Here is a 72,089-nt window from a genome sequence, read left to right as displayed (position 1 = left end):
TTTTTGTAGAATAACGAACAATCAGAAGATCAACAAGATCTGCAACAAGAAGCGCAACAACAACAACAACAACAACAACAACAACAACAACAACAACAACAAGCACAACAACAACAACAAGCACAACAACAACAACAAGCACAACAACAACAACAAGCACAACAACAACAACAAGCACAACCTCAGCAACAAGCACAACCTCAGCAACAAGCACAACCTCAGCAACAAGCACAACCTCAGCAACAAGCAGGCCAACCGGAGGAACCTGAACAACAGCAACCACTGCCACTGCCACTGCCACAGCAAGACCAAGTGTGGAGGAATGGGCAACGATACTTTGTGTATCACAACGTCCGAAGGGTAAGTAACATAAAATTATTTTCTCCTTACAGTTCTTTACCATAAAGTTATTATCGACATTTTTATCAATTTAGAATCCGAGAAGAGCCGTCAAGAGAGTGGGGTAAGTATTTTTTTGTTATATTTTTTTTATATGTCAGCCACCGCGAATGCATGCTTTATATAAAGTATCCGACTTTCTTACCTCAGAAATCGTTTTGTACTAGTATTTAAAAAAACTAGCCACATTAAGTAAAGGTCGTGTTTTTCAGCAAGCAGTCGCTAACCAATATTTGAAAGAAGTAAAATAGGATAGTACAATTTTTTTCAGGAACAACTTTCTTGAAACAATTGTACAAAATTAAGCTGTTCTTAAGTTTGTAGTGATTTTTTGCGATCGTTTGTTGAACAAGGCTATATTTTGGCTTTCGTATTAAAAGAGTTATTGTAGAATTTAGCATCCGAAAGACTATTCAGTTTGTTAGGCATCTTTGTAAAAAAGCGTTGGATATATATTATAGCAAATTATTTTTTGTGTTTGATTCTCAGAAATACACTTAATACACATAATTTGTTTCGTTCAATACATTTTATACATATTTCTTTCTTGTAGACCAAATGACGGCCAGACAGTTTATGTGAGAGAGCGACGGAGGAGGAGGGTAAACCGAGATCCACCACCACTACCGCAGCCACCAGCTGCACCACCATCACCATCACCACCCCCACATCCAGCTGCACCAGTGCCAGCACCACCACCAGAGCAAGCACCACCACAAGTGCCAGCACCACCACCGGAGCCAGCACCACCACCAGAGCCAGCACCACCACCACCACCACCGGTGCCAGTACCACCACGGGAGCTATCACCACCACTGGCGCCAGCACCACCAACTTTAACTGGACCACCGCTACCGTCACCACCACCATTAGCTGCACCACCTGCAGCTCCTGATGCACTCGCAGCAGCTGAGTAGTTCTATGTTATTCCGTATGTATAACTTTTTTTCTGTGAATTTATTGAAATTATAAATTTATTTTCGCGCTTTTACATGATGCAACCAGTCTCGCTAATTTGACTCAACCTACTACACTTTTTCATGAAAACGCATTCGTGCATTCACAGAGCTTCTGTTCTACGATTCACAATTTTTTCCCCTTTCACTAGGCTGGATCAACCGGAAGACTTTCAGGTTTGGCTTGAAGTAAGTTTAACGTATTTTCTTTGTCAATGCTTCTGACTAAATGTTTGTAAATAAAATTAAAACTTAATTAACGGGATCAAAAGACAATTAACACCTTATCGACAAAATACGTAATAGCGTAATTTACGCGTTTAAGGATGTTTTGTTACTTCACGTGAGGATTACTACAAAGTAAAAAATGGCTTTCTTCATTCACTTTGAATGGAACCTTTAACGCCAAATTTTGCTGGATAAAATAGGTTGTGCTAGAAAAAAACTCGACTAATAGTTTTTTTTTAGCACCTTAATTTAGCATTTTTTAACGGCATTACGGACGAAAATCAATTTCAATCTCTTAGCAAATCGGTAGAAACGCGCTTCTTCATATTGCACAATATTTAAGATTTAGCAGTAGAGATTTTTGTCGCTTTGGCGAGTGACCACGCAGAGTACGTAAAAAGGTAAAAACGCTTCTTATGACATGTCTTTTGCTGAAGAAAAAATTGCTTTAAACTGATATTGTAAATACTGATTGCTTTACGCTGAAAAAGGTTTCGGCAGGATTCGATAGTCTAAATGAATTCCTTTTTCTTACTTAGGCAATAGAGCAAGACTTTCAACGGAGGGATCAAACCAGGGCACGCCTACGATCTGTTTCGCATTTATGTTCTTCCTCCTCGTCTTCCTCGTATTCAACCTCTTTGTCTTCCTCTGCACATTCCTTATCGTCCGCTTTGTGCTTATCTTTACCTTCTTCTTTGCATTTCTCACTTCCTCAAACACCTCCATCCACTTCTTAATCCACTTCTTCATCCACTTCTTCATCCTTCTTGTCTTCCTTCTCTTCATTATCTTTTGTGTCGTCAACTCCTGCAGTGTCATTGTTGTCTCCACCGTCTGGGTCGTTGTCGTCCTTGTCTTCGTCTACGTTGCGTCAGTCTTCTCACCGTCCACAATTGCATCCATACTTTCGACACCATCCATATTCGCCTCCATATTCACCCTTACGACCACCCACAATTCCTCCTTCACATTCCACCCCATTGCTTCCTGCACTGCGTCCATTTCGAACTCTTTCACACGGTGGTGATTCAAAAGTGGCATCGATATCAATGCCGCCGCCGCCGCCACCACCACCATCGCCACCAAGGCCACAACCACCACCATCGAGGCCACCACCATCACTATCACCTCAACCACTACCAAGGCCACCACCACCAGCATCAATACAAAGGCCACCGCCACAACCACCACAATCACCTTTGCAAACACCGCCATCCTCTACACGTTCTTTATCGTCTTTTATTGTTCCTCCCCGTTCTATACGCACACACATTGTACCCTGTCCACTCCCATACCACCGTCCCAATATTATTCCTCAAAATCCATTGCCTCCTCCACGTCGGGTTCCCCATGATAATGCTTGGTCGGTTGGTCAAGTATTAAGAGACCTGCGTGAATATATCAATGGATTTTGGAGGCGGTAAATCATTTATTAATTAGTATAATAAGAAATGGTGGTTTATATTTTTTTCTTGTTTTACTATAAGTGCTATTGGACGTTTTACAAATACTTTGCAATTTTTTCTTATGTTTAAGAAAGTACGCATCCTTACATAAAGTTTTATATGTAGAACAAATGCTTTGCTTTTTGTTCTACGAGGTTGTAGTAAGAAATTCATACACATCCGCTATGCATTACAGTATATCTAATTACCGTTTAACAGATGGTAACACACATACAGAGGAATGCCTTAAATATTGTTTTTGTTGTATTAACATATTAAAGATTATTTACTTATTTTTTGCTTAGAATCAGATAAGAATCATATTTTTTATTGTGACAAAATATTTCAGTAAATCATGTTAAATAATGTTTACTTGCCTTAGCTGTTACTATTTCTAAGAAGGGAGAGAAGGTAAAGGGGAAGGGGTCAATTTTTTTATTCTATTATCATCTGTTTTTGTCTTTTTAAAAAGTAATTAATGTTGGGCGATCCAGCGCATGTGCTAAATTAATAATACAGATATTTTTATATAGTATATATAAAATTTGTGAATTTACGACTATTAACTAAAAATGGTGAAAATTTTCTGCACAAAAAGTCTGTCTATTACGCATTTCATATCAAATGTTCAATTTTTTAGGACGAGAAGTCGGTCGAGAAAACAAGCTTTTGATTCATTATCTTAAACAATAAAAACGAAAGTAGTTCTAGTGCTTTAAATCCGGGTTCTCTTTCCTTCTCAGATACATTATCAAAACAAGATCTCCTATTCTAAGTGTTTTATCAAATCAATGATACATGATGCATTGACATAGGATTTTTACATTTACACAGTTGGGAGTTCAAAGCAGTTTTTTTTGTGTCTTTATATAGCTATACTTCCAGTGAATTTTCTCAACTTTAATTTCTCTTTTTTTAAATAAAAATCGCCGTGTTCAGTTGTTGATTGATATTTTATTTTTGTTTTTCAGCTTTTGATTGTTGAAAGTGCTTTTTTCCGTCCGGTACAGACAATGTTTATAAAGTTACCAATAACGCAACGCATCATTTGCTTACTTCCTACAATTCTAGACACAGTATTACAAAAAATCATTTTGTGGTATTTCTAAAAATTGTTAAACGTTATTACTTGGGCAGGGTTGCGGATCGAGTAACCAACGTAAAAATGCGTCGCACTCTCTGCGAGGTCTGCAAGAAAGGCACAAAATATCTTAATTTACAGGCGTGCTAGCGTCTGCAAAAATTAGTACCCTTTCGTGTTTTAAAACTAAATAATTTAATTAAAACCATGCGATGTGAACAATACAAATAAAATGCGACAAGTTCGGCTATTTATTAGAGACTGTTTCTCAATTGCTTGTGGTTACAAGCTATCAAATTCCTCCCTCCTTTGTAATAATCTATGTTCAGAATTGTAGTTAGCTAAGTTAGATTCAAAAGATCAGTGGCAAAATGTCTTTAGTTATTTTTTCAATTTTTCTTAAATTGTTACAATTTCTTTAATGCCAGGCTTTCTTGTTCGCTTTTTACTTTCTTAAGATCATATTACTCCAACAAAGAGTTTAAACTTCAAGTGTTTTTTTATTCTTAATTAGAAGACTCACTCTCAGACAAAATGTTTTGACGGACTCACTGGCTCATAATGCAAAAAAAAACTTATTTCTTATAACCGCCTAAAGATATTGATGAGATACAATTTTGATTTCAACTGAAGAGGAAATGCTGTTTTATTTCTTGTTTCAACTTTCTTTTTAAAATAATGTAAGTTTACTGAACTACACTAGCTTTTAACTTAGGTATTCAAGGTGAATTTACACTGGCTTATGATATTCGTGTCTCAGTTATATCGTCATGACAAACTATATTATACAAATTTTGTACCTGAGTTGTCTAAGGTGAAAGCACAAAAATTACGAAATGGAAATGTTGCAACTCTTAAATGAAGACAGGCCTATTTCTAATTCTGCGGTATAAAAAGCAAATAAATCTTAAAGGCTCACAGATGGTCAAAAAAACAAATTTGGAACAAGGAAAAGGGACTTAAGATCAAGAAAATTCTGTAATTTTTGAGGTCTTTTTTCATTATAAAAATCAATTTTTAATTGTCTTTGATTTTTGTGTTTTATTTGCCTCTTTAATAATAGCCGTATTTTGTCTGTCTGTCCGCGAGAGCCTCGTTACGTAACGGAAACACGAAATTTTGTAAATTACGCGCCGATACCAAATGCGATATATTTTTACCGACTTTGTTTTGACCGCTCGCGCGTAGAATACCATTCACAACGCCTGATTCTTTAAAAAAAAACAAGATTTTCGCGACCAGAAAGAATCCAAGATCTTCGCGGAACGAAGGCCATTTTGATAATGGTCGTGTTTGTAGGCCTGTTTGACTTTTTTATCTTCTAAAAGCCTTATATATTTGTAATATTTGTTTTCTGTTTGTTTTCAATGTTAGGATAAATATATTGTCACGTTTTTTAGCCACGTACAGATCTTAAACGCACCAGTTTTAGGATGTTTGGCTAGGAACGAAGATTAGCTAGCTATAGCTACTAGCTAGCTAGAGCCTCACTTATTGCTATTCTGTTTGGTATAAGAGCTTTTTATCCTAGCCAACATTTATTTTTATGTTTAGGCTGTGGCTATTTAAAAAGTGAAAGTATAAAAATGCAGTTTGTCTACAACAATTGCAAATGAAATGGCTGAGCGATTGTTTTGGCTGGACGAGTAACGACAGGCTGTTCCCTGTGTTTTTATTTAAACCGAAGTTGCAATGAACATTTTTGGAAAAGGGTAATACGCCTTATGCGCCTGTTCAACTGTGTTTAACTGTACTAAGCGGTTAGCCCAGTGTTAAAAACAGACTGTTTTTTGTAAAAGGCTGTTACGCCTATGGGCATGTGCAACACCGTTTACCTGTATATACTAAGGTCAGCCCACCACTGTGACAATTAATTTTAAACTTTCTTGGGAATCACGCCTGGACTAACCGCTCAGCCCTGTGTCTGCGAGAAAGTTTTTTTCAAAAGGGTATTATTCCTATACGCTGTGCAACACGGTTTAACTGTACTAAGCGCTCAGCCCAGTGTCACGATTAATTTTTTAACTTGCGCAAAAAGTTATTCTGCAAAATGAAATAAAATTGACGATTGTTTTTGCTATGATGGAGTAACAACACTTTGTAAACTCTGTTTTTATATCAGTTATCGTTGCGGGAAAGTTATTTTTTGAAAAATATGTTACAGTCGCACACTATAATGGTGTATGCGCTTCAAAAGATTAACGACATACTGTATACCTCTACTAAAGCGCTCCACCTGATCGTGTGGGACAGTTTACGGCTCTTATTAAGCGCTCCAAAGAGTGTTCAATGCCGGATCACACCTTTACTTGTGGCTTAACCCGGCGTTTCGTCGCCGGGTTTCCCGGCTAGTCTATATATATTCTTTTATATCTTGTAATAAGTTGTGGGAAAGTATAATTGGATCTCAAGAGATGTTTCTTTATAAAAATTGGCTTCTTTGATGTAAACTCAAGAAAAACATTCAACTTGTTTTCTATGGTGGACTAGTGAAAAATGGGCAACATTCGCTTATTTTTTTGGAAATATTCAGACTACTTTCTTATTCTCTACAAAAATTTAAATAACTAGATAGCAACAGCAATATCTACTTTTCTTGTCACTTTCGTTGTATAAAGAGTTTTCCACCATTTTTTGGCTGTTTTAACACCTTTCAATGGCGACATGACACACGAAGCCGTCTTAGGAGAATATACTAAAGTTCTGAAGATTTGATAAGAAGTTAAACAACTTAGCCAGTTTATAAATTTACGACGAAAGTATTTTATGGTCAACCATGCCATAAATCCAAAAGCTAAGCCTATTTTATCTCAAAAAAAACCTTTGTAAGTATTTCAGTTCTACATAAACAAAAAGATATTATTTTCAATCATTTTTATTGCGTGAAGGAGTTTCTTTTTTCCAAAAAATAACTAAAAAAGGAAATTTTTTGTTCGTTCAAAGCAACTGCATACTCCATTTATTCAGTACCTACTGGTAACCATGAGTTCTCACGCAGATATATAATCGTCTGAATCTTTTAATTTCGTCGTATGCTGTCATAGCCTAAACAAATAAGCTGGGAGGAGGGCAAGCAGGAGACCCAGCATAATTTTTCTTATCACTAGGAAATCGGAATAAAGTTTGCCATCGCCAGAAAAGAAATCAAAAGTTATCTTTTGCGACATTATCTTCTGATAATATCAATATCTCGAGATGATATCGTCAAAGCACTATTAAAAGTAATTCAGATCTTTTACCACAAATGTCATTATGGTGTACATCCACCTTAAGAGTTTTACTTTTGTACTGGAGTTAGGTTTTCCACTGTACGTGAAGTTCTTGTTTGTTTTATTAAAAATCATTCTTAAAGTTGTTTTTTGTTTGCAATCTTCTTTTAATAATTATTTTTAGAAATCTGTTTATCGATAATTCTTCCATCCTAAATTTGAAAAACAATATTTGATTTTTATGGTGTGTACGATTTCGATTAATTTTTGCACGGATGAGGTACTGTTTTATAAAAACTATACGAAACAAGAACTGGAACCTGTGAAATTGCGTCATACAAAATACGGGTCAAAATTGATTACATATAATTTTAAAGAAAGGAATGTAAAAAAAATCAAAAAAAAAATATGACTACCGTCAAAATTTCAAAAAAATTAAAACTAACAAAGAGACTAAAATTAAATCGTTGAACACACAAAATTCAGAAAAAAAACTTTAATTCGTTTTTGCGTACATTATCACTAGTATTTCCGAATAACATTTTTGTCTCGTTAAGATATTAGAGGTTCCATTCGCAACGAAGGTACTTTTCAAGTCGAAGGTAGAAAAACATTTTTTAAGGGGGCTCGCCCTAATCTGCACATGGTCTAGTCACTGTTTCGGAAGGTTATCGCATTTCTGGATACCTGGATTTCCCAATGAATTGGACAATATAACGAAAAAAGTTAAGTAAGTGGAAAAAAATTTAATTGAATAACTTGTCATTAAAAGTTGAGAAGCAAGCATGAGTTAATGTCTGTATACTGGGTTACTTAGAAATCCTTATTAACCAAATCTGTAAAATATCGGATACAATATCTCTCCACATCATTCTTGCGAACTAGCAGACAAGAACTCCAGTATATAGTATAAAAAGTTTATCAACGTTAGATTTCACATTTTTTTTCGCTTGAGGTACAGACATCGAGAATTGGCAAACCAAAAATATCTTCCACAAAAGTAAAAATGCGTGAATTGTACATATTAATCATATTTATTCATTTTGCTTAAATAATGATTTCAAAATATGTAATATAAATCTTAATACTACAACAATTTTTAAATATACGTTGTTTTTAAAAAAGCCGTCAACGACCATATTTTCTACGCAATTTTTCGACGCAGAAGACTGCTTTAAAATTTCATTGTCAGATACTTATAAATTTATATTGATGTCTATAAAAATCCTATTTGTAACAAATTTTATATAAAAGTAGAGCTACTTTGTGCATTGCTACTACAGTAATTTCGTGGCAACGAGTGAGATTCAATTTGCAGTCCGCAGGACTGGCTATTTGAACGTAACCTTGTACAATCGGTACTTTATCTTACGAAGTTACGAAATATCTTTATACTTCCTAAACCCGGGTTTTATCACCAGCTATAATGCAGGCGTGGATTTAAGAATAGCGAAATTACAGCAAGATGCATATTTGGTTACTTGAATTATCACTGTGACTAGCAAAATCAATATTACTTTCTCCAGTACTAAAGTTTTTCTATGAAATCCTGGATCCACCACTGCACTTTTCATCTTGATCCAGTTGAAAGAAGCTCTCAACTCCGCTAGAAGTTTCCAACGTTTCCGTGATCCTTCCACAAAAGATAATATTTATAAAAAGCGCTAGGAATCTTTATCATCTGTTTTTTCATTTTAGTGAACCGGTGCGTGTTTTGCTGCTGCTGGCTAGTATGATTAAGTATACAGTTGCCGCTCGACATGTGGAACTCGTCATAAGTGAAACCTTATATAAGTGGAACCATGTTCGCAGGTTCCTTGCATTGGTCTTTTTTCAAGCTTTTATAATTTCTTTAGATAAATAAAAACTAAATAAGTAGAAATTTAGTTCACGGATTTTTTAGAACTAACATTTTTTTTTTCTGAAGACAACATGTCAACCGTACAGGTATCAAAAAGAAAGTTTTATCTAAAAGTATGGTTGAGAATTAAAACGTCTTTAAAGATAAAAAGTTCAAATAATGGAAAGAAAGTAAGGTGTGCCAAAATACACGATTGCATTGACCAAAAAAAATTACGCTATGTTCAATTTTCCCATCTGTATTTTTTACTTTGGATACATTTGGATAAGTGAAACCATTTTTGTGTGTCTATGATAGTTGCAGTTATCGGGCGGCAACTGTATTATAAAAATAAATGTAATAAATATAAATATAAATTCAGTAAATATAAATTCAATAAATATAAATGAATTCAATAAGTAGGAATCCAATAAGTAGGAATCCAATAAGTAGGAATCCAATAAGTAGGAATCCAATAAGTAGGAATCCAATAAGTAGGAATCCAATAAGTAGGAATCCAATAAGTAGGAATCCAATAAGTAGGAATCCAATAAGTAGGAATCCAATAAGTAGGAATCCAATAAGTAGGAATCCAATAAGTAGGAATCCAATAAGTAGGAATCCAATAAGTAGGAATCCAATAAGTAGGAATCCAATAAGTAGGAATCCAATAAGTAGGAATCCAATAAGTAGGAATCCAATAAGTAGGAATCCAATAAGTAGGAATCCAATAAGTAGGAATCCAATAAGTAGGAATCCAATAAGTAGGAATCCAATAAGTAGGAATCCAATAAGTAGGAATCCAATAAGTAGGAATCCAATAAGTAGGAATCCAATAAGTAGGAATCCAATAAGTAGGAATCCAATAAGTAGGAATCCAATAAGTAGGAATCCAATAAGTAGGAATCCAATAAGTAGGAATCCAATAAGTAGGAATCCAATAAGTAGGAATCCAATAAGTAGGAATCCAATAAGTAGGAATCCAATAAGTAGGAATCCAATAAGTAGGAATCCAATAAGTAGGAATCCAATAAGTAGGAATCCAATAAGTAGGAATCCAATAAGTAGGAATCCAATAAGTAGGAATCCAATAAGTAGGAATCCAATAAGTAGGAATCCAATAAGTAGGAATCCAATAAGTAGGAATCCAATAAGTAGGAATCCAATAAGTAGGAATCCAATAAGTAGGAATCCAATAAGTAGGAATCCAATAAGTAGGAATCCAATAAGTAGGAATCCAATAAGTAGGAATCCAATAAGTAGGAATCCAATAAGTAGGAATCCAATAAGTAGGAATCCAATAAGTAGGAATCCAATAAGTAGGAATCCAATAAGTAGGAATCCAATAAGTAGGAATCCAATAAGTAGGAATCCAATAAGTAGGAATCCAATAAGTAGGAATCCAATAAGTAGGAATCCAATAAGTAGGAATCCAATAAGTAGGAATCCAATAAGTAGGAATCCAATAAGTAGGAATCCAATAAGTAGGAATCCAATAAGTAGGAATCCAATAAGTAGGAATCCAATAAGTAGGAATCCAATAAGTAGGAATCCAATAAGTAGGAATCCAATAAGTAGGAATCCAATAAGTAGGAATCCAATAAGTAGGAATCCAATAAGTAGGAATCCAATAAGTAGGAATCCAATAAGTAGGAATCCAATAAGTAGGAATCCAATAAGTAGGAATCCAATAAGTAGGAATCCAATAAGTAGGAATCCAATAAGTAGGAATCCAATAAGTAGGAATCCAATAAGTAGGAATCCAATAAGTAGGAATCCAATAAGTAGGAATCCAATAAGTAGGAATCCAATAAGTAGGAATCCAATAAGTAGGAATCCAATAAGTAGGAATCCAATAAGTAGGAATCCAATAAGTAGGAATCCAATAAGTAGGAATCCAATAAGTAGGAATCCAATAAGTAGGAATCCAATAAGTAGGAATCCAATAAGTAGGAATCCAATAAGTAGGAATCCAATAAGTAGGAATCCAATAAGTAGGAATCCAATAAGTAGGAATCCAATAAGTAGGAATCCAATAAGTAGGAATCCAATAAGTAGGAATCCAATAAGTAGGAATCCAATAAGTAGGAATCCAATAAGTAGGAATCCAATAAGTAGGAATCCAATAAGTAGGAATCCAATAAGTAGGAATCCAATAAGTAGGAATCCAATAAGTAGGAATCCAATAAGTAGGAATCCAATAAGTAGGAATCCAATAAGTAGGAATCCAATAAGTAGGAATCCAATAAGTAGGAATCCAATAAGTAGGAATCCAATAAGTAGGAATCCAATAAGTAGGAATCCAATAAGTAGGAATCCAATAAGTAGGAATCCAATAAGTAGGAATCCAATAAGTAGGAATCCAATAAGTAGGAATCCAATAAGTAGGAATCCAATAAGTAGGAATCCAATAAGTAGGAATCCAATAAGTAGGAATCCAATAAGTAGGAATCCAATAAGTAGGAATCCAATAAGTAGGAATCCAATAAGTAGGAATCCAATAAGTAGGAATCCAATAAGTAGGAATCCAATAAGTAGGAATCCAATAAGTAGGAATCCAATAAGTAGGAATCCAATAAGTAGGAATCCAATAAGTAGGAATCCAATAAGTAGGAATCCAATAAGTAGGAATCCAATAAGTAGGAATCCAATAAGTAGGAATCCAATAAGTAGGAATCCAATAAGTAGGAATCCAATAAGTAGGAATCCAATAAGTAGGAATCCAATAAGTAGGAATCCAATAAGTAGGAATCCAATAAGTAGGAATCCAATAAGTAGGAATCCAATAAGTAGGAATCCAATAAGTAGGAATCCAATAAGTAGGAATCCAATAAGTAGGAATCCAATAAGTAGGAATCCAATAAGTAGGAATCCAATAAGTAGGAATCCAATAAGTAGGAATCCAATAAGTAGGAATCCAATAAGTAGGAATCCAATAAGTAGGAATCCAATAAGTAGGAATCCAATAAGTAGGAATCCAATAAGTAGGAATCCAATAAGTAGGAATCCAATAAGTAGGAATCCAATAAGTAGGAATCCAATAAGTAGGAATCCAATAAGTAGGAATCCAATAAGTAGGAATCCAATAAGTAGGAATCCAATAAGTAGGAATCCAATAAGTAGGAATCCAATAAGTAGGAATCCAATAAGTAGGAATCCAATAAGTAGGAATCCAATAAGTAGGAATCCAATAAGTAGGAATCCAATAAGTAGGAATCCAATAAGTAGGAATCCAATAAGTAGGAATCCAATAAGTAGGAATCCAATAAGTAGGAATCCAATAAGTAGGAATCCAATAAGTAGGAATCCAATAAGTAGGAATCCAATAAGTAGGAATCCAATAAGTAGGAATCCAATAAGTAGGAATCCAATAAGTAGGAATCCAATAAGTAGGAATCCAATAAGTAGGAATCCAATAAGTAGGAATCCAATAAGTAGGAATCCAATAAGTAGGAATCCAATAAGTAGGAATCCAATAAGTAGGAATCCAATAAGTAGGAATCCAATAAGTAGGAATCCAATAAGTAGGAATCCAATAAGTAGGAATCCAATAAGTAGGAATCCAATAAGTAGGAATCCAATAAGTAGGAATCCAATAAGTAGGAATCCAATAAGTAGGAATCCAATAAGTAGGAATCCAATAAGTAGGAATCCAATAAGTAGGAATCCAATAAGTAGGAATCCAATAAGTAGGAATCCAATAAGTAGGAATCCAATAAGTAGGAATCCAATAAGTAGGAATCCAATAAGTAGGAATCCAATAAGTAGGAATCCAATAAGTAGGAATCCAATAAGTAGGAATCCAATAAGTAGGAATCCAATAAGTAGGAATCCAATAAGTAGGAATCCAATAAGTAGGAATCCAATAAGTAGGAATCCAATAAGTAGGAATCCAATAAGTAGGAATCCAATAAGTAGGAATCCAATAAGTAGGAATCCAATAAGTAGGAATCCAATAAGTAGGAATCCAATAAGTAGGAATCCAATAAGTAGGAATCCAATAAGTAGGAATCCAATAAGTAGGAATCCAATAAGTAGGAATCCAATAAGTAGGAATCCAATAAGTAGGAATCCAATAAGTAGGAATCCAATAAGTAGGAATCCAATAAGTAGGAATCCAATAAGTAGGAATCCAATAAGTAGGAATCCAATAAGTAGGAATCCAATAAGTAGGAATCCAATAAGTAGGAATCCAATAAGTAGGAATCCAATAAGTAGGAATCCAATAAGTAGGAATCCAATAAGTAGGAATCCAATAAGTAGGAATCCAATAAGTAGGAATCCAATAAGTAGGAATCCAATAAGTAGGAATCCAATAAGTAGGAATCCAATAAGTAGGAATCCAATAAGTAGGAATCCAATAAGTAGGAATCCAATAAGTAGGAATCCAATAAGTAGGAATCCAATAAGTAGGAATCCAATAAGTAGGAATCCAATAAGTAGGAATCCAATAAGTAGGAATCCAATAAGTAGGAATCCAATAAGTAGGAATCCAATAAGTAGGAATCCAATAAGTAGGAATCCAATAAGTAGGAATCCAATAAGTAGGAATCCAATAAGTAGGAATCCAATAAGTAGGAATCCAATAAGTAGGAATCCAATAAGTAGGAATCCAATAAGTAGGAATCCAATAAGTAGGAATCCAATAAGTAGGAATCCAATAAGTAGGAATCCAATAAGTAGGAATCCAATAAGTAGGAATCCAATAAGTAGGAATCCAATAAGTAGGAATCCAATAAGTAGGAATCCAATAAGTAGGAATCCAATAAGTAGGAATCCAATAAGTAGGAATCCAATAAGTAGGAATCCAATAAGTAGGAATCCAATAAGTAGGAATCCAATAAGTAGGAATCCAATAAGTAGGAATCCAATAAGTAGGAATCCAATAAGTAGGAATCCAATAAGTAGGAATCCAATAAGTAGGAATCCAATAAGTAGGAATCCAATAAGTAGGAATCCAATAAGTAGGAATCCAATAAGTAGGAATCCAATAAGTAGGAATCCAATAAGTAGGAATCCAATAAGTAGGAATCCAATAAGTAGGAATCCAATAAGTAGGAATCCAATAAGTAGGAATCCAATAAGTAGGAATCCAATAAGTAGGAATCCAATAAGTAGGAATCCAATAAGTAGGAATCCAATAAGTAGGAATCCAATAAGTAGGAATCCAATAAGTAGGAATCCAATAAGTAGGAATCCAATAAGTAGGAATCCAATAAGTAGGAATCCAATAAGTAGGAATCCAATAAGTAGGAATCCAATAAGTAGGAATCCAATAAGTAGGAATCCAATAAGTAGGAATCCAATAAGTAGGAATCCAATAAGTAGGAATCCAATAAGTAGGAATCCAATAAGTAGGAATCCAATAAGTAGGAATCCAATAAGTAGGAATCCAATAAGTAGGAATCCAATAAGTAGGAATCCAATAAGTAGGAATCCAATAAGTAGGAATCCAATAAGTAGGAATCCAATAAGTAGGAATCCAATAAGTAGGAATCCAATAAGTAGGAATCCAATAAGTAGGAATCCAATAAGTAGGAATCCAATAAGTAGGAATCCAATAAGTAGGAATCCAATAAGTAGGAATCCAATAAGTAGGAATCCAATAAGTAGGAATCCAATAAGTAGGAATCCAATAAGTAGGAATCCAATAAGTAGGAATCCAATAAGTAGGAATCCAATAAGTAGGAATCCAATAAGTAGGAATCCAATAAGTAGGAATCCAATAAGTAGGAATCCAATAAGTAGGAATCCAATAAGTAGGAATCCAATAAGTAGGAATCCAATAAGTAGGAATCCAATAAGTAGGAATCCAATAAGTAGGAATCCAATAAGTAGGAATCCAATAAGTAGGAATCCAATAAGTAGGAATCCAATAAGTAGGAATCCAATAAGTAGGAATCCAATAAGTAGGAATCCAATAAGTAGGAATCCAATAAGTAGGAATCCAATAAGTAGGAATCCAATAAGTAGGAATCCAATAAGTAGGAATCCAATAAGTAGGAATCCAATAAGTAGGAATCCAATAAGTAGGAATTTATTTTAACTTTGTATTCCAAATGCAAAGTCTACTTCAATTGCTCTTTCATGGTCTAGAATGTTTTTCAAAGTGAGGTGTCATCTACGTTCACAGTTGATAAATTCATAAACCAAAGACTCATTCTAATTGCTCATAAATTATAATATTATATATATATTTAATAATTTAAAAATAGTTTTAAAGAAAATAATATAAAAAACGCAATTCTTACCACTACACTGCTGCAACATACTTCGGATGACTGGCTTGTAAAGATTTCTCGGTTTGCTCAAATCCGCCAAAACTCTCTCACATACTCTGGAACTCTCTCATATCATCTGAAACTCTCTTGCATCCTTACCCGTTCTCGGATTATGAGGGGTAAGTTGTATTCGTGCATAATAAAAATATATTTTGAACAATTTAGGAAAGGCTTATGTCAACAAGAAACGCTTTTGCCAACAAGTTGTCCATTTTTACAAATGTTAACCCTATTCATCCCGAGACGTAAAGAGAGAGGCGATTGCAGTGGTGAAGGTGGGGAGGGAAGAGTTATGCTGTACTGCCGTAACTTATCATTTGTTGTGATCGTAAGTCATAAAAATCATTGCTGACGTCATTGTTGGGGTATATCTTTCGTAAAGGATTAAAAATATTCTCTTCTTACTTTGAATAAAATTTTTTTATTTCATCGTAATTAATTAAACTAACTGAGGCGTCAGTTAGACAAAAACTGAAAAAAATGATACTCTTTTTAATGCGTTTTATTGTTCATTCAGTGCATTTTAGTGAGAATTGAATTAAAATTAATAGGTTCACGTAGCCCCAAACCTCAAAAACAAAAGTTACCTAAAAAACGATGTAAGGCAACATCAGAAATTCCTATAAAAACATAACAACCTGGGGCGTCAATGGGTGTGTTACGCAAGGGACGCAAAATATTTACTACGTATGAATAGGGTTAGCACTTAAGTATTGATGGTTCTTTCAACATCTAGAGTTCCTAAGTTTATGAAATTTTATTTTAGCGTTGCGACAGCCATTCCACCCACAATAACAACAACATCTTTCAGCTTATATGTTCTGCATTGAGGTATGTTTATATTCTTCCAAATTAACAAGGCTTACTATTTATTTTGCATAGGGATATGAAAAGCACCACCTTTTCTTTCGTTAACATTAAAAAGAGGGAATTACACCCAACTAATACTTTTTCTCTCTACGTAAGTGGATTTCTCTACCTTCAATTTTTTATTATGGTTTAAAGTGGATTCCATGCCCTCTGGTTATTATAAATAAATTTATTTCGTCAGGTTGTTTTTAACGTGAGTGAATTTCTTCTCCTCTTTTGTTGTTGTTTTTAAAAAGTGATTCCAATCCCCTTTTTTATTGTTGTTGTTCTTTTTAATGCAGGTAGATTTCTATCCCGGTTGTTTTTATTGTTGTGCAGAGTAAATTACAACTCCTCCGAGTGAATTTAATCTCCTCTGGGTGAATTTCATTTCCTCTGCTTTTTTAAAAATAAATTTATCTCCTTGCTTGCTGTGGATTTTTAAATTAATAGGTTTTTATCCCTTCTATGCCTTTTTTGATTGTCCAGAGTGAATTCCATACTTATCTCCTCGGTCGTTTTTATCACGAGTGAATTCCATCTCCTCTGCTTTTTATAAATGCATTTATCTCTTCAGATGTTTTAGCGCGAGTGAATTTCATCTCCTCGTTTGCTTACCAGTTAATTCTGCTGTCAAAAAAGCGTATTTCGTTGTGTTTTATCACCAAAAACTCAAGTTATATACGACAAATATTATATATTTAAAATATTTTTGTCTTATGTTATATGTTGAAATATGATTTAGTTAGAGTAGAGCGATGTGTGGTGAGATTGGAGTAGAGTGACGTCCGGTGTGATAGGTTCGGAGCTGGGTAGGGTAGGATAGAGTAGGAGGAAGGTTAGGGGTATATGTGGGGTAGGATTTGAGGTAAATGTGGAGATACGGGAAGTGAAGAAATTATAACGTCACAAAATTTCTTTGTACGTAACAATCATAAAAAATTTCTTTTATTATTTAAAAAAAATAAAAATAGAAGCTCAAAATATTATAGCATGAATTTCAAATATTATCGTGTCATTATATATTGGAATGGGATTTAGTAGAGCAGAGTAACATGTGGTGAGATAGGGGTAGAGTGGCGTGCGGTGAAATATGTTTAGAGGTCGAAAGGGTAGGGTAGAGATGTAGGATAGGGTAGGGGTGTAGGTGGGATAGGGGTATAGCTGGGATAGCATTTAAAAAAAGGATGGAGGTAACTGGAAGTGAAAGAATTATCACAAAATTTCTTTGTACGTAACAATCATACAAAATTTCTTTGATTAAATTAAGCCAGAAAGATCACTTTCTCTATTTTGGAAGTCTACCATTTCACAGTTGCAAATGAAATCAGTTTTCATAGAATAGTAATCAATAATAGTCAGCTTAACGTTTCTAAATAAAAAAAAATATAATATATACATTTAATATAGTTTATAGTAGAAGTGTAGTTTTATAAATGACAAACAGTCATTTAAAGGCTTTCAGGCACCTGCCTATCACAATGCCATCAAAAAAAAAACAGTGGACATTTTGCCACTCATGTTGTCAAATATGTTTTTTTAATTGAAACGACGCATTTCCAACAAGCTCATGGTAGCGGATATTGTTCTTCAATTAAAGGTAACTCTTCTACTATATACATTCTGCAAAACTTCTGTATTTTCTAAACTTGACTTGCATTTTCCATTTTATAATTGACACTTACTCCTCAGTTTGCTTTGCTTTTTTTCTATTATTTGTAGTTAAAATGTTGTAGTTTATATTTTATTAAAAAAAAATGTTTAGATCAGCAAAAATACACTTGAGTACATCACAATGTGTTGGATGACTGGCAGTTATAAAAATGCTTTTGAAGAAGAATAAACAACATTTAAAATCCGCGCACATTGGTCCTATCCATAAAATGTAAAGGTAACATTTTTTTTAACATTGTACACTTGTTGCACTTGCGTATCATGAATAGCTTTTTTTAAACCTACAAAAGACTTTATCGTCAGAAAAGAATGCGTTATTAGACGTGGCGCGTTTCTAAATTAAATTTGTATTCCTAACTGTACTTTTGTTTTATTAGATTACCATTCCAGTCGGCTGATGTAACAAACTCTTGTCAAATATATTATTACTGGAAAATCAATGTTGAGCTACGAAAGGCGTGCAAGCACACAGTCGCTTAACTCGACAACCGCCTAAGATATCAATACTATTTTCATGCTGAACGTTAAGCAAAATAAATCGATTCGCACGTTTATATTCTCTGCCATGGCTCGGCTGGAGTCTGAACCCAATGCCTTCCCCACTAAAGGCAAACGCTATATCACAAGGCCAATATTAGACCTGCATGAGTTCTTGTGCATATGGATCTTCTATTTGAGTTACTGAATATTTGCAAACACAGCAACCGCATAATTAGACAATTGCCAAATATATCAATCCTATGCCTATCTCAACTCAACGTAACAAGAAACAATTTACTCTTTAGTAGTAACTAGCTGTGGTGCAACCTGTCAATGTATTTTGCTTCTTTCTCAGAGTACGTGGTATCATTGCAATTATTGAACAAAAATTGCACACGGCTGTTACGGTAATTTGACTTCATCTTGATCTCAAAATAAACGAATGTGATAGTCAAAGAGGTATAAACAATCCTAAACATATAAAGATTGGATCAATAAATATATGCGGCGAGTTTTCGATTATCGTTGATTATGTGATTTAGTTAATGTTGGCTAACGAAAAACATTATCTTGTAGGTAAGAAAAAACTATTTTTTACCTATTTAGATCTAAGGTTAGGCTATCCAGATTTTTTAACGGCACGTAAACTGCTAGAGTTTACTTGGTTAATTTTTGCATTTATAACGAGTGAACGATAGTGAAACACAGCTAAAAAAATTTCTCGAACAGTTCTTTTTTATTTATTTTATTTTTTTATTTTATTTTTCCAATCGACAAAAAAATAAATTAATTTTTTAAAGGATTATAGAAATCTACACGTCGTTTGTGTTTTTATTGTCTGAAATAAAGCATGAATTTATATTTGGTCAAAGAAATGAATATAATTTGTTGCCAGTGAAAATTTCATACACTTCTAATGAATGTTTATGATTATAGGCCGAAGAAAAAACATAAAACGACAACAAGAAACTAATGGTTATTTTCAACGATTTGTGAAGAAGATTACAATTTCAATGGTTTCCAGAAAAGACAATGTGTTTTTGAGAAGAGATTTTATGTTTTTAATTGTACAAAGTGCTAATATCTTTAATTGTGTGCTCATATTTTCGCATCTAATCATGTAATTGCAGCTATTAAATGCTTTCCAACGTTTTATTTATTTTGACAAATAAATTCTTTTTTGAAATGGCAATCTGTCAATGCAGAAATACTGTGAATACAAACATTTGTTTACACACTTTTAATTGCGCATTGACTGAATCATTTTTAAAAGTGTATTATTTTTCTTCTTGTTTATTAGTTGCTGCTAATATGCGATATCATAAGCTATTGGAAATGCCTCTTACGCAAATTGTTCTGCTGACAACATGAGAAACACGACGCGATATTTTCCTCTTTTGTTAACTTTTACGTGTAATTCATAGTAGAGAATTGATAGCATCTTGTTATGGACGAAAAGAACTAGACTATATTTAGTAAAATATATACATAGTGCATCGAGAGAGTTAGTTTGAGGTGTAGCTTAGGCTTTAATGAATTTTTCATCCATCATTTCATTACATCTTTTCCTGGTTTTGATTCATACGTACAAATGATGTAGAAATGAATAATTTTCTTATTCTTCTAAGAATTCCCTAAATTACTTAAGGAAATTACAATTGGGAAGAATTTGATTGAATATGTTTTCAAACTAATACAGATACCTGTACAGCCACCTTTTTTTATTATTAAGCAGTTAACAAAAATACTTATTTAACTTTGATTATCTAATTTTATACATAAACTCTACAACTGGAAGGCATGTTTCATTGTCTAAATGACATGCCACTATTTTATAAATTCTTACTGTTAGAATCCAAGATATCATAAAGCCTACTATTTAAAGGGTTATTAATTGTATTAATGAAATTTTATGAGGTAGCATATACTTTATGATTTTACTATGTTTTATAATTCTAATTTGGAAATCAATTTTGTACGAAAGTCGATAATTGTACGGAGTTGTGAGCATATCATCAATGGATAATTTAGTCCAAGTACGATTTTAAAAGCTTGGTTAGAACGTAAAATGAAAATCAATTTGTCTGTCAAACGAAAGTCGATAAATGTACTAAATTGTGGGCATATGATCCAAATGGGTAATATAGGCCTCGTTTAATTTTGCAAGATTGGTTTGAACGCGAAATTGGAAGCGATTTTGTGGTTAAGCAAGTGAAAATCGATAATTGTATTACATAGCAGTGAGCAGATATTGATTACTACATTGCGCTATCAGGACGTAAGTATTCTCTTTGTTTATCAATCTGACGTATTTAGCTAAAGAAAGAAAGTTTCAAATCGGACTATTTATTTAGACCTTATCTCATTAAAATAATCGTGACAGCATCAGCAAAATGTAAGATAGAAAATCAATATCATTTCCTGTAAACCATATCAAGCTCATAAAAAAATTGAAAAACTAATTTTATTTTCATACAAAATAATTCCAATACTCTTTTTGCATCTGTCCAACATTTTCCATATTTATTGCCTCTATTTCTTATTCTTTTATCAATTTTAGGTCAAAAAGCTTCAGAGTAGTTGCAAGTCTGCGATAAATTTCGCCGTTGCTGTTTGTTACATTTTAACACTCCTATTGCGAAAACCATCGGAAGTTGTGAAGTTAAAATCACGGAAATGTGGAAAGTAGAAAAAAATAATCAATTTCCTAACCACAAGCAATTAAGAAGCCGTTTTTTTTAAGTAACACGTAGTTCGAGCTTCAGCTAAGTTAGAACTAGGATGTTAGGCTATTTTACTGGATCCAAAATCTTAAACGGTACTAATTTTTCTTGATGTCAGCATGCCCAGTTCTTCGATTGTTTAGACCTATTTAGACCTGGCAAAGTTGTATTGTTTGGCCATTCTAAAAAAGCGCCTACAAACTGATTTTCACATAACTGCTTTGCCAAGCAATGCAGAAGTAATTTTTTTTAATTAGCCATAATTTTTTAGCCAGCGTGGAAACACAGTATTTACTGGGATGTTGGTTACCATTTACATGCTAATTCCAAAACACAACTCCAAATTCGGAAAACCACATTAGATCCACTAACTTGCTAATTAAATATTTTCGCTGATGGGGGTGTAGCACCGAAGGTTTATCTGTGATTGGAGATACTGAGCCAGGCCAAAAATCGGCTTTCCAAACAGGATGGTTCTTTTCTCTGAAAAAATGCGAAATACAAGCTAGGTCAACCCATCCTTTTCAAAACACACTACTTTTATCAAATTTAAAAGTCAGAAAAAATGTTACGTATAATTTGGATTCCACAACATATTTTCTTACGATTATAAAACAAAATATTTGAATATTTTATGTGCTCAAAACATACTCCATATTATCTAATTCTAAAATCAATGAAATGATCTAAGATTAGCAACAAATTTACAGTACAATCCTATGTTACTAATTGAAAGCTTTTAGTGGTAGTGGCGGCAACGGTGCGTAACATGTCTTAATTTATCTAATTCTGAAGTCGAGGAATAAACATTAAATTTAAATTTGGAAATAAAACTTTACGTAGAATAGTAATAATTTCCTTTTTATAATTTTGTGCCATTCGTTGTGGTGCTATACATCAATGCAATTTTTTGTAATTCTTAGAATACTAATAATTTCCTTTTTATAATTTTGTGCCATTCGTTGTGGTGCTGTACATCAATGCAATTTTTGTAATTCTAGACTGAATTGTTTTCAGATGTTGAATTAAAATATCCTAATGAATGCTGCTTTCCTAATTAGAAACTTTTAGTGGCTCTGGTGGTGCTTAAAATATGTGTAAAATACATTGAGATATTTGAGATAATTTTCGGATTTTTAAATTTGATAACATTGATATTGTGTTGTGTTATCAAATTTAAAAATCCGAAAATTATCTGTATCTACCACAAGTAAACGCAAAACATCACTTTAAATATAAACGATTTGCTTATTATAATTTTGTGCTGGTGATTGCAGTGCTTAATATCAATGCAAGTTTTCGCATTGCCCAGTTAAGTTGTATTCAGATGTTGAACTGAAATATCTCAATGAATTTCTACTTTGCTGATATGAAAATTTTGGTGGTGGTGGTGGTGCTTAACATATGCGTTGTCTTTTAATCCCAAAATCAGAGAAATAATGTTAAATTTAGAAACAAAATTGTAGCTAGAATACTATTTATTTGCTTATTATAACTTTGTGCTGGTGATTGCAGTGCTTAACATCTATCAAGTTTTCGTGTTTCGCAATTAAATTGTATTCAGATGTTGAAGTGGTATATCTCAATGAATTTCTACTTTGCTAATATGAACATTTTGGTGGTGGTGGTGATGCGTAACATTGTGTTTATTGATTCAATTTTAAAATCAAAGAAATCATTTTAAATTTTTTTAAAAAAATTTTACCTAGCGTAAAATTAATTGGCTTATTATAATATTGTGCCGATCGTTGCAGTGCTTAACATCTATACAAGTTTTCGTAATTCTTAATTAAATTGTTCTCAAATTATTAAAGGAAATGTCTCATTGTATTACTATTTTGTCAATTAGAAAATTTTGTGCTTACCTTTTTTTTGAAAGAGTTTTATAGATATTTGTTAATTCATAGCTTAATAAAAAATTCAGCGAGATTATCGAAGCTCCTAACCAGCGTGGAAAGGTTCAACCCAGTATTTACTCGGATGTTGGTTAGTACTGCTGACTAGATTACCTATTAATTCTAAAATATTTTGCCAAAATTGGATAATAATGTTGGAATAGCAAACAAAGCATCGCACGAAAATATATTAAGCATATTCAATAAGACGAATAAGGTTATTTTTACATTATCAGAGAAAATACAGAACATATTGTATCTTGCTAATTAGGGAAATGTGCTGGCGGTGGTGCTTAACACATTAGAAAACTTATTCAAAGTTATGAAAGAAAAATATGACTTAGAATACTATCAATTTGCTCTTATAATTTTTGTGCTTGTGGCTGTGTTGCTATACATCTATGAAAGTTTTTATAATTCCGGAATAAGTTATCACGAAATTATAAATATAATACTTCTTTACTAATTCGAAACTGTTGGTGGTGGTGGTGACGGAGCTTAACATATGTGTAATTTGATCTAATTAAATTGAAATTGTGTAAAGTGAAAAACATTTTTTGTAGATAACTTTTTTGTAGATAGCTGTTTTTGATAGTCCTAATAAAAAATGCAGAAAAATAATCGAAGAATCTAGCCAGCGGGAAAAGTTTCAACCCAGTATCTAGTGGGATGTTGGTTAGTACTACTGGCTAGATTACCTAATAATTTTTAATAATAATTCAAAAATTGGAAAATAATGTGAGAGCATCATAGTATCTTTGATCCTTAATCAGGTTTCAAATAGCTCAAGTTAGAAGAACAGAATAGTGAAGTCTGCATACAAATACGAAGGGAAACGTCGTCGATATAAAGAAAAATAAAAACGGATAAAGCTTTAACCAAGCTGATAATTCGTGAAATTGCCATCGAATGAAAACGTCGTCGATATGAAGAAAAATAACAACGGATGAAAATTTTTAATAGCTGATGATTCTTGAAAAAGCCAATATCGACTTGTAAGCAATGCACTAGAAAAAAACACCTTCAAGTCGGAATTTCTCTACTAGTTGCTGATAGCGAAAACCTAATTGAAATTGATGTTGCCGAAAAATGCATGCCTGATATGTTAAGTTTTCTGACGTTACGGCGCGACGTCAATAACACTATTTTAACGTCATATCCTATATTAAATTAATGAAGCCATTCAATGATTTTTCACCGCGTAGGTAACTAGGGAGCACCTAATACTAACTTAAGTAATTTTCCAAAACCTGGTTCCCCAATCCGTTTCGGAATAGACGGTTTGATGACGTCATCAAAAAACCTTTAAACCCCAATATTTCTGCAACCGTTTGTCAAAAGTACCTGATGTTATCAGCGTTCGTAGATCTATACGATAGGCAACGGGTATGCAAATATCTAAAAAAGTAATTTTTGTCTTTTCGCAGGTCTTTGCTGACGTCAGCAAAATTTTAAACACCTTATATTTCCTTAACTGTTCATCAAAAGCAAATGATTTTAAACATCATTTTGATCAGAAGTTAGAGCTCTACAGAATAGAGGCAACGTGAAATCAAGGTTACAAATAATTTTTTTGTGGATTTTTCCACGGGCTTTATCGACTAGTGGTAAAATAATTTGTTCGTTACTAACATATTGTAAAATACCCTTAGTCTAGTTATATATGACAACTTGTTACGAAGTTTTCTAATTCTCAAGATTTTCGTGTATTTTATATGAAAAGTATTTGAAGAATTGACAGAAAGATTTCTTGTTCTGAAAAATTCAACTATGATTCGAGAAGAAAGAAAACTTATTGGTTAGCTACAAAACTTTTTCTACAAAGAAATTGAGATGAGCGTCAACATATGAAGTAACATGGCAATACTCGTAGAGGTGAGTAACTCGCACATTTCTACTTGCTCCAAATTACGTAGATGTAACTAAGAATAAGTACTATTGGATTACATATTTCTAAAATTCATTGACATTTCCTGAAAAGATGATTACCAAGTCAGTAATTTTAATGAACTTTACATTAGGGGTTCTTTTGCGTCGATCAAACAAGGAGAACGAAATATGCGTGCGCGTGTGCTTTTTATTGCGATTGCTGGAAAACTATATACTTAAACTTTAATTATAGGCTTTAAATTAACTAGTAAATTTTTTAACACTAAGAGGCATCTAATTACGCGCTATTTTAAAACTCATTATTTCCCTAGAATCTTCACCATGAAAGAAGAAGTTCAACAAAAGGGAAATGGAAAGAAGCGCCTGCATACAGTGAGGTCCAGCTGTTGACAATATCATGCTAAAGTCCAAACAAAAACAATATTTTGCATACGTTTGTAGACGATACACGTTTCGAAGGTAAGGAACTTAGGTTAAGAGCAAGAATAGATAAGAACATCAAAGCTTTTATTCTTTTAGATCCGTGAAATATGTCTTGCGCCTGAACATATTCTTTTTTGTAAGAATATACCCAGGGTCAGTTAAGAATATCTTCAAAATATGTCCTACCTCGATTGTTTGTTATAAATATAAAAACAATTTTCCAATGGCTGTAGCAAGCTTTATTTTATTAAGGCATTATATATGTTCAGGACATGGACATGCTAAGAATATATTCAGAATAATGAAGATAGTATTTGTCAAAAAGTTAAGAACACTGAGGCTAAAACGGAATAATTCTTATAAAATACACGGTGCATATCATAGAGAAGAATTTACATAAAACTGTAAATGTACTTTTCCCGTTGTTACTGTTTTTAACACTACAAACTGTTTAGTTCAGTCTTGATGTCGTTATAAAATAACTAAACCTAAATCCTAAACTTAAATCAATGTTTACATCCGAAAACACTGCATTGTTATCTTCTTTGATTTTATGCGTGATTTTCTAGATTATAATTTTTTTTGAATATTTCACTAGATATACAATATGCCAAGTTTTTATATTTCTTTTTCTTGTGTTTTAACTATTAATTTCTTATATTTTGAGTTATCGAATGGCAAAGCAAGTACACAGTTTTAGCGTATTTCGCTTTCTATAAACGGTTGCTAGACATTTGATTTTGTTGGACATTTCCATTTTTATCTTACAATTTTATTTATTTACTTATATTTTGTTGCACATGCGTATATTTTTAGACGTTTTGTTTCAGCGGTTATACACATAGAATAATGTAGATTGTGAGCAACCTCGATCCCAATGCATTTTTTTTTATCTTTCTGCCATCCCGTTATAAAAGAGACAAAGAGCGCTCTGATATACTTTTTTCCCTGTTGTACTTCTGGCATGTCAAAGCAAGTATAAATTTTAGCAGATTTCACTTTTTAAGTAACGGTTGTTAGACGCCTTTTGATTTTGTGGGACATAATACATTTTGCATTTTTTTGTTGTTGTTGTTGTTTGGTATCACTTACATGCATTTCATGAACTCACAGCATCCTATTTTAAAGGACCAAAAAGCTTAGTATATTAAGGGTAATGAAACTCTCCAATGATTGTCTATGCATATGAAGAACTTGATTACTGTTGATGTGAGTATATTCAATTAAGACAAGTCCTCAATTTAAATGTGTCAAGGTAATGAAAATTTACCTTATTCTTGTATCTCTTTGAGCATGTCTACGTTACCTATACAATAAGTACGAAAGAAACTATAATTACAAACTCTTATTTTGTAATCTTTTTACGACAGAATTTCGCGGCACTATGTCGCACCGAGGAGATCATAAAGTTTCTTACCACTGATTTTAACTACTTTACTTACTGTTTAACTACTTTCGCAGGCAGCTGTGTGAGGTCAAGGAATCGTGAAATTTCGCGCAAATACTTCCTTTTTTTATTTATACACTGTTTTTCATTTAGTGTTGGCGTTTTCGAAGTTAATTTACAACGTTTTGCATGCCCACGGGATTTTAAAAGCTTTAATTAACATTAATATTCCTGTATCTTTCTTTCTATATCTTTAAAAGCCTTTTTGTGGTGTTTCGTAATTAGTAGCTAAGACTTAAGACAGAGAAGAGAACTTGGCTATGTGATAATTTCTGAATTAATAAATCATATGATATGAATTTGCAGCTTTTGCAATTGATTCAAGCTCACGCCACAATAACTACAGCTTTTTAAAACAATTTCGATAAATCAGAAAGACAGAAGAGAACTTTGCTATGGGATAATAAGTTAATAAACATGTTTTCAAGATAAATTGAGCACTATTCATAAGATTTAACCGAATATGAAATTGTTTAACGCTATAAAGAATAATTTCGACAGCTATTAAAGAAATAAAAAACAGGGATTACAATAAATGAAAAAGCATAACTTCTGGCTTAATATAAAGTTTACATATACATTTATCTTCCAATGGTTTCGTTTCATCCGTTATTTTTGAGTTATACTTTATTAGGCTCGATGGCATTTGAACGGATCATCACAATGGTGCAGTGTATTTTCGTTAATATATCGTGTAATTCTACGTGTTAATATAGGTGTTGTACTTACCCCTTTTTCTATCCTAAAGAAATAAAGAATATTGACATATTATATTATTAGCAACAGTTTTAACCAATTTTAATTTTTTTTTTGTGCAATCTATCTTAGCAACAGTTTTAACCAATTTTAAATCCCACTACTTTCACAATTTTTTAATAACATTTTCCTATGTTGCTAGCAAAAATTTTCATACAGTTTTTTAAATATATCTATTTTACACCTGTCAAGTCATAAAGAAGGTAGGGGCAGAATTTGCCGCATCTTATTTTGCTATATATATACTAGAACATAAAGAAACTTCATGCCCTCCTTGTAAGTGAGATTTTCAAAGTCAATTTATCAAAAAAGATAAGAGATTAAAGGGGGACCCGAGGTATAAAATGTTGTTGGACTTATATTATGGAACGTAAAAAGTTGGTTAACAAGTCTTTTTAAATTTTTTATAAAGCTCCTCTCCTTCTCAAGATATTCACATCTAAAGATATTTAATTATACTGCATAAATTGTGATGTCATATTTCAGTAAAAGCAAATTTCGACATTTTCGATTAAGAGAGGATGAAAATTGAATTAAACAGAGTTCTGCTATGCTAAAAACAGCCTAACCAAAATGCTAATAACTGTGAAAGGTATAACAACTATTTAAAACCTATTTCCCTGGATGTCATGAAGTAATGGAAAATATACACGACCATCTTTATAAGGCAACATTAAAAGTTTCTTTTCAACTTGTGTGTGTGTTAAAATCTTCCAAACTTTCCCTATATGACTAAAACCTCGAGTGTAGTAGATCCCAAGTTTTCGTGAATCGATTGGTGTTTCATAAAAAGGTTCAAGCATGCTGGATTTAAAAATGATACACTGATACTTATCACCATCAACAAAATTTTTAATCTCGCAAATGTCACCTTCATTTGAGAGAAAAAATACGTCTTTACCATTTTCCTTGAAAATTTTATTGCACTGAGTAGATGTTTCAGAAGACTTCTTTTCAGCAAGACGTTTCACCACCTGAACAATGGGATTGTTGCTATTTCGAACCATTTTTTTCAAACTTTGCATGTAATTTTCGAACTTAAATGCAGAAATAACTTCTAAAGAACATTTATGATGAATGACATCATCAGCCAAATGAATTAAGGCATGAACGTTGTATACATTAAACAACTTTCCATAAACAAAAGCAGCATTACGAACAAACCAGGACAACAGATCTTTGGCATACTGAGCAAGATCTGAATCTAAAACAGCACTAGCATTTAACAAAATTGACATGGACACATGCAAAGCCAGAAAATGTTCGTAAACCTTTGCATCGATAACACCCTTAAGTACAACTGGACCAAGGTATAGCAAAAACTGACGATATTCAGTAGCTTTCCAATAACAAAGATCTTGTAATCCTCTTGGCTGGCGATTAAAATTAGATGGCATTTTTCCATTGTAGCTAACTAACCTTTCTGATAAAATATTTGATTGCTGGTGTGAAATACGACAGAGATTTGGCCCTTTCAATAAAAAAGTAAGAACACGTTTTAAAACTCCAAGTAACACCAGGTGCATGTAATCTAAGGGAAAATCATTAACACAATCAAAACCAATATCTACTAAGGGCGATCGTTCTTTTTGATGAGTACCTTCAAAGATAAATCTAGAAAAATCATGGTTGGTACGCAGGTCAGCATCATTAAAATCATTAAAAACAATTCTGTGTTCCAACCTTACACCTTTAGCACAACATCGTTCACAAGAATAATAACCAGTGTGACCTATTGTACACTTTAGAAATGATCTGGCTGGAGCATCACAGATTATGGCTTTGATAACAAATGTAAAATGTTGATTTTCAAAATTTACACCATCACGTGTTAAGTTTTCAACTTCATTGATAAAGTCAGAAAGAAATTCACGAACAGATGTAGGTTTTGTGTTCCCATAAAACAAAGCGATAGGGAAGACATAACTGGTATCCTTAACAGAACCAAGAATTGGCCAGAACTGAGAGTTTGTTGACTTACACAATGGGACTCCATCAATATTAACCAGCAATTCAAGTGTATCGATTTGATCATTGATAAATGTGACAGCTTGAATTAATGAACTTTTAATTCCTAAATAACAGTAGCTGTTCGTACCATTAAAAACAACATTTTTTACAGTTCGAGGGGTTTTGAGCAAAGTTCGGCTGTCTTTCGGAAGATCAAGTCCTGATTTTCTTAAAATGAATAGAAGGTCATTAAGGGAATCTCTACCTAATTGGTACTTAGTGGCCCAGCTAGCAAGATTATCTTGTAAAGTTGGCTCTACAACATCCTCTTCAAAAGAAAACAAGGAAGATGCGGAACTTTCTTCTTCGTTTATGTCAACTGACATGTCTGGGGAGCTATCAAATTGTGGTTGACTTTCAATTTCTGATGTATCATCTAACATGTCATTACTACTTTCGCTATCCTCCTGCCTTAAAAACTCCTCAACTTTTTGCTGCAACCTCCGTCGTTCATTCCGCCTCTTTGACTTATCCATTTCTGAAATAAATTTAATGCTTAGCTAAAATTGATGTAATGTTAGTTAAAAATATAGCTAGCCTGTGGATAAAATTTAAACTAGCTTTACAATTTCCATTAAGGACAGACAGATCCACTCTAAAGTCATAGTTACAAAACTTATTTAAGATGTTAAGATTTATTCATCAATGTTCTTAATAAAATATTTAGTTAAATAATTTTTAAGAAACGTCAGCTTTTAGTTCAGGTCAAGTTACAGAAACGTGTCTGTGACCGGCAAAGTATATGTCATTTTGCCGTAAGAAATAGCTGCAAGATGTCACAAATACTTCTCTGTATTTTGTATGACTTTCAAATAATCTTAATTTGGAAATTTTGTTAAAACACAGGTACTTTTTGTGATGTAAATACTTTTGTTTAATTTAAAAATTCAATTGTACAAGTCACGCAGAATCAACAGGGTTTGTGTGTGGGTGGTGTGGTGGCTTTTGGGTGTAAAAGGCTTATAAATGTTTGCTAGCTAGCTAGCTGGTATAACTATAAACTTTTGTGACTAGCTATTTTCTCTTTAGATAGCACGTAAAACTTAGCTCTATGAGACTTATGGCTACACCAGCTGGCTAGAAACACCTAGCTACAACCCTGGAAAAAAATATTTTTCACTATTTTTCCAGGGTTGCAGCTAGCATAGCTACTAGCTTTAACAGTAAAAAAAGTAAACAATAAAATAAATATATATACATGACCTTAACTGCATACGATCCATAGCTCTTAGTCCCCAAACTCGCTTCACAAAATAAAAAGATAACTTTTTTGGTGCTCATGAAAAAACACGATCAATTTTAAGAAGAAACAAGCCTCAGCTCTATATCGGGCTACCATATTGCCGAAACTCATTTGATGAATAATGCAAATAAAAACAAAAACAATTTTAACTTACTTTCTGCAACCAACCGGTTTCCTTTCTCGACTTGGTTTTGTTTAAAAGTTACCGCCACTTCAGACATTTAAAATTGTACAGACGGGGGTAATAGTTAAGGTTTTTACTTTTTAATCACTCTTTTGAATGATAAATACAGATTTACCCTGCTATTTTAATACAATACAAATTTTTAAAATCAAGTTATTGTGAGATATATTTTTTTTATTGGCATTATCATTTTTACATGAAAGAAGTAATTAAACATGTTACCCGCGGAGAAATAGTAGACCAATTATATCACGAATAAAAACCGGTCTTTATTCGATCTTTTTTGCGTCTTTCAAATGCGCGTCTTAATTATGCACGAAAAAGACGTCTTAAAGACGTCTTTTATCACAAACGAAAAAGACCGTGCCTGAAAAAGACGCATTAAAGACGCCTTTAAAATGCGCGTCTGACACATGCGTTTTAAAGACGTTTAAAAGACGTATTTCGGGTGCGCGCATATCTCATGCGCAAAAAAGCTCCAGAAAAGGCGTCTTTAAAACGTCTTGTGCCGGCTGGGATGATAGTTCTCCGCCATTTCAAACGTGTCAAGGTAATGAAAGTTTACCTGATTCTTGCACCTCTTTTAGCATGTCTTCGTTACCTTTACAAATTTCAAACTCTTTCCGACAGAATTTCGCGGCACTAGGCTGCACCCAAGGGATCATCAAATTTGTTACACATTTATTTTAACTAGTTTACTTACTGTTTAACTACATTCGCAGACAAGAAGCTGTAAGATGAAATAGACTTTTCGGTTCATGCTGACGCTGCAATGAGTACAGCTGATTTGGCTGCTGAGGGCGACGTTTCTCGCTAGCAGCTTGTTGCCAATTACGTCGGCGCTCAGCAACCTTTTCAAACATTTTACGTTGCCTCCTAGAAATGAAAATAAATTATAAAGGAACATGTTGCAACAAATTTATGCTTTCATGAATATTCGAGCACATTCTTTTCAGCCCTTGTCCCTTTTTTAAGAAATATTGCATTCCTCGGGTATAAATGCACTATCAAACGAGGCAACAATACAAAACTTTTGGTCTTGGTGCCAAATTGCAGGGGGAGACTTTAGAACAATATAACTTTGTTGGTTTACTTACTGTCCTTCTTACGAATTTTATTCCGGCAACACCCTTGAAAATTGTGGAAAACGATTCCACGGAAGAGTTTGTCTCGGCATAATGATACTCGCTCGATCTTCAAATGTACGTCACTTGACCCTGATAGTGCACGATCATTCAAAATGGCTAGTATTGGTGGAAGTAAAGATGTGTTTTGGTATCATTAGATAATTTTGAGGATGACTGATAATCTTATGGAAAGACGAAGATAATTACTTAAATGAATTTTCGCACGAACTATGTGAATTTGTTTTGTTTTTTTCTGAATATTTATACAGAATGAAATCGCCAGTTTTTATGTACATTATATACAAAGAACTGCTATCATTGACCGTCCTGTTGAAGATGTAGTCTTTTAGTTTAGTTTATGCAGTCAAATCAATGATTGTCTATGCATATGAAGAACTTAATTACTTACTGATGAGTAAACTGATTTACTCGTAGCAAACTATCCTCATTTAAATGTGTTAAGGTAATGAAAATTTACCTTATTCTTGCATCTCTTTGAGCATGTCTTCGAACTACTTTCGCAGGCAGCTGTGTGAGGTCAAGGAATCGTGAAATTTTGCGCAAATACTTCCTGATGCCAACATAGAGTCCTTTTTTATTTATACACTGTTTTTCATTTGGTGTTGGCGTTTTCGAAGTTAATTTACAACGTTTTGCATGCCCCCGGGATTTTAAAAGCCTTAATTAACATTGAGCACTATTCATAAGATTCAACCGAATATGAAATTGCTTTTTCGACAGCTATTAAAGTAATAAAAAACAGGGATTACAATAAATGAAAAAGCATAACTTCTGGCTTAATATAAAGTTTACATATACATTCATCTTCCAATGGTTTCGTTTCATCCGTTATTTTTGAGTTATACTTTATTAGGCTCAATGGCATTTGAACGGATCATCACAATGGTGCAGTGTATTTTCGTTAATATATCTTGACATATTATATTATTAGCAACAGTTTAGTTGTAACCAATTTTAAAGCAGTTAAGACAGGGATTACAATAAATAAAAAAGCACAACTTCAGGCTTAGTTAATATTGAGTTATAATTTATTAGGCTCAATGGCATAAGAATCAATTACTAAACTCTTCAACAAAATGATCAAAAAGTCGATGTCTGACTCCTCTAGGTCTTTTATCATTGTTTCTATAAAGAAAATGCAATAGCAGGAATAAATCTACTAATGGACTAATAAAAATTTACTTACTGAAGCTTAACCGTTGTTTTGAAATACGTAACCACTAATACTCAATTTGCTCCGTAATCCCACTACTTTCACAATTATAACATTTTGTTATGTTGCTAGCAAAAATTTTTATACAGTTTTTTAAAGATATCTATTTTACACCTGTCAAGTCATAAAGAAGGTAGGGGCAGAATTCGCCGCATCCTATTTTACAATGATAGCTCTCCGCCATATCAAACGTGTCAAGGTAATGAAAGTTTACCTGATTCTTGCACCTCTTTTAGCATGTCTTCGTTACCTTTACATATTACAAACTCTTTACGACAGAATTTCGCGGCACTAGGCTGCACCGAAGGGATCATCAAATTTGTTACACATTTATTTTAACTAGTTTACTTACTGTTTAACTACTTTCGCAGGCAAGAAGCTGTGTGGAGTTCAAGGGATCGTGAAATTTTGCGAAAAGCAAAAACAAAAAGTAATTGCTAAGTAGGCTGTATCTTGTGCTTATAGACTTTTCGGTTCATGCTGACGCTGCAATTAGTACAGCTTGTTCAAGCAATTTCGATTAATCAGAAAGACAGAATAAAGGAACTTTTTTGTATGATAATTTTTAGTAAATCATATATGATATGAATTTGCGACTGTTTCAAATTTCAGAGATGACAGCTCATTCCATATACTAAATAAATTAGATGCTTTTAAATACACTAATTAAGAACGATGTTTTCAAATCAATCGATCATACCAGCGTTAATTGTTTTGGCTGCTGAGGGCGACGTTTCTCGCTAGCAGCTTGTTGCCGATTACTTGATTACTTACTGATGAGTACAATACAAGACATGAGAATTGAAATACAAAATCAAGTTCTTTCCAAATTTCGTCGTTTGCCAACTGCAAAACCATTTTGTCGATAAGTGATGTCTTTCCAATTCCAGCGATACCGATAATTAAGACACATTGGTCTTTTTGTTGAACGTTATCTTTAATTTCTATTATTTCTCTCGAAGTAGAAAAATGTTTAAGAAAATGTTCCTGATCACTTGAAAATTTTTCGTTCCATTGACCTATTGACAGGTCTACGTACACCTCATTGCGATCCTTACTTACATATTTCTTACCGGAACTTGTTTTAAACGCAGAAGGAACATTAAGTTTTTCTGACTCCACAACGAAATCACTGAAACTAAAGTTAGCTCTTTTCTGCCGTTTGCGTTTTATTCTAGCACGAGCAATAAAGTTCATAAGAATGAACGCATTCGTCAGGAAAGAGGCCAAGAAGTAAAAAAACTATATAAATAGATGTTGTTGTTGCAAAATTTAACTATTGGGAAGTTAGAAAGCAAAGGAATTACTGTGTTCCTTAGAGTACTGAAGAAGGGTCGGGGGAAAAACTGTATTTTCCGGAAAGGTCATTTTTGTTGTATTTGGATGATCTTTTTAAAGATGAAATCTTTCGCCAAGATTTTTTCTAAACTCTACCATGCACCCGTCTATTTGCCCACATTCAATGTCGACAACCCTCGAGTATGTCATATTGCTAAGCCGATATTCTATCCTACAGGCAAAAGCAGATCAAAAATCGAGAATTTTAAAGAATGGGAAGAAGAAATAATGTGTTTCGCTGGCAACCTAAACTTTAAAAGCAGGGTCTGTTAAAAGCTTTTTCTAAAACAGAGCAAAAAATACTTAAATTTTACGCTTATTAAAACACTTTCAATGTTTTTTATCTGTTTTTTTTTTTTTTTTTTTTTGCGCGATGAGGTTTCCTTCTTGCCCACAACAGACTACACCCGTTATCTTGTTAAAGAAACAATTTTATTTCAAATGATTTTATCAATAATATCTTCTCGCTGCAGTTGCCCAAGTTCCTATTTTAATTTTTTCCAGTATATTTTGTTCTTGGCTTGTTCAAAACATTTCTTCATTTTATTTTCATGGGATGTTGCTTCAGTAAATTTTGTGCAATTTCAAGATTATTGCTAAGAATCTCTCAATCGGCGTTGATCATTTGTGTAACAATTTTCAAAGCAGTCACACTTGTTAGTTTGTTGTAATCAACTTCTTGTTCTAATTGATTGTTAGAAACAAACAAAATTTAATTGGAATGTGTGTTTCTCTAGACACATTTCACTTATTTTTACACGATAAAGATCTAGATACAGTGGAGTCTGTCTGAAGCAGACATCGTCAGTGCAAAACGTTTCACACGTTTCTGCTTTAGACAGGTTCCATTGTATTAACGTTCGAAAAAATTATGTAAACTAAAAAAATTACCTTTGCTTACCTTGACATTGACTGTGTAAACCCTTTACTTGGCTTTTTAGCTTATTGCTGTCATTTTTTAATTTGCAAATGTCATCCTCTAAAACTTCTGTGCGATGTGGCAACTGTTGGTCTTCCAATTCTCCAATTTGACCAGATAACGCTTGACCTTCTAAGTTTTCCATGCGACTTTTCAAACCATCTGTACGGCTTACTACATCTTGTCAGTGAGAAAATAAGTGATGTTAAATTTAAAACGAAGACCAATCAAAGAGAACACAACACAAGTCCTTTAAATTCATGACCTTTAAAATTGTAATTTAAACATTTTCTTTTCAATATAAATGCACCATTCGTAAAAGCACATAAAATAAAATAAATTTTTGATTTTGTAGACTACTTATTTACTTACTCGAGCCATGCTTTGACAAGGAATATATATAGTCGTATATACGACAATATCATGAGCAACATTTAATTTTTTTTTTTTTAATATTTTCGACAAATAGTTTTTTAATAATTTAACATTAGTTGGGGCGGAGTATAGGGAGAATATTGGAGGGGGGATTTATGAAGTCCTAAGAGATAGGAAGTTGCAAAAACTGAGTAGAAAATTAGACAAAACTAAATGACATAAATAGAAGGCTAACTTCAAGAAAATATAAACGTCCTGTGGTGAAAGCCAGTGTTAAAGGTACAAGAGGTGTAAAATAAAAAATATAAAAGGTTGTATTTATAACATAGAAATCAAGAATTATAAAAGATTCTTATTAAAAGTGCAGAAGCAAGAAAAATATGACTAAGAACAATACTGATAAAAAAAAATACTTTAGTTACCGAAATAAATTTTAAGATCAAATACAAAGTTTTTTACCTCCAATATACAGCAGGTTACCTAGTAAACTTCAAACCTCTAGTTTAGCATTTTTAGGATTATCGAGTTGTTATTGTTTTGGTTTTACAATTTTTTAGTTATCACACAGACGAATCCACCTATCAATAGTTAAAACTAAGTCACAAAATCGCCTACTGACTAGGCATAATAGTCTGTGCCTTTCCTTAGCAAGGTCTTCAAAACATCAACTTCAAGAATGTTCTGTAATACAGCATTTCTTTAACCATTTAACAAAAAGACATGATCAAATATATTCTTTGACTAGCACTTCAAGCATTACAAAATAGGCAACGTGTAAATAAAATTCTACCAAAAGAATATGTGTATCCACGAGTCATTGATGGCGACATTAAAATTCAAGTCATGAGTCTTTTTCTTTGTTCTGCTGCGTAAGTGTGTTTTTCCATGGGCTTTTTCAATTAGTAGTATTTTCTTTATCAAGTTATCACAATTAAATATACAAGGTCATAAAAAAGACACAAAAGTAAACAAATACCTTGTTCCAAATTCGTCTCGTTCCCCAAACAAGTATTTGCCCCCACAGATATGTCCATCACTGAGGGAGCAGTGTTTCGCCAGTTTCCATCAACTGGCGAAAACTAGACTGCAGATAATTGTATACATCTTTTGGTTGAACCGGCACTCCGTTTCTGTGAAGCACAAATAAAAGTGCATCTCGAACTGGTCCCAAAATAAACAAAGCTTTCCAAAGTCATATCTATTAAAACCAGAGTATGTGAGCAAATACAGTAATACACGGTCTCAATAGTAACACACCGTCTCAATAGTAATACACGGTCTCAATAGTAATACACGGTCTCAATTGGCAATAGCGAAATTCTGGCTTGAAACTTCCTTTATAAACGCATAAAATCGATCTCTAACATTTCGAGTAAACGTTTGTTATATTGTTATATTTTATTCTTTTTTTCTTCCCATATAAATTCCAAATTGGTTGTTACATCTTTATACGTAAGAAAAAAGCAAATTTTAGTTTCTTACTGATAAGATTAATGGACAAAAAGTTAAGAACTACCTCAGAATATTTGTTAACTCAAGATTATATAACGTGTTACAACATCAACCCTATTAATCCTAACCGGATGGGGTGGGGGATTTGTGCTTCCGCCCTGTTAAGTTTGTAGCAATAATTTCTTATTAAGTTAATATAAGAACACGACAATTAATATGGAAAAACTGAAAAGAAAGTTCATGATGCTTGGGATGTTTTAAGAAAAATCGCTTTAGCTAAATTTTACCGCACTTGAGATACGAAAGGTAAATGGATGTCCAGAAGTATATCTTATGTTTTAGGGGAGAGCAGTGTTGCCTGAATAACTTGTAGAAAAATATCGCGCCAAGAACAGTCAACTTTGTTCCAAGGGCTGTTTTTCGCCATTTGACAAAATGACATGTTTAAGGATGTATTGTCATCTCGCTTAACATTTATTTTATGAGAGCCACAAATCCGTCAATGGAAAATACAAAAATAATATTTAATGCACCTTAAAAACTTTTCTTTCAATTCAAGGTTTTGTAAGCACAATATTTGAATGTAAGGAATTAATATTTCTCTATCGATGATTCTCCTTCGCAAGGCTTGTGTATTTTATTGTCACCAATCCCCCAATAGTTTTAAATGCACCAAATAAATTTTAAGGTGTTGTTTTGTGCTGTTTTGTGTTTTTCTATTGGCTTGCGTCAATTTTAAAGACAAAAAAAAACACCCAAGACAAACAAAACCTTTAAATTAATCTAAATGTCTTTGTGTATGAACGTATGAATATCATTAACATCGTTGACGAAACAAATTGTGTTGCAGTATGACCAGACATGCTAGGGAATATCTGAAACACGTAACCTAAAACCCAGTAACCCTGACGTTGATAACTTGATAGTGATAGCCGACAAGAACCTTTTCTACTAAAATATGTAACTAACGAACTTTACACTTTATACTAGCAAACATTGATACGCTTAAAGATAGTAGAAATGTGGCATACTGAAACCTATGACCAAATAGAGTTTTTATTACCACGCTTTTGCTGACCCTCTGTGGTCGTTGTGCATTTCTCTACCCCTTTTATATGTTAACGAAACATGTAACTTGTTTAAATCGCTACAGAGGAAAATAATACTCTCGTAGCTCATTCTGCCATCTTAAGAACTATCGAATACGTCATGTTGACATTCGAATGTTTTGTTGACAGTCTTTGTGAATGGTACACGACACGCATGCATTTTATACATAGCTGCGAGGAAGTTTTCAACCAGCAATTCTCATTTTTTCAAAATAAACAAGCTCGTGAGGAATTATTGTCTCACAGACGCAAGAATTCAACGTATGATGCCAAAAATAAGGTGATTTACAATCTCCTTAAGCAAAGCTCAAACCCATACAGTGCCATCTGAAGTAGTGAAGCAAGTAGGGGTTGATATTTCCAGCTGCCTGACGTTGATAGGTATCACCACGTCATTGTTTTAATCGATTATAGTGGTCGAAAGTTAAGGCCACCAAGGATCGAAAAGCTGTAACTCTTGCTCAATTCCTATGCGAAGTGATGTGTCGACATGGTTGCAGCCAAGTGCAGGTCAATGGTCAGGGCAGGGAATTCGTACATGAAGTTTCTACAGAGCTTCATAGGTCGACGGGTATGGAGCAAAGGATCACGTCAGCCTATCACACTCAAGCTAAAGGCTTAGTGGAGCGTCAAAGTCAAACAATCAAAAACGCTAACACAACCGTGTAAAGGAAAATGAAAATAGACTGGACAGATCATTTCACACTGAAGTTTTTAATGCTGTTCAAAGGTCAGCAGCAGATATACGAAGTTCGATAGCTGACGACGCTTCCAAAAACATTTAAAGTGCACAAAAGAAGCAAAATCGTGACTTGTCGAAGGTGAGCTCGTATTTTCGAAAAAAGAAACACAAAAATGTCTACCAAGAAAATACATTAGTACGTGGAAACCTCTCGGTGAGATGTACAATGGAAGCAATGATCCAACAAAATTAGCAGTTAAAAATTGGAAATCGTCATGGATCCTCTAGAAAGCTGAAGAGCATTCATGGTTTGCCATCGAGTGCATAGTTTGGAAACATCCAAAATCACGTTGGCTTAGCAATGATATTTACCGTTTAACCGTTTTGGAAAGAGAATTACTAGAATCATCCGATGGTCTCCTCAATGATTAAGTTATGGACGCTGGTCAAAAGCTTATCTGCAATGCCAGGAGCGTAGCCAGCGTCAGTCAAGCTCTGCGAACGACTGACCTACTTTTTTCATTTTAACACGTCGTTTTTCCACCACCACCGCCAACACATGGATATGCGCACCAATTGTGCATCCGGCACAAATCTTTTCCCGGGCGGCGCACAAAAGCTTCGCGCTTGCACGTCGTTTTCGCATGATTTAGCAGTATCCATTTTGTTTTGCAGGCTGAGGTGTTGAATCTCTACTTTGCTTCGCAGATAGTCTTTTTCGCAGGATTACCTGCGAAAATTATGCCTATGTACGGTCTTGTGTCTTCCATTTATGGTCATCTTGGACGCATCCTATTGGCTAGTAAATTTCGCAGAGAGATAAAAAATTAAAGGCTAGCGAAGTTGTGAAGGTGAAGAACGCATGATGTTGCTGTCAAACGTGGATCCGTATTTAGCTTTATATCTTGTATAGAGCTTCATGAAAATTCTCTATACTCGAACCATCCAATTTTTGTATCTGTATGTAAAAATTCAGATTTGTTTTCCTGTGTAGAAAGCACTTTCAAGTTTTCAGTTAGCTAGCTATTCATCCTGATCTTGTAGCTATACAGAATAAAGCTATTCTTATAAGCAGCAATTTAAACCTAATCCCTTCATCATTCCCTTAAGCTCTACACCTCTGATAATTGATAAGGTCAATGTTATGACGATTCTGGCAATGTATCTGTTAAAATTAATAGTTGTCATGCTAACATTTTAAAGCAAAACAGTTTAGCTTTATACATATCTTTGTTCTTCACATTGCTTAAATTTAGTTGTCTGTAATTCATGCTTTGTACATTATTTCTGAAACATGATGAATCGAATCAAACGTAACATATTTTTACAAATTTTCCAAAAGTAGGTTAAATTTTTTATGCAAGAATGTTCCATACTTAACTAATAATCCCAACTATGCCCATAATTTTAATGCTTGTAACACGATGTGTGGAACGTATTATTAACACGAGGGTTTTCAATGATTTGTAGAGTCGGTTTGATGGCGGTTCAGTGCTTAAAGGGCGTAAAAAGGCGTTGGCTTCCAGGACTCCGCCCTGGACCCGTTGGGGGCTCACAACGCCCCCAAACCCCCAGTTGGTTATTATCGCACCTGCGGTGCGATGTTGACCCTGCGGGTTAATGGTTCGACTAAGGTTAATTTTTTTCTGGCTACGCCCCTAAATGCGCCTGGAAATGCGGAAGCATATCAAAGTGTTTCAAATTGTCAAAAACAGAAGCAAGCACCATAGTGTCTGTAGATCACATTTAATTGCGACACGATGGTGTCTGTCACTGGCTTTTGTCTTTCAGTTCACTCGATCGAGTTCAAGTATGTGATAGACTTCGTTTCAATTAAAAAGAGTTTCAAGTTCCTGTTCAAGCCTTTTGTTTTTTCTAGCATTTGCCAGTGTTTTTCTAGATGGGCGGTCACCTAGTCACAACATTAACAAGGTGTATGAAATGAGGAATGATTTCATGCATTGCTTTAACCAATGTAATTTATTACCTTTCTCAAGCTCTGAAAGGGCGACAACGGGCAAAGTTCCAATCGCAACAATTTAAAAAATAAAAAAGTGAACAAATTCTGTAGATCTTAAGGACTTTTATACTTTGAAGTTTATTTTATCATATTTCAAACATAGGTATTCATACAGCTCCGTGTATTTCTCGACTTTTCTTTTTCTTAGACTACATCAAACGTAACCTGTTTAAAATTAATTTTTATAATCTTGTTCAAACTTTATTTGTTGAATTTGTTCTTTCGAGTTCTTTTGGTCAGGGTATTATTTTGATATGGGAAATTCTTATTGCCAAACTATCAAGAGGCAAGTTTGTCTGATGAGTTTCTTGCAGAATAGCTTCGATTCTTTTTTATTAAACTTACTTAAAATTTGTTTTTTTATTTTTATAAACATTTGATAGACATAAAGACAATGTTGTTTTACGGAAAAAAATAATGTGTTATCGGAAAAAAATGATTGAATTTTTGCTCTGCTCTTTTCATTTAGGTTCCCACTTAGCCTAAAGTTTTGCAAATTTTATTTTTCAAGAGAAAATTTTTTTCAAAGATAGAGAAAAAAAGCGGTTTCATTTATATGGTCACCGTCTTTGAAGATTACACCAAAGGAAAGATCTGCCAATCAGACTAAAATTTCTTCCCCATTTGTCCCCCTAAATTACCAGGAAATTAAAACCTGAAAAGTTTATATTTTCCGCGAAATTAGGACTTAAAAGTCTTAATTTCACGGACCTAAATGTACTGCGACACCGGGAGACAGGAATTACCTTAGTGTCCTTTTCTTCAATTGAAATTTATTGTTTAAATCGCTGCAGGGGATAATTCACAGACCAATAATTTACTGCTCAAATTGTTCAGGGGGAAAGGAGGCTAATTTTATTACACATTTTGTATCTACTATTTTTGAAACCGTTATTAACCCTATAATAACTCTTTATGAGGGCAATACCGGAGATTATTGACCGACGTCAGAGTATAGCCCGAGCTTGTGAGGGCAATACGCGACAGAGGTCAATATTCGAAGGTATTGCCCGAAACAGTTATTATGGATTATTACCCGGGCACTGCATTTTACAACAAAAACATATAACATTATCAGTAGGATGTAGAAAGCATGTCTTTATATAAACTATTCCCATATGGAACGTACATTCGAACAAAAATATACTTTTTTAAAATCGAATATCGTGTAAACATAACACCTATTGTAGCTACAACATAGAATTCTTTAAAAGATAAAAGTAAGTTTTACTTCTGTTTCGCGTTTTGTTTACTTTTTTCCGTGTTTATTTACATTTAATTTACAATACAATCGAGTGTCAATACTATTCATAATGTTACAAAGATGTAACGAACATTAATAAGATTCAGAGACTGAAGTAAAGATATCAGAAGATGTCATTGAATAGTGATGATAAAAGAATATTAAAGTGTGCATTGAAGCTGTACTCAAAGAAAAAAAGGACACTCCGTTCAAATAAAAAAGCTTAGCCAACGATGTTTAGTTACACCTGAAATATTGGGTGACAATAAAACACCAATTAGCAAAATGCAATATAGAACTTGCAGAAGTACAATATTTGAAGATGTGAAGCGCAGATATTGAAGTAATAGATAAAATCCTCTCTTTTTGATGAAAACATTGTGTTAGGTATGAACGATATCAATGCATCATATAACAGCTTGTTTCAAGAAAAAGACAAGGAAGTATAAGCGCTAATTAAAAAAAACTATATCAGATAATGTTTTTTTTTTCTTTTCTAATTCACCATGAATATCAGTAACACGAAATTTTTAGTAACACAAGTGAATTTTCCTGGAACAACCAACAGCTGTCAAAGAAAAAAGAAAGCGTGAAAACAGGTTGATTTTGTTTGATTTGTCTCCTTTATATCCTCCACCGAGAAGAAGCATACTAAAGTTTATTCTTGATGCATAGGCAGTATTTCCGTCAGAAATGATAAGGATTCCTTTATGCACTGAGGTTTACATTTAAGAGTTGATGGATCACTTGACGATCGTTAAAAGGAAAAACAACCATGTGCCCAAGGTCAAGATTTTTAACCAGCTCGATCCCTTTAAAGCTAATGAGTCAGATGTCGAAGAAGCGAATGAACAATGGCAACTGCTCGATCCTGACAAAGAAGAAGTTTTTTACTAAGGTATATTTAGTAGTGTTTGGATTTGTCTAAAAATTGTTCTTTTGAGGAAGCACCGCTTTCAAATAAGCGCCGCCTTTGAGTAAGCGCTGCGGTAAACGCAGTAAAAGCATCTGGTTTTAAATAAACGACGGGCCACTTAAGCAAGGATTTACAGTAAATCTAACTACTCAAAGTATAATATACAGTGGTTGTGTTTTTATATACCAAAAGAAAGCTAATCTAATATTATCAATTGATCACTTTATGTATCCTTAAAGAGTTTGTTTTCCTATACTTTTGTAATCACATTTGTAATATTTCCCCTCATTTTTTAATCAATTCGATTGCCAGGCTTGTGAGCCAACGTTGTATAAATTATGTTATGTCGTTTTGAGTTATTTGTTTACACGATCATCAACTTGCTTATTTAATTCGACACAATAAAATTCACTAACTAATTTGATAGCATTTGGAGCCATTTTTAAAGACACAACCAAGTGAAATTAAAAAAAGTTTGAAGTTGCTGGGGATTCTCTTTTTCATAAATGTCTTGTTTGTAGCCTTTACCATCCTCCTACTTCGGTTAATCAATAATATTGATCAACACTTATCGCAAATAACGCACAATAGTCGCTCAGCTAGACAAACGCCGATTCTTATATATTCAAAGTTAACCCTATTATACCTGAGCTTTTTTGGCCTTTGTAACCCTGGGGGGGGGGGGGCACAAAGTGCCCGCGGGTCATAAATCATGAACCACCTGTGCTAAAGTAATGAAACTTGTCTCAATTGGAGAATGTCTTATAAGGATTAGAAATGACGTCACACATGTGAAACATGCTCATGTCATTAAACTTGGCATATATGTAGCACAGGACATTTAGAGATAATCGAGGTAAGGAAAACAATATAATGACGTCATTGGGATCCGAAATGACGTCAATTTGCTGGATCGATATTTCCCTCAAATCTGGTTTTTTTTTTGACCCTGGTAACGATATATCACCTTAGCAACACCTTGGTTACCACTTAGTAACCAACATACATGTAATAAATAATTATATACCTAATACAACATCTTATGACATTCTAACATGAATGTCAACAATTTTCAAAATTCCAAAAAATTTACCCCCGTCCAAAAAAAGCAATACCACCAGCAAAGTACAAAATTTTTCCCAAATTTTTTTTTTCATCAAAAGCCATAATAAAAGTTAGGAATAGTCACAAAATTTTAGAACTTAACCACATGTGTATCTAAAGTTATGCCTTGTTAAAATAGCCGCGTGCACTTTGTGCCCCCCAGGTATAATAGGGTTAAGCAGAAAGGATGGATTCACACTTTATGGTCTCTGGTATGGGTCGGCCGGGGTTTAAACCCAAGACCCTCTGCACTGGACGGAGAACGCTCTACCACACAAGGCCACCAGTCGGTTTAGGTTACTTATTGAGAATCATATTTCCCCAACTTCGTGTCCAGGGCACTTAACCTTTCCGTGATAACAGCTATAGGAGTGCACCCTGGGAAGGAGGATTAATTTTCCCATCATTAGGCTGATATGTCCATATCTGCTGCTAAACTAGTTGGTAAGCGTCAATGAGTACAGCGTGTTTAATTAGAGTGTGTTATTAACGGTTAGAAGTTTAGCTTATAACATCAGTCTTTTATTTTCAGAAGGTGAAAGAAAAAAACCCGAGTAATCACTCTATTTAATCAAAGCAAAACATGTTTTTGTGTGTGATTTTAATCTTTTTTTTCGCTGTTATAACAGAATATAATTTACTTAACAACTTATTAAGCTTTGGATCAACAGCTTAGCGACTTTCCTATTGATTTGACAATAACAAACTTTGAATATATGACACTTCAAAAAACAGCTAAAAACCTACACACAAAAGAGTTTAACATTTTCTGAATGTATCATGTATTCGATAACTATTAACTACTCCGAGCTTAATTGTGATATTAAACATAAATGAGTGGCTAGATGTTTAAAGCTTGGAAGAAAGACTATATACTTCAACATGAGAGTAGAGATTTTGTTCATCTTGTTTATTACCGTAGCTGGTAATAATAGTCGAGAGAAACCACGTAGTGTTATACATACAAAACATAGAACTGATAAAAGACATAGTAAGAATTATTGTCTTTGCTTTGAATTATTTTTTCCATAGTTTGTCTCTTTCCTCCTCCACAGGAATGCTAAGTTGATTGTTAGGTTCCGTCCTGATATAAGAAAGCTAAGAGGGCCTGAGAAGGAAATTGAGTTGTGTCGTTCTTACTGACCTTTCTTGAAAAATTAGTTTTCGCGAAAAATAATTTTTTTGGTAGTTAAAATTACTTCTCGTGTTTATCCGCATATTAAGCTCATACATGGTTATGATAATAACCGCTGAATGAGTAGAACCTCGTTTTTTATTCGCATTTCTTAGACTGCGTAGGATGGGTTCACATAAAAGAAAACTGTTACAAAGTTTACACGGATGAGAAATATTTCTCATCTGCTGAAAATATCTGCTTAAGAGAAAAAGCACACTTGGTTTCAATTTCAAATATCGTTGAAAATAACCATATAAATGAGATTACTAATGGCGCTGAAGTATGGATTGGACTCAAAAAACAAAAATCGAAATTTATCTGGCTCGATGGATATTCTACATTTCGAAATTGGATGTTTTTCACATCTATTAACAAAGGAATATGTGTAAAGATGATTTCCGGAGGAGCTTGGGTTGATACATCCTGCTATGAAATGCTTCCCTTTGTCTGTAAAAAAAGTAAGTAGGAATTTTGTAGAATTCCAATCGTGTAATAGCAAAGAGGTAAAATAACCTACAATCATAGCACTTATGTCAATCTCTACAAGTTAGTTATAGATCGGATAAACTTGACTTTGATTAAGTCAAAATCTTTCTATCTTTTTGAACTGCTCACATATTATCCTTTAAAGAACTCGAAATAAACATATATAATTACATCAGCTGTACTATGGCTATGTTTGTTTTAGAGATAAAGTACCCTGTGGATACAGAGAGCATGCATTTGGCGGTGATTATCATAGCTCCATCAATTCTACTCAGTATAATATTACTTATCATCATTCCTATGTTTATAGACAGTTACCGACGCGAAGTTATCGTGATGAAAAAGATGCATGATATAGAGATAATTAATGAGGTAATAGCGCGCCGTAACGAAGCAGATAGTACAGTTTTTGCAGATGATAAAGCAATAATCCAGTCTAATAAAGGTAGTCCTGATTGCAGTATTAAAACTAACGGAACATCTGAAGATTCAAATGAGATTATAGATGAAGACAATAAACAAATCAATGATATTTTAAATTCATACCATAATATCTTCTATATTCACGACGAAGAGTCATCTACCAAGTTTAGAACGAATTTATTATCAGACAGGGAATGCAACGCTCATGGAACGACTCGAGATTTTGACGAGACGGAAGGAGAAATTAAAACCGTAATTAGAAACGGTATGATTAAAAATGCCCATCAATATATTTATGATTCTGATCTCGAAAGAAGCTATAAAGCGGAAGTTGTAGAAGATTATATTCAGATATCTGTTTTATAAATAATAAGTTGACATTTTTGCCTTAAATAATCGACGTATTGTCATAATTCTACTTTGGAATTTCCGTTGGTTTACATATTAGTAAAGACATTTTCCGATAACTTCTCTCTTAGTTATGACTATCAATTGTAACTTTATTTATAACAGCCCAGTCGGTCTGCCTAAGTCTCATCTTCTTTATGTACCGCATTTCGCTTGTCTCACTATTTGCTGTACCATGTTGCGCGAAGAAAGACAAGCAATGCCTTTTATTACAGATATCAGCTGGGTGAACCGGTATCGAAACGTTGAGTTAAGCCACCAGTAACTGTGCGACCTGCTGTTGAACGCTCTGGAGAGTGTCTAATAAGAATTGAAAGGTATGTCTTACATTCAGGTGGGGCACTTTAGTACAAGTATGTAGTATGCACACAACCTTGTCGTGTTTCAGTTGTAATATATTCTTCAATGGATAACTTTTCTGCTACTTTAGTCGAAAAAATAACACAGTTTACAACCCAGTGTTACCCATCATAGCCAAAACAATCGACCAAAATTTTTTATTTTGCGTAATAAGTAAAAGTTCAAAAACTAATCGTGACACCAAACTGACTGCTTCGTACAGGTAAACTATGTCCTACGTGCATATAGGCGTCATAACCTTAAAAAACTTATTACAGCTTTGGTTTAAACAAAAAAAAGGAAACAATCTGCTGTTAACAAGTGACTGAGCGCTTAGTACAGGTGTTGCGCATGTGTATAGGTGAAATACCCTTTTCCAAAAAAAACCTTATTGTAGTTTTGGTTTAAATAAAAACACGGAAAACAGCCCGTCGTTACCCCGTCCAACTAAAAAAACACTCAACAATTTTATTTGGTGAAATAAGTTTTCACGACAGTAATAAAAGGTGTACCTACCCAGCTACATTGTGTATAAGAATTATTGATTTTACTCCTCAGCCAGAGATAGCTAAAGAGCTAGCTAGAAAGCCACAGCCCTAACATAAAACAAAACAATAATATACCAACACAATAAGAAAAAACCGCTAGCCCGGCTCTAGCAGGATGCAGCCTTGATATCTACGTTTGTAGCTACAATCTTAAAATTGGTTTGTGTAAAATTTATCCATGACTAGAAAACTCAAATGAAGAGAATATCTTAAACGTTGATGGAACTGAAATTTAAGCAGTTATAATTATACTAACTGAACCAAATATTTTCCTTTGTTTAAAAACTTTTCGCTCTGCAACGTGGTGAACTATAACGTACGAGTCTTTTGGAAGGAATCTGTCGTACCTTAATCTGAATCTCGGTTTAGTTGAACAAAACACGAAAATAACAGTTTATAACAATATTTTTGATCAAATTCGTCACGCAGTCTTTATTCTTTCCCAATTTCACGAATATCAAGATACGTACACAATCAAGATACGTATGGCTAGGTCGTGGGGTCAATTCGTGACGTTACGGCAATCGCTCCAAAGAATAAAAAGATGAAAAAGAAGAAGAAGTAGAAAAAAAAGACCGCCCGTTTTAACAAAATTTCGGATGTAATCTGAAATCTTAATAACAATAAAAAATAATCTTTTTGCACGATATTTCAGCGAACGAGAGAAAAAACACATAGGCTTTTGTATTGTAAAGTTAAAACATAAGTAAAAAACTTTACTCTCTTCTGAGTAAGAATATACAAATTTCACGTACCTAACAATAGTGCAAGAAAATCTCAACCGAATCTTTCTAGTAGAGAAATGAATTTAAATGGAAAAACGTTTTTTAAGACGTTTACACTTTCAGAGCTAAACTTTCCCTTGAATATGAAGTTAAATATGTTTTGTCTTCAGCTTAAACATATTCTTTTTTGTAAGAATATACTCTTGTGAATATTGGTGTTGTGAGTGTCGATGTTGTGAGTGTCGTTGTTGTGACTTGATAAAAAGTTACAACAACGACACTCACAACATCGACACTCACAACATCAATACTCACAAAACCGACAGTAAGAACACCGACAGTTACAACACCGACAGTTACAACACCGACAGTTACAACACTGACAGTCACAACACGGATAACAACAATCTCAGAAATAACGCATCTCAAATATGTACATCTTATAAGTGATTATGTTGAAAACCCTCAGTATTTTATTCTGAAATGTCAAAAAGGAGGCCTGCAAGTGTTAGCACAAATCCAACCAGTTAAGAACACAAAAATTTCCTTTTTAGTTCCGTACTGCCCTTTACCAACAATTAAGCCTAAATGTAAAAAAATCAATAAGCAAAGAATAAACTTGAATCAACAAACATTGTATGCGGTTCATAAGCAAACAAAAAAACATAAACAAAAGTTTACACAAATTATAAAACAGATCGGTTTTGTGAGAAACACATCTAAATCAACAAAAATAAGTTCATTCAGTATGTCGCATATTGCCATTACTCATTAATCGTCCACAAAAAGGTTATAAAACACATCAAAATTTAAAATAATCAGTCATTTCAGTGCACACAGTCCTTGCGTTTAGATTACAAAATATACCATGGAATTCTCTTCCGGCAAAAATTTCATCACATACAGTTAGTTCTTCCAAACAAAAGTTTATAATACGAAATATAAAGACAAAGTTGTTTATATAGTCTAAAGATGTACTTAGTGTACGAAAAGCTTAACAAATAAATACTTTTAACTTTCAAACTCGTTTTATTTTTTCTTAATTAGTAAAATATGGCTGTTATTTTTACCGATAAAGACATCAGCTTTACAACAGCTTACAGTGAAGTCTGATTTACAAAGATTTGTTCTTTCAGTATATATATTGCATGTGGTCTATTTCCACAAAAGTTTACACAAAATTTTAAAAAACAGCATTTTGCAACACGAACAATATGAACTGACTTAATCATACCATCCTCTTATAATTTTTTTAACGCGCCCAAGTCATAAACCCACGTAAATTTCCAATCCAATGTAAAAAATCCCTGTAAAAAAACTTGCATTTTACATGTAGGCTGACAAAAGTTTAACGGGATGTCAGAAACAAAACAATAAAAATAACTTAACACACACACTTTAAATTCTTTAAAATTCGTTCCACTTATCATATTGTGGCCCCCTTGTAAAAAATATACTCTATGGGCATAACAATCCTAAAAGTTCAAGGAAGATTTTGTAGCTAGCTTGTTACATCATAATTCGTGTTCATAAAAGAAGAGATAGGTTAGAGCTAGCTAAGCTTGGGATGGAGCCTTAAAGCTAACATTAGCTATCAGCTAACAGTAGCTAAGACATCCAGTTAAATATACTTAAACTGGGGATACCCAACTGGGTCTATAGCTAGCTATTCATGCTTAGTAAAAGACATTATAAAGAGAAACAATAGTAATGTAAAAATGATAACAGTGAGTTCAACAAACCAACGTTTTCCGTTTGTCATTTTTTATCATTCAGAGAAACCGACAGGCTGTCCCCTGTGTTTTTATTTGAACCGAAGTTGCAGTGAAGTTTTTCTGGAAAAGGGTATTACGCCTATACGCCTGTTTAACTCTGTTTGTGCTAAGCGCTTTGCCCACTGTTAACAATGGACTGTTATTTGAAAAAGCTGTAACGCCTATGCGCATGTGCGACATGGTTTACCTGTAATAAATGGGTAGCCAACTGTGACAATTAATTTTTAAACTTTCTTGGGAATTAAGCCTGTACGAAGTTGCAACACTGTTTACCTGGACTAACCGCTTAACCCTGTTTTAGCAATGGACCGATTTTTACTTTTTTTATTTAAACAGAATCTATGAGAAAGTCTTTTTCAAAAGGGTATTATCCCTATACGCCCTTTTTCAAAAGGGTATTATCCCTATACGCCTGTACAAAACCGTTTAAATGTAGTAAGCACTCAGCCCGGTGTCACGATTAATTTTTTAACTTTTACAAAAACTGTTTGTAAGCTCTGCTTTTATTTCAGCTATCGTTGCGGGAAGTTATTTTATAAAAAATATGTTACAGTTGCGACAGTTACACGGTGCATGCGGTTCACTTGATTTACAACACACTGTATACCTGTACTGAAGCGGTCCACCTGATCGTGTGGCACAGTTTACGGTTATTATTAAGCGCTCCACAGAGTGTCCAATGCCGGATCACACCTTGACTTATGCCTTAATCCGGCGGTTCGACGCCGGGTTAACCCGGCTAGTCTCTATAATAATAGCCGTCGTCTGCCTGTATCTGCGCAAGATGGCACCTCAAGTAGCGAGACATACTAAATGTGGTATATAAAGGACGGGCGACCCCGTGGATTTTTCCACGGGTTAAGGTCTAGTCTCTATTATAATAACCGTATTCCGTCTGTGTGTTTGTGCGCGAGAAATGCGTTGTGTTACGGACACACGAAATTGCGCACAGCTCTTTGATCTTTTTGCGACACTATTTAAAAATTTTATTTTTATTTTGTCTTTTGCGTAGTTTCACAAAAGTTTAATTTAAAAAGTTTCTTATACAAAATTTATGGTTAATTAACATTTATTGTTCCTTTTATTGTTTTATTGTTCCTCCTTAAATAAGTACACGGTCAAAGTTGCGGACAATTAACATTGCGTTGCCTATTTCATTTAAGAAGTTTTAATTATTCGCGCCTTTTTAAGGAAATTAACAATAATTTGATAATAGGAGGAGAACAATAACTTTTAAAAAGACTTTGTACGTGATTTTTTGTTTGTTCTTAACATAAATTTGGAATTTATTTTGTAATCTTTGTTTTATCTTTAACCATTTACATGTTTTATGACAACAATTAATCTGGATGTGCTTTTTTTTTTTTGCTGAAATTATGTTTTTAACTGAACAAAAAGGTAGGAAAATGTCAAATATAGTTTTTCAAAAGCTATTTTCAAGAGAGGTCTCTATCTTAACTCCAATCAGGCCGTAAAAATGCGCAAATTATTATTCAATAAATGAATTTTACGAGAAATCGGCGCTACACTACTTCGATAGACTATACTATAAAAAAAGGAAAATGTGTAGTTTAAACTGCTCCCGTGCCTATAACTGTAAATTTCCAGGCACCATGACTGCTGCAGAGTAATTTTATAACAGGTGCGCGAAACAACGTGATAACAGGTGCGCAAAATAATTACGTTGGCTAATTCCCGTGGATTGTTCCACGGGTTAACGACTAGTCTATATAATAATACGCCAGTTCTGTGTGTCTGTAACAGGCAAAGTGGATGTGTTGTTTTTTCTAAAGAAAAAGCCGCGGTATCATGTAATTTTTGCTAAACTTTTATTTTTATTCTGTCTTTTGTGTGCTTTTTCAAATTGATTTAAAATTTTCTCTTTTATTATTAATTTTGTTATTGCTGTTTTTTGACGTTTTGTTTCAGCGAGAAATTGTGACTTTTAGATATTCAAATTACTGTGTTCAATGTTTTTATTTGGTACCCCCCTCCCCCCCCAACCCTTTTATTTGGCACCACGACTCAATGAGAGATTCAGTGGTTTCTTCCACGGGAATTTGCCTAGTCTATATATGAATACGCCTTGTTTGTGTGTGCACGGTGAGGCCAAGGACCAAAACTCACAGGTCAGTTTCCTTATGACTCATGCATTGTCTTTCCACAAGGTGGCGTTACGCTAAAATTTACAAAGTTAAAAAAAAAGCAAAACGAGGGTTATTGTTGCTTATATTAAAGCCGTACGTGACCGTTAAGGCGGGGGAAAACCAACCTTTCATCCAACATACGACTGTTGTGATTTTGGATGAGATGTTGGACTGGTGTGAGTCACTTCAAAATTTTAAAAGAATATGAAATTTTCAAAAAAGAAGAAAAAAATCGTGTTGGACGATGTTGGATGAAGTTTGATCGCCGTCAAACATTTCATCCAACATTATAGGCAAGTTCAAAGGAATTAACTATCTGAGTTGCGTGAATTTTTATGTTCGATTGGTTTGGTGGTACTTTTTATTCAACATATAAAAATCCTGCGAATTTCAAACGTTAAAACGTTCGAAATTGACGTTCGAAAGCATTCGAACGTTCGAGTTTTTGAATAGAATGTTTTTAATTTGATGCATTTTAATAAAAACATTATCATTTCGGCAGGCATATCAGATAGGATCAGTACAAGATTTTAAAATTTCTAGCAGTGAGGAAGAGCTATCCCCTGTGAAAGGTAAAACATTCGAACAACACAGAACAGGACAAGGGAAAATAGCACAAGAGAAGGCTTTGGAAGAGAAAAATAAAGAAGAAAAATGAGAAGGTTCAACTGCTAAGAACAAAAAGAACAAAGATAAGGATGGGGAAAGTTCTTCTGCCAAAAACAAGAAGACCAAAGAGGAAGAAGGAGAGAAAGAAGGAGCCAAAGATTGGACGGAAGATGAAGTACCTATCCTTATAGATATGTTTGAAGAAAGACCTTGCTTGTGGGACTGCTTTGATAAAGTATACTCGAAACGAGATGTAAGAGATACGGAATATATACGGAAATTGCAAGTGCTTTGCCGTAGTTGTAGCATCGCTAAAAACTAAAATAAATGGCGTGAGGGGACAATTTGGAAGGGAATTGGCTAAAGTGAACAAGACAAAGAGTGGACAGAGCACTGACGAACTGTATGTTCCCAGCTGGGTCCATTATCAGTGCCTTTTGTTCTTAGTGCCTGTGGTTAAATCAGCTAAAAGTAGAGACACTCATAAACGTACAATTGAGGTGAAAAATCTCGAATATGACGAAGATGAAGACTCCAAGGTGCCAAACCCACGAGAAAAAAAGCATTGCTGAGCGCAAATTAGATTTACTATCCAAATGCACTGAGGCGATTACTAAACAAACCAAGGCTACCGAGGCTACCTCTCCCGTGGTTAACAAGAATTCCACCTCGAACTTTGCTGCCTACGTAGAAGAAAAACTGTCTAAATTGGGAAACCGTGAACGAAGATACGCTGAAAAGTGAATTTCTGACGTGCTGATCGATATTGAGATCGATATTGAGATGCAGTCCGACAATGTAAACCGACCAATGATCTATGGGAGTTATTCCAATCACTTTTATTTTAATAGCACACCAGTGCAAAAGAACAGTGGAAGCAGTTCTTTTAGTAACGCCAACACAACACACCCAGTACAAGCACATAGCTACACTGATATGATAAACAATCCTTTCTAGGAGTAGGAATACTTTTTATAGATCACAAACATTGTAGTTTATTTCAATTTATATCGCTAGGAAAAACACTTTTACAAGACATCTAAAGATATTAAGTTTTGTTCACAAAAAATAATTTTTTCTTTAGCAATATTTCCACTGCCAGTCTACAGCTTCTTCGTTCATGATTGCTTTAGCTGTAACAGATGCATTGTGACCACTTTTAGGCATTTGGAGGGAATGAAATGTCTCCGCCATTCGCCTTCTCGAATATCACCATTGTCAAGGATAGAATCTGCTAAATTTACCGTACGATAAGCTGATTTTTTGATAAACATGTTGTGCAATGCCAAAGCTGAGAGGACTATGTTTTCGACATGTTTTGGCTCCAAATTTATTGTAGTAAAAAAGACTCTCCATCTGTTGGCAAGAATACCAAGCAGATTTTCGGAAATTCGTCTTGCTCTACTGTGTCTGTAGTTGTAGATTCGTTTATTTTCTGTTAAGTTTAGCTGAGGATAAGGTTTCATCATAAATGTTTTTAATGCAAAAGCATCGTCACATAGGGCAAAGAAACACCACTAAATAAATTATCATCCTTTGGAAGCTTTACCGACCCATCTTTAATAGATTGTAGCAAGGAACTGTGGCTCCACACACCTGAGTCGCTAACTCGTCCGTTAGACCCAATATCAGCATACAAGCATTCGTACTCAGGACCAGCAATCGCTAAAAGGATTATCGAATGATTATGTTTGTAGTTGTAGTAGTAGGAGCCGTAATTGGCAGGCTTCTTTATAGTAATGTGCTTCCCATCCATTGCACCTAAAGCATGAGGATAGTTCCACCTAGTCTCAAACTTCTCGGAAATTTGTAGCCACTCTTTCTCGGATGATGGTAGTTGAAGACATTTTGCAACCAATTTATCCACCAAAGCCTTGCAACACCCTTTTATTGTATAGGATACTGCATTCAAAGAAATTCTGAACTGAAAATGAAGTAATTGAAATGATCCTCTTGTCGCAAGAAAACGAAGAGTAAGGGGGAGTCTTTCTTCTGCCATAATTGATCTGTGGCCACCACAATTGCTCATCTACCCCGTTGATATCAGATGGGATGTTTCATTAAGAAGAAAATCGAAATCCCCTACATCTATCCGAAACATTTCCCTAAATCCGAATCTGTCTTCGATCTTGAATTCTTTAATGATATTATTAAAACATCCAATGTGCTCCCCCATCTTTATCCACTCTCTTGTTTTTCCGCGGGTTGGTTTTTCATCGTCCGAATCGACGAGTTCGTTCAGAAACATAAGCAGCACTGAAGAATTCCTTCCGTCCGCCATTTTGTTTTTCAGGAATGAATGAACTCTTTATCGTTCGAATGTTTTTAAAAGCAGTCCCACAAACCTAAAATTTTGCTTCATCCAACATGTATTTTTTATTCAACATTTCATCCAACATGGGGAAAAAATTTTGGATGAAATGTTGGACTGGCTTGCCCCCTTTTAATTGTTAAAATAATCAGCAAATTAGCTTAAAGCTTATTTGTTCTTCAATATTTTTATTTGTATTTTCTGGGACCGAGGTTGTTTACTTTTATAAAAAAATTATCGAATTCGAACTAGAATGTAAATAATTCGAATCGTAGAAGTTAAAAAAGAATTCAATTCAATTCTTTCTCTCTGGCATGAAGTTTAGTAATTAAAGTAAAAACTAATTAGAGTTTTATTTACAGAACGCTACCTAGTGACCTACTGAGAGAAGCTAAAAAAAGCAGGTGTATTGTTTAGAGTATCTGGTACAAAAATGGATTTAGGTTATAACGATTTTTTACCGTTTCAACTGCTAGAGCTAATCTTTTCCTTAAATATTAAGTCCCTTGTTTTGTTTTAAGCCGGAAAATATTTTTTCTTTAACCACTTTTTTTGTAGATTGTTTGTTCTAAATAAAAAAATTGTATAATGCACAAAATTTTTTGGCAGTTTACTTTTTTATTGTTTCACAAACTCAATTTTTTCTGTCAAAAGCAATCGATCGTTACATGGAGCAGAATTTTCCATTAGTTTTCGCAACTCAGAATAGGCTTTACTTTATTAAAGAATTATAAATTTAAAAACAGCACGTATCCCTAAAGAAGAATTTATATAAACTGTAAAAGTAATTTTCTGTTGTTACTGTTTTCAACACTACAAAGTGTGGTGATTCACTGTTGCTGTTGTTATTTTAAACAAAAAAAAAAGGTAAACAAACTTAAATCGATGTTTACTTCTGTTACCGTTACAATCTTTTGAAATATGATCAATAAATATTCTTAAGTTCGAAAACACTGCATTTTTATCATGCACAGCACGTTTGCGCTGTTTTCTTAATACATAGTTCGTGCCTGTTAGGCAAACTGTTCCTTTAATATTTATATTTTGGATTGAGATATTGCGGTAAATATACAATATACTGAAATGATTTAAGTTAATAACTGTTCATTTTTATACTTTGTGTAACACTTAGAAAGGACTGCCGTATACCATAGACTGAATATCTGATTTTGGTATGACGTGTTACAAACTGTACAGTGTGGGAATTTTGTAATAACCTTTTTGTATGACTTGGCAAAATATGTTGGATTTTTCTACTGTCTGATATACTTTTTTCCCTTTTGTACTTTTAGCATGGCAAAGCAAGTATAAATTTTAGCAGATTTCGCTTTTAACGTAGCGGTTGTGACAGGCCTTTGATTATGTTGATTTTTTTTTTTTTTGTACCTGATTAAATTTTTAAACGTTTTGGTTTTAACGGGTATAAATAAAAAGCTATGCCGACTGTGGGTACTCTCGATCCCGGGGCTTTTTTAACTTTTTGCCGTTCCGTTATAAAAAAGGGACAAAAAGTCGAGGTTAAATTGTTAATTTTGAAAATTCAAATTACTATATTGTATGTTTTTGTTGTGGATTCTTTCACGGGATTTTGGCTATCTCTATAATAATAGCCGTCGTCTTTCTGTCTCTGCGCGGACCAACTCTCTGCGCTAAGTTAGAAAATGATGTTACGGAAACACGAATATCAAATGCGATATACTTTTATCCACTTTGTTGCGACGGGTAAATATAAATGATGGGGCGAACCCGTGGATTTTTCCATAGGCAACTACTAGTCTCTTTAATAATAGCCGTATTATGTGTATTCAAAATGGTTGCACGCAGCTGTTTTGGAAAATCCCGGCGTTGGCGTTGACGTTGGCAAGTCCCTTTTTGTCTTCTAAAAGGTTTTTTTATTTTATTTTGTCCTAGCCAATGTTATTATTATTTGATGTTTAAGTTACGTCTATCTAGCTAGCTCCATAGCTACCTCTGGCTAATAAGTGAAAGTAACCAAATTCAGTTTGGCTGCAACACAATATTAACCCATTTTTATGCTATATGCAGTTAGCTAAGTAGCTTCCACTTTGTTATAAAATCTTATGCTGCAAAATAAAATTGATGAGTATTTTTTTCATTGAGCATGATTAACCGAAGTTGCGATAAAATCTTTTGGAAAATAATATTACGCCTATACTTATGTGCGTCCGGTTTACTTGTGCTAGTCGCTCAGTCCAGTGTTAACAACGGGCCGTTTCCTGTGTTTCTGTTTAACCGAAGTTGCGGTATATAATGTTTTTTGAGAAAAGGATATTACACCTGTGTATCATTGTATATCTGTACTAAGCCCTTAGCTTGTAGTAACATTTTATTTCAAGTTTTCACTGTGAACATTCCCTAAAAAGGTTGCCCAGCTGTTTTTTTTTTTGACGGCGTAGCAACGGATTGTAAGCTGTGCTTTTATTTTAACTTAAGTTGTGGAAAGTTATTTTTAAGTCGTGAGCATTTCACTTGATTTACTACATAATATATAGCTGTACTAAAGCTCTTTATCTGAATATGTGGCACAGTTGGTGGCTCTTATTAATCACTTATTCGGGTGTCAACGTTGGATAAAACAGTTACTCGTGGCTTAACCTGGCGTTTTAACAAAGTGCATCCTGTGTTTTAAAACCAAAGCTGTAATAAAGTTTTTTGAAAAGCGTATTAAGTACTAAGGCTTGGTTCTCACAATGGTCTAACGATAAGCTAACCATAGTGCGCATAATATTCTTGGGGTACCTGGTGTATTTGTTTAACGTTTACACTACGGTGCATCATTAGCTCTTTTGTAGCCGAATATAATGCGAAAAAAGAATGAAAAGGAAAGATAAAAAAAATCCTTTTATTATCACTACCTCGAAGGAAACGACGTAGCTTGGAAAGAAAGAAATTAAAAAAATTACGAAGAAGGTAACAACTTTCGGTCAGAAAGGCAGGGAAAAACTTTCACATTAAACAGGAACTCTTTTTCTTCTTCTTCAAACGTCATTTTTTATTTTTGTTAGCCATTTAGGTTTTAAAATGACATTTCACAACAAAAGATACAACCAATTTTAAAAACATAAATCGCTTTGAACACAATTTATGTCGCCTCCCTTTAAAGATTCTTGAAAGTGAGCTTATCTCATTGCAAGCCAAAAAAATATATTAAAAAAAAAAATCGGCTAACGATGAGCTAACGATGAGTTCAGCTGTAAGTACTTTTACGTTCAGACTATGGGTAAGGTCTTAGCGCATCATGTCGACTATGGTTAGCTAGATCGTTAACCCATAGTGAGAGGTCAGTTCAGTGTCAGAAGTAATTTGTCCATATTTACTAAAACTTATTTTGCAAAATAAAATATTATTGACTGTTTGTTTTTGCTATGACGGATAACAACGGGTTGTAAACTATGTTTTTATTTTGGCTAAAGTAGCAGTGCAGTTATATTTTGAAAAATACATTACAGCCGAAACACTATAATATCGCGTGCGCTTTAATCGATTGACGACATACTGCTTACCTGTAAAGCGCTCCACCTGACTGTTTGACGCAATTTTTTATGAAGCGCTCCACTAAGTGCTTAACCCCAGGTCACACAGTTACTTGTGGATCAACCCGGAGTTTCGATGCCGGGCGTCCAGGCTAGTCTTCTTTATAATAATACAGAGACTGCGTCTGCCTGTAACAGGCAAAGTGGATGTGTTCATTTTCCTTTGATGTCTTCGAAAAATGCATGTATCAAGTGCTAATCTACAAGGTCAACATTGCGGTGCTAATAACACTAATTCAACGTAAATATCTCATTCTTACGCTTCCTCATAACTTCTCAATTCAAAAGGTACCCTCAATTCTCCTCAAATGTCCTCAAATTTTTTTAAAATAAGGTTTTCTTCTCAAATCAAAGGCACCAACCAGTAATACAAATTGCTCAATTTAAGCAAGATGCTATATTTTTGTTATCTACGATATGTTTTCACATGATAGAGAAGTCTCCTTTTAAAATGGCGTTGAGCAGACATGCTAGATGTTTGATACCGAGTTTATTGGTGGAGTTACCTGACAAAAATGAAACAAGGCTTGCAAATATGGTTAGAATATTGTACATGGGAGAGCAGATAACAAGTTTTTGTGCTGAAGACAAGCCAAATGATTCTATTTGCCTTGGTGAATTTTATCGGAATTTCCTTGATGATAAAAAGTACTGAAATTAAGGAGTAATTATTAAAATCATCCTTATATTGTCACATTAATAAGCTTCTATCGAGCATGGTTTTAGTGTTCATAAAAATTTGTTAGTTGATGATATGTCAGAAATTACTTTGGTTGCACAACGAGTTGTCAAGAATTACATGATGCAAATGCTATGTTACTACATATAATAAACATTACACCATCTCTTCGTCGACATGTCGGATCAACCCATCAAAGATATTAAGAATCGAGTTTCTAATAAGAAACAGCTAAAAAGAAAGGCAAAAATGCACAAATCGACTAAATCAAGAAAAATGAAGTTAATTGTAACAAAAACCATTAGCGAGCTTCATACAGGTGCCGACCTCTACGTAACACTCCAGATGGAGTGAAGGCGCTCTAAACCAAATCTAGTGCTTTTCGAAAATCTGCTAAAGAAAATGATCAAGAACTCGAGGATTTCAATTGCAAACAATATTTTTTGCTTTTCTTTTTTTTTTTTTTTTTTTTTTGGGGGGGGGGTACTTTCCAATTATGTTCTAACTGCTTTCTTAGCATAACCCATACATTATCTATAAATACAAATTGGTCCATACACAGAGTTTTATTAACTGAGAAGGAAAGTGTTAACATGTTCTGTTGATTTTTATGAGCTTATGGCTAGGGCTGAACTTTTTCAGAATACTGCCTCAATACGGGGGTTTAAAATGAATCAATTTCATTGGTGAACATCAGGTTTAGCTTATTAGCCCCTGTTTGTTTTATAGTAACATATATTAACCCTATTTGGTATAGGCTATTTTGACCCTTTTAAGTAGGGGGGCATAAGGTGCCCGCGGGCTGTAACTTTTGTTCAGTTTGGTTTTAAGTGATAAAACTTGACTCAAAGAAGCACCAATATGTTGTGACTTAATTAGTGACAAAATATTTAGGTTGACATGTCATCACAGGAAGTGATGACGTCAAAATGAGACAATGGTTGAAGAAAATATGTCTTTCTTGTAAATTCTCGTCTTTTTATCTTTTTTAAAACTATTTATAGTACTAGTCATTAAAAAAGTAATATAAAAATGTAAGATATTAATAGGAACATTAACAGGTGGTATAAAGACAAAGGATTTCTCCAAGGAGAAAATGGTAATCGATCAGAATTTAAATCTTCAAGAATTTTTCTTGAAAAATCTATATTTGAGAACCTTTGTGTTAGCAGCTGACATGGAATAAAACTTGGTATATCTATTAGCACTTGCGTCAGTACCTACTCAATAAAGACAATTTGAATTGACATGGGACAAAATGACCTATGACGTTATCATATGACAATAGAAATAGAGAAATAGGAAATTACAAACATTCTTGTCTGTAAATTACCAATATTCCGGTCTGCAAATTACACAGTATGCATGTCAATATTGTATGATGACTTTTTGTCACTATCACATACATAATCCCATATTCATACAACTGGTTAGTTTAGAAAGCATTTATTTTTAGCATTACAATATAGTGAGATTGACAGGACAATTTTCAGAAGTATATATATATATATATTTTTTTTTTCTGTAAGTCCAATAAAAATTAGGAAAAGTCACAAAATGTGGTTCACGAAATGTGTGTGGTTCCTTCATTTTTACAAGTGCAACTTTTCTCCTTAAATCTCTTCAATTTTTGTTAACAAATGCTCCTCAAAAATCACCTCAAATATCCCTAAATCTTCTCAAATTTGGTTTGAAAAAAAGGTGGGAACCCTGCTTATACTAGTGGATATTTTCCACGGGCTTTATTGACTAGTAATAAAGTAATAGCACGAAACATATCTCCAACGTGATCGGCTAATAGAAGAGAAGAAATTACAATGTCTTATAATAATACCGTGTGTCTGGGTGCTTGTGAGAGGCGGTTTTGACAAGTGTGCATTTTCCCTAGATGTTGCCGAAAAATTTCAGGTCATCAAAAATGTCTCAATAACTTAACATCAATAACTAACGTTTTAACGCAGCCATTGCAATCTATTATACAAATTTATAAAAAGTCTTTTTTTGTCTTTTAACAATTTTTTGTTGGTGTCAGCAAAATGTTTAAATCATTATTTCTCTTTGACCTTTCTTTAAAACCACATGATCTTATACATTATTTTGATTAGCATTTTAAGTTCTATACAATACAGGCAATAAGTAAATTTTATTTTATTAATTTTTATCATTGCTGACGTCATCAAAAGTCAATTGGCAATTCCTTTTTATTGCTCTTCTACCTAAGTGGTCAATAAGTGAACGCGAGGTTTCCACTATCGCAGATTGCTGGAAACTAAGTTTCTTTTCAGATTCTGTACGGCAATGCTTTGCAGGTGTGACTGCTCATGCGCAGTAAGTTAGTATTTCAGGCGATTCTCGCAAGGGTTCTTCCTCGATCGTCAGTTGGTCTTGGCGTCGCAAACTTTTGCTAAAAGTGTGTAATGTTCTTCATATCTTTTATCTTTTCATGCACCATCAAAGTTCGAGTTTATGACGAAAATCGTGGAAAACAGACTACGAAGATATATTTTGTAAGATGCACGGCAGAGCAAATGGTCTTCTTCACGGTTTTTCTTCTCTAGAAAAAAGGCTATAAAGCTCCCACGTTTGGATCCATGGGCTAGAGAAATTTTTTCATCCAGTTGCTGATCATCATGCCGTTCATCATAGTTGTGTGTATTGTATATGTGCTTTGCTAAGCCAACGAGGCGAGGTGTATTGTATATGTGCTTTGCCAAGCCAACGAGGCGAGAATGTGTATTGTATATGTGCTTTGCCAAGCCAACGAGGCGAGAATACCAATATCACCATATTGAGTTTTTATTTATTCTTAATCACCCATTGCTGGGAAGAAGTGAAAAGAACGGATATATGAGTTAAGGAGGTTACAACTTGTTTATATTCAGTGAACAAGGAACTAGTTTTCATTACTAAATACATTTACATTAAAATATCTAAGTATAACATCAGCGATTTTGTTTCCCAAAAAATGTTGAATAAGGTATGATGATTCCTCTCGATTAAAGAATTTTTGCGATATAGATGTAGAAGACTAACAACATTCTTTTGAAACGTTTTCTTCGTCACTTTATAAAATATTGCACCTGGAGTATTCACAATATCAAACAATTCTATAGTTTCATTACAACCAACTAAAAGACTAGAAACCCTATCCACATTGTTGTTTGGAATTAAAGTAAAGTAATCTAGTCTTGTGTTGCAGTTTGATTTAAATGATATCTAAGTTTCCATGGGTGAATATTTATCATAGCACATCCGTATTTCATTCTCAACAGAGAATGCTTCACCCCGATCGGACCTCTGATCATGACGGGCGAGTATAATGCGTGTAAGTCATATTGAAAAAGAACAACTTTGTTCGTCACTAACATACTGCCTGGCACTGATTTGACCCGCGGTCCGTAAGGGATAAACTATCTGAGTTCTCTTATAACATATTGCCGCACGTAGTGTACTGGGTTCGTCTGCGGCTCTTAGTTCTGCGGACCGCGGATCGAATCCCGCTCACTGCCAGGAAGGATGTTAGTGATGAACAAAGTAGGTCTTTTTTAATATATCTGAGTTTCTGTTAGGCATAATAAATCACTTTCCATGTTGTAGGATCTTGTTTTAAGCAAAGTTACTACTTCACTAATCACGCCAGTATCTTTTGATGTCAATTTTGGGTGTTTTCGCATATAATTGTATTGCTCGGTTGCTCGTGTGTCTGATTTAATAGCTGATCTGGAAAATGTTTCCGTTAGGTATAAACCCTCTAAGCTTGTGACTCCACTAAATGCGACATGGATTTGTCCTGAGTGAAAGGCTTGTTGCTTTATTAAATCAAAATAAACAACAATTTTATTAAACGTTGAACCTTGTGAACAGTACAGGCCCATGACAGCATTAGTGGGAATTGCATTCGTTTCATAGTAGGTGAAGTTAGATTCTGTTTATTAAATTTGATTTCCTTTTCTATCCTGCTTATTGGAATAACATTTTCTTGCATAGCATATGGATCTGTTCTCATAGCTTTATTAACTCCTGTACTTTTTATATTTTTGTTACTTTTCATAATCAGTCGTTTATCTGATATGTCAATATTTGATGTCAACATGACTTTCGCGTTTAGTTTTAAACGAAGTTTTTGAGCTAGTCCACCTGTTTTTGTGCGGCTATGGAGTTTTTGCACCATTGACACAGGAATATATTCTGGGATTTTGTCAATGGCGTCGTTGGTTTTCAACAAAGATATGAATCGCATCTTTGGCGTAGTTTGGGTCATTTTAAAAAATGAAATTAGATTTTAGTAAACCTTCGTGGTGCGTTTCTAATTTTCCCACTCTGATATTGTTTAATAATTTAATTAAAAATTGATCACCACGCTGCGTCATAACTTCTGTCAGTTCAGCAATCTTAAAATATTTCCAGCAATGCGAAAGATTTAACAGTACATCTCTGTAGCCTGCATAAATTGGTCTTGCTTGAATTGGTGGAGGTTGGTATAAATCCCCACATGCTATAACAGATATTCCTGCAAATGGAATATCATCTGTGCATCCAAATATTTCAGTTAGCCATTGGTGAATGTGCAACAGCACCTTGGCAGCATGCACCACTTTATTACTCAACTTAGAAATGTTTTTAGTAAAACTTCTATCAACTGGTATACCTAAGGCTGAATGTATTGTATTTCCCTCTACATTGCCAGAATAAGAATTTTATCTATTTCTAAGTTCCATGTGCGATAAGATGGTGCTTCATTTAGCATGTCAGAAATTGTTTTATTCAAGTGTGACTTTCCACAGCCTGTGCTTCCTGTTAGAAAGATGTGAATTGGCTAATTTTATGGTGTGCGTTACATTTCAAGCTTTTTGTACCTTCTAACGCAATCATTCACGACTTCAAAATCTTCCCTTTGGGTTTCGTTTAATGCTCCAATTTTTTCATGGAGTTCGTCATCAGAAATTCCAGAATTACTAACCGATGAAAAAGTGTTCCCAATAACTGTGACGTTTTCGGTTCGTGTGAAAATTTTTCATTGCCTCTTCAACAAGTTCACCAAATCTTTTGCATATTCTTTTATTTGTATTAATAATTTATAATACACCGTTTTACAATAATTTCTCTAAGTAAGTACACCAGTTTTTGCTTAGCAATTCTGCTTCCTGGCGAAAAGGATAAAACATAAAGAGCAAATGATGTGCGTACCCTTCTGAATTTTTTTGTCGACTAAGCACACGGTACCTTAGGAAACGCTTTTCTTTTCGTACAGACAACATTTCTTTTGAGGACATAAGAGGTAGATTTTTCGGATAAGGAGATTTCATATGAGTATCAACAATTATTTTTTCAAGTACTCCTGGTTGGCTGTCATTTTCATCATCTGGTTTCGGTTTTTTTCTTGAATTCTTGTCAAGCTATAGAGTAGCTACTGGCATAACATATTGGTTCCAACATAGCGTATCTCCTTCTTTTAAATTTTGGATTTGGTCCATCCGTGTATCTATCCAACATATCTCATTTAAAAATATCAGTACTGTCTGGTGGTAAACTTCTCAGAAATGTTACTATTTGCAAAAACTACCGCTGGAAATGCCTTTCGTAGCCATATTTCTGGCATTACAATAGCAACTCCTTTTTGAACTGACATTTCACGATGATTTAGATACGCATTTGTAATGGATTTCATTTGTACAAATAACGAATCGCCAGTTTCTAGTGCTTGTGATGCGGCTTTCTTCATTGCTTCTGAAGATTCGTCTTCAGCTTTAAATAAATAAGCACACATGTAAGAAACTGCTTTATAATAATAAAGAACAGGTTGAATGTCTATGTTGGCTTCCCATGACATCAAGCCTTCGGTAAAATTATTTATAAAACAGAAATCTGCAGGCCTTTGGAAGTGAATTTGAAATCCACTATCAGGGGAAATGCTCAGTGCATTTTCATACCCTCTTTTTTTAATGGCTAAACTTTAAAGAATTTCTTCAATTATACCTGGTTGGGTATAATTAGGTTCACCTGGATGCAGAATATTGTTAATCTTGGATTTAAATTTAAATCTATGTAAGTTTTTACTTTTTCTAGTATAGTCTTCCTTTCCTTTAGTTGTGTTTCCCTTTCTTCATTAGAGATGTTGTCAGGCAAAGGCTCAGCGACAATTGTATGGTCTGTAAAAAATTTCCCCGAAGAGTATTGAAATATTTTTTTATATACTTACAACAAGATTTGGAATGAGAATGTGTTTGATCTGTCGAATCTAGTCTGTGAAGAACTGGGTTGCTTTCTTCACTAGAAAGCTAGCATTTAACTATGGTATGCACAACCAGTTAACCAGTTCATTCTATCTTAAATCTGCACAAGACAAAGTCATAAAAAACGTTGGAAGTCCTAGCGGTTTTACCATAGCCAAAGCTTCAAAAAGAAATCGTTTCCATGCAAGAGTTCCTTTCAACGTGTTCATAAACGTGAAAGCGTCGTCACTGGCTGTAAACGACTTAACCCATTCTTTAAAATTTAAAAACATCATTCATGCTGCAAGACCGTCCGCTTTAATTTTTTGCATAGTTATATTTATGGGACTAATCAAGTTAAAATATTGTGTCACTGCATGAGCAAAAAATATGTAATCACTATCAGAGGCAAACTTCGGTCTATAATTCAATAATCTTTGGTTGAAATACTTGGTTGGGGAAAGTGGTACTTCTCTTTTCTTATGATATCCGAATTTACCTGTTGGAAATAGATAAGGGTGGGAAAGTTCTTCACAATGCTCACCAGAAATTATCAGTATGGGAAATTTGTTCTCTCCTGGAGCAATAACAATATTTCCGACGTCAATTTGCTCATGTGAAATAGTTAGAACAAAAGATGTTTATTGGCAAGGCAAACGATGTTCGTTTAACAGATTTTCAATCTCTTCTTCGCAATCGTCCGAGTAATCCTCATTCTAGGTTTTTACGTCACTGATATTAATACTTGGTGTCGATCCTTCTGCAAAGTCAATGTTCATTTCATTTTCACTTTCTCTAGTTTCATGTTCAGATGTTTAATTAATCCAAGAAGGTGGTATGTTTGTGAGATAAATTTCAATATTTGCATAAAGAGGGTTAACCAGTTTTAGATAATAAAGGACTTCTCGAATAACATCTGGCCTTACAGACTCTAACTAAACGTTAGATTTGAAATTGAGTTTCTTCTTTAACGCAACTTGCACTACACCACTATTATCCATTCCTCTTGGTAAGACATTGCTTTTTTCATCAGCTTTTATTAGAACATTACAGATTGTCCCTTATATTTTGGGACACTGACCCTTAGGCATTATTGCAATTCGTTTAAATAGAATCCTTTTGGATATAATGATTTTTTCCAACCGTCGTAATGTGCTCCTCGATTCTGGAGATCAAACATTTTAAGATTATTAAATATAGCTTGGGAAGGAATTTTTCCTTTTGTAAGTTTTTAAAGGCATGTTGTACATATGTATTCTTTGCCATCGAAACTTTGTATTCTGAAACAAAAATGTTTTTCTGAAATGGCAGCATGATCAACATGGCGAAACAATTTTATTGTTTCGCCTATACAAAAACGATTACATATAGCATAAATATAAAATGGTCCATTCTCAATGCATTTTTTTAAATTGATTTATTTTTGCATTAGAATGGGGCAAAATGTTAACACGCGTACGTTTCTTTACCTTCATGGGCTGCATATCGTTTATTTGCAGTTCTTTGCGTTGGTTGGCCCTGCTCAGTTTCACGATATCTAGTTATGGCTTCTCTTTGCCTCGCTTGGCCCTGTTCCGTTCTTTGATATTTGCCTATCCACTCTTAGCTTAGCTTGGTCATATTCTGTTTTTCTATAAGTGTTTGTTAACTCTTTTTGTTTTACTCGGCCTCTCTCGCACTTACTTTTTTTCTGATCTAGTTTTCTCTTTTTACGAATGGAAAGCATAATGTTATCGGTTATCTGTTCAGTTGTTAGTATTTTAAAATATTGAGTCTCGAGATACCTTCCTTGACCAGGGGACACATAAATTTTGCGTATGTAGTTTTCAACTTGTTGTAATGTATCAAATTTTAAAAGGACTGATGTACCACATTCTGTTATTTGTCCAAAACTATTTCGGCTATGAGGATTAAATAAATAAACTTGTGGGTGACCCCAAATTATAGCAAAACTAACGCCGCTTATAATGCCCAACATTCCTCGTCCTTTATCGAAATGTGATGAATTATGAAATGTGCGCAAGGTAGTGCTGTTATCTGTAACAATATGAGAAATATTTTCTAAACTTTGTATTTGTATCACCTTGTTTTCAGCAGTCAAAGTATTTGGGAGGTCACTTGCACTCAAGTACTGGTTTGTGTAACCCAAGCTCGTGTACAACTTTGTTCCTTCGCTGAGGATATGATCAAAATCACCTGGGTTGCAAAAAGAAACCTTTTCAATAACCAACCAAACGACCGCAAACAGGGAATTACACATACATTGTGTGCCAATAAAAGTTCCGAGCCTGACATCCCCTTGATGAAAAGATTCTTGTACCGACTTTAAAACAGAGTAAGGCCCAGGATTAGTTTCAACTTCACTAGACAGTAAAAGAATCATTCCGCGGCAGTTTCTTTACGCGTGATTTACAATAGCAGTGTTGGCGTGAGACCAAGAAAAACAAATTTAAAAACTAGAGAAACCTCTGTCATATTATTTAAAAAACACAAATTTTTCGGCAGGCTTAATATATTTAGTAAGTTCACCAATAATTAACCAATATGCTTACCAAATTTAATTTAAATTTAATTTAAAGTTTAGTAGTCTAAATATCTGATTGTCTGAATATATAGCTTTTATACTCTGTCGAGTTTCTTCTTCTTTATACTCTGTCAAGTGATGGTTGTCGAACCTAAAAAATAAGAAAAAGTGATTCATTGCGTGCATAATTTCTTTACGCCTAAATATTTATGCGGCTATTAAAGCTTTCCTCCAACCCCCAAATAAGTTGTACCCTTAAAACGGTTATAAAATGCTAGTAAGCCTGTTGAAATCATGTCCTACATATTCTGGTCTTCAGGTTAGCCTGTTGTATAAGTATATATACGGGTTACCAATAACTCGTCCATATAATATTTATCTATTAAACACCTGCGTGCAAAATATTCAGGTCCCATATCTTTCAGAGACTATTGCCTATTACGTAAAACTACGCCTAAAAATCTCTATGAAACCATTATAATGGGGAAAATATAATAACTCTTGTTAGGAATATCTTTAGAACTTGAAACATACAAATTAACTTTGTTTAATTATGAAGACTCATTTTGCTTTTTTTGGTCACGTAATTAATCCGATTTCCCGATTTTTTCAAATTTTACCCCAAAATCGAAAAAAAAGGATTTGCGGCAATATTCGTCAGTTTTTCATCTAATCAATGTAAAAACCAGAAAATATGTTAAAAAAAACTTTTATTTAGCTTTCAGAACCTTCAAGCAGAACTTAAAAATTCGCTCGCGTACTGAGGTAATTAAATTTTAAGCAGATAGTGGTATTTTGAACAACTTTTAAGATTTTGATGACGTCACAAAAAATTGCTGCCGCAAGCAAAATTTTATTCCTGCCACTTTCTTCCTTTTGTGACGTACTATAGGTAAGCTAAGTTTGATTCAATTTGGACAAACCTATAAAACATTATTGAGGGGGAAGGGGGTGGGCGAATTAAGCCCCTGGTCATATTATGTTCGAATAAACCTGGACCGAATGGGTTAAGGAAACAAGGGTTTAAAACTTTTGCTGACATCAGCAAAAAAAGTCAATGTACACAAAACTTAATCCAAAAATTTGTTTACCTATTGCATTTATGTATAGGGTGAAACTTTTATGTAGGAAATATCTTGGATCACGTGCTTTTGACAAACGGCTAAAGCTGACATCAGCAAAGTCACTCCTTAAAGAACAAAAAAAGTTGTATACCTGTTGCCTTTATCGTAAAAATCTGAAAGCACTTATCAAGACAATGTATAGCATTTTTGATGACTTTATCAAAGTTTCGATTCTGAACTTACCAATTTGGTCCCAGGGTGTTGCTAGTTGCCAAGAAAGTAAAAGATGGCTGACGTCACCACGCCTTTTTAAAGTTATTTGGCCTCAAAGCTATGATTTCCTTGAAATAGATTCACTAATTTAAATTTTAGTTATTTGTGTTAAATGTATATACATGTTACTTACGTCATGACATTCCATTTGACAATTAACAATTGAGATATCTTTGATGACTTCAAAAATAATATTCACTTTGCCACGCACAAGCAGACACAACTTTTGTATCATTATAGAGATTTGCTTGTCCTTAAAATCTTACTTGTTTGCTGTTTTCTGAATAACCTAAACAATTTTTGCAGAATACAAAAAGTTCGACGCAATATTTTTTAACATTCCAGTATTTCACTGATTTACGACCCAACGAGTTAAACTTTTCTGACTCAAATTATTTTTCTCTAAAATAGAAGTATAGCTAAATAAAATAGTTGTAAACAAATCTTTCAGCAAATGAATAACGAAAACAACATAGAACGCCGCAATAACGCAATTCTAGCAGCCGCCATATTTGTTTATAATGATCAGTATAATTGACTGTATTTATGCTCATGGGTTTCAACTTAGTTAAGATGTTGTCAATGTTTGGTGCGACTGTTGCGTAGCGGCCAGGCCTTCCTTAATTAATTGTTGGCTTGCCGTTTCCGACTCGTAGTTTTGTTCCGGGGTTGGTCGGTTGGCAGATCATTTTTATTACATTTTGGTCAGAAATGTATTATTATTTAATTGTATTACGCTAGGTTTATTTTTTGTACCTCTGGGAAATGCACATTACAGTCGCTTCACTTCAGAAATATTGTTTGTAGTCGTTCTTAGTCCCGATACATATAAATGAATATGGTAGCCGTTTGAAGTGCGCTATCGCGGCTTAATTTGTTGTTTTGATTATTTTTTTGCTATATTTTGATTTTGATTTAACTATACATATGCGTTATGATAATTTGAATCGGTAGTTTAACTTTTATTGGGGGTCGGAAATTGCCGAAATACTGGGAACATAAAAGAATATTAAAAATTTCTTGTGGTTTGCGATAAATCGCTAAGGTCAGTCGGAAAACAGCAAAAAAAATTTTTAAGGACGGTCGCAGGTACACAAATGTTTTATAAAATACAATGAGCTCTAGCTTACCCGTCGTCCCAGTGTATTAATTTCTCGTTGGTCTAGAAATATTTGCCATTAAAGATTGGGTTTTATCTGGTGTTAATCCGCGATAAGCAGGTGAACTAACAGGATTTGTTAGGCTAGCCATATAAAATATACAGACATTCTATTTATCTATGCAGAATAACAATATATACCGTGCGAACAGTATAATTAGCCCTTTATACAGCTACTTATACGATATATCTTTTTACTTAAATTTTCACTTTTCTTCGTTATCGTTCTCCCCATAGCCATCTATATTTATATAGATCAACATAAAGTTGTGCTTCAATTGAAACCAAGAAAAAGAACAAGGGGGCCTTGGGGGTTTCCAGGTTGGGTGCTAAGATGGACATGGAGGACGGTGTTTAACTTGCCGGTTATATGACGCCAGCGATCCTATTTGACGAATACGCGATAAAACAGGGTTGGTACAAAAAATCGTTAATAGCTCCGAAATTGAGCGCATAATATTATTTCTATATCCCAATGGGGAGATAGAAATATGGAAGAGAAGAAATGTCTCGTGTGTTTAAAATCTCTCCCCCTGGATCAGTTCAAGACAAAGGGTAATTATTGTTCAGGCACGCTTTGAAACAAGTGCTTATAATCCTGATGGCAACAGACCTCTTCCAATAGGCAAGAAAACGAAGGTGGTGAGACTCATGAAGGACGAATTGGGTGATAAAATTAGCCCTAACCCTAACCCTAACCCTAACCCAAGTTAATCACCCTGAGGGCAAAACTCTATACCTATAAGAGCCGTGCAAAAGAAGGCGGTGATCGCAAAACCAAGGGCGTGAAGAGGTGCGTCACTAAAAAATCCATCACCTTCGATGACTATCAGCGATGTCTGGAAGAGGGCGTTGACGTTTACAAGAGCCAGGTCTTAATTCAAAACAAGGGTCATGAGGTATACACGCAAGAGGTATCCAAGTTGTCACTCAACAGGGCAGATGACAAACGGATCGGGCAGTAGGACCAGATTACGACGCTTGTCCGTGGCCATTACCGCCTAGCGTCTACAGGGGAATAAAAATGAGGCATGCTTACTAATCGCCGTACTCCTACCGTATGCCCTGATTGCCTATGTACTTTTTTCGATATCGGGGTATAATAAAGATGTCGTCCGATATTGCACAAGTAATCGACACT

The 72,089-nt window shown here is 34.1% G+C and overlaps 3 protein-coding genes and 2 long non-coding RNA genes across 6 annotated transcripts; 3 read left to right on the top strand and 2 right to left on the bottom strand.

The window, feature by feature from the left end:
* Positions 1 to 973: 973 nt before the first annotated feature.
* LOC130623287 (uncharacterized) lies at positions 974 to 2,312 on the bottom strand. Its single transcript, XM_057438755.1, has 4 exons — positions 2,119 to 2,312; positions 1,694 to 1,789; positions 1,519 to 1,606; positions 974 to 1,318 (listed from the first exon to the last, which is right to left on the bottom strand). Exons 1-4 carry the CDS (start codon positions 2,310 to 2,312, stop codon positions 974 to 976), a joined length of 723 nt encoding a protein of 240 aa, XP_057294738.1.
* Positions 2,313 to 16,992: 14,680 nt separating this feature from the next.
* Positions 16,993 to 18,717, top strand: LOC130622848 (uncharacterized). The gene is made up of 3 exons (XR_008981104.1): positions 16,993 to 17,891; positions 18,057 to 18,182; positions 18,343 to 18,717. It is a non-coding gene; the product is annotated as an uncharacterized LOC130622848 (long non-coding RNA).
* Positions 18,718 to 35,623: 16,906 nt separating this feature from the next.
* Positions 35,624 to 36,391, top strand: LOC130622849 (uncharacterized). Its single transcript, XR_008981105.1, has 2 exons — positions 35,624 to 36,269; positions 36,339 to 36,391. It is a non-coding gene; the product is annotated as an uncharacterized LOC130622849 (long non-coding RNA).
* A 7,017-nt stretch (positions 36,392 to 43,408) lies between these two features.
* LOC130622847 (uncharacterized) lies at positions 43,409 to 47,147 on the top strand. 2 transcript variants are annotated; one of them, XM_057438298.1, is made up of 3 exons: positions 43,409 to 45,484; positions 45,826 to 46,170; positions 46,401 to 47,147. In XM_057438298.1, exons 1-3 carry the CDS (start codon positions 45,418 to 45,420, stop codon positions 46,985 to 46,987), a joined length of 999 nt encoding a protein of 332 aa, XP_057294281.1. In that variant the 5' UTR covers positions 43,409 to 45,417; the 3' UTR covers positions 46,988 to 47,147. The 2 variants fall into 2 exon arrangements, with proteins under 2 accessions (XP_057294281.1, XP_057294280.1); XM_057438297.1 differs by having other exon boundaries at positions 43,409 to 45,526.
* A 7,143-nt stretch (positions 47,148 to 54,290) lies between these two features.
* On the bottom strand, positions 54,291 to 55,201 carry LOC130623285 (uncharacterized). The gene is made up of 2 exons (XM_057438754.1): positions 54,722 to 55,201; positions 54,291 to 54,620 (listed from the first exon to the last, which is right to left on the bottom strand). The coding sequence occupies exons 1-2, from the start codon at positions 55,199 to 55,201 to the stop codon at positions 54,291 to 54,293; spliced, it is 810 nt and encodes a 269-aa protein (XP_057294737.1).
* Positions 55,202 to 72,089: the final 16,888 nt, after the last annotated feature.

Source organism: Hydractinia symbiolongicarpus, chromosome 13 (genome assembly GCF_029227915.1).
Source record: "Hydractinia symbiolongicarpus strain clone_291-10 chromosome 13, HSymV2.1, whole genome shotgun sequence".
In the NCBI taxonomy this organism is placed as follows: Eukaryota; Metazoa; Cnidaria; class Hydrozoa; order Anthoathecata; family Hydractiniidae; genus Hydractinia; species Hydractinia symbiolongicarpus.
This window is presented reverse-complemented; position numbering and strand designations above follow the sequence as displayed.

Coding starts and splice junctions, on each gene's coding strand:
- LOC130623287 (XM_057438755.1), bottom strand. CDS start 2,312: ATGGAGGTGTTTGAGGAAGTGAGAAATGCAAAGAAGAAGGTAAAGATA. Junction 1,790..2,118: donor AGTCTTGCTCTATTGCCTAA/GTAAGAAAAAGG, acceptor GTTTTTTTCTAG/CACAACCTATTTTATCCAGC. Junction 1,319..1,518: donor CCAAACCTGAAAGTCTTCCG/GTTGATCCAGCC, acceptor GGAATAACATAG/AACTACTCAGCTGCTGCGAG.
- LOC130622847 (XM_057438297.1), top strand. CDS start 45,418: ATGAGAGTAGAGATTTTGTTCATCTTGTTTATTACCGTAGCTGGTAAT. Junction 45,527..45,825: donor TAGAACTGATAAAAGACATA/GTAAGAATTATT, acceptor CGCATTTCTTAG/ACTGCGTAGGATGGGTTCAC. Junction 46,171..46,400: donor TCCCTTTGTCTGTAAAAAAA/GTAAGTAGGAAT, acceptor TGTTTGTTTTAG/AGATAAAGTACCCTGTGGAT.
- LOC130623285 (XM_057438754.1), bottom strand. CDS start 55,201: ATGAGCAATTGTGGTGGCCACAGATCAATTATGGCAGAAGAAAGACTC. Junction 54,621..54,721: donor AATCTATTAAAGATGGGTCG/GTAAAGCTTCCA, acceptor CCTTATCCTCAG/CTAAACTTAACAGAAAATAA.